This window comes from Cibotium barometz, chromosome 23 (assembly GCF_041138505.1).
Source record: "Cibotium barometz isolate CiBa-2024 chromosome 23, ASM4113850v1, whole genome shotgun sequence".
Lineage (NCBI taxonomy): Eukaryota > Viridiplantae > Streptophyta > Polypodiopsida > Cyatheales > Cibotiaceae > Cibotium > Cibotium barometz.
Window position 1 is genome coordinate 25,387,888 of NC_141068.1, and position 72,089 is coordinate 25,459,976.

At 42.6% G+C, this 72,089-nt stretch overlaps 1 protein-coding gene across 2 annotated transcripts; it reads left to right on the forward strand.

Annotated features, from left to right (window-relative positions):
- Positions 1 to 21,683: 21,683 nt before the first annotated feature.
- LOC147625782 (NADH-ubiquinone oxidoreductase B8 subunit) lies at positions 21,684 to 40,721 on the forward strand. Of its 2 annotated transcripts, none has more exons than XM_086817350.1 (3): positions 21,684 to 21,873; positions 22,833 to 22,939; positions 40,356 to 40,721. In XM_086817350.1, the coding sequence occupies exons 1-3, from the start codon at positions 21,788 to 21,790 to the stop codon at positions 40,445 to 40,447; spliced, it is 285 nt and encodes a 94-aa protein (XP_086673476.1). In that variant the 5' UTR covers positions 21,684 to 21,787; the 3' UTR covers positions 40,448 to 40,721. The 2 variants fall into 2 exon arrangements, with proteins under 2 accessions (XP_086673476.1, XP_086673475.1); XM_086817349.1 differs by having other exon boundaries at positions 21,685 to 21,873; positions 40,393 to 40,721.
- Positions 40,722 to 72,089: the final 31,368 nt, after the last annotated feature.

Below are 72,089 nucleotides of genomic sequence, written 5' to 3' on the forward strand. Positions count from 1 at the left end.
TTCTTACCGCCGTGAAGTTGACCGTGAAGTTGATTTCCAATAGTGGTAACAACCAGCATGTGATTCTTCTCGTGGTGCAATGCTTATTCACCAAGTATAATAAAGCTTGATGGTCCACAAAGAATACAAATTTGTTGGCCAATAGGTAATGTCGATACTTCTTGACAGCATAAACCATGGCCAAATGCTCTCGTTCTATGGTGGTATAATTTACCTCTGCATCATTCAATTGGCGACTAGAGCGAAGCAGACTGGGTAGTCCAATTTGAACTCACCAGGGTGTGCCAATAATCATCCTATAGCAAACTTTGATGCATCGATGTGTACATGGAATATAAGATCCCACTTGGGTGGTCTCAGAATTGGTGCACTGGCCAACGCTTGCTTCAAATTATCATATGCTTCTTGGAATTCTTCAGTCCATTCAAAGACAATGAGTAGCCTATATAATGGTATGGCAATTTTAGCATAAAATACTATGAAGTGGCGGTGATAATACCCAACATGGCCCATAACCTTTGTACACCTTTGTAATTAGTGGGAGAGGGAAAAATTCCAAGATCAATTTGACTTTGCTTTCGTATGTGGGGAATGTGTCCAAGATCACACCATGTTTGACCCAAAATTGGCATTTCAAAGGGTTTAAAGATATACGATACAATTGACATCGCTCAAACACCTTTCTCAAGCAAGCTAAATGGTCTGACCATTGTGAGTGTGCACACAGATCATCCATGAATACCTCCAACCACTTTTGCAAGTAGTCTTTGAAGGCTGTGCACATCAATCATTGGAATGTTGCTGGGGCATTGGTGAGACCTACAGGCATAACTTTGTAAGCAAATGTCTCCCACATTGTATTGAAGGCCGTTTTATGCTGGTCTTTGGGTACTATAGACACTTGATTGTAACCTGAGAATCCCTCTAAGAAGTTGTAAGCTTCTTCACCAGCTAGCTACTCTTTCCAAAATGTGTTTAGTATAAGGCAGTGGTGGGTAATGGTCCTTCCTAGTAGCTGCGTTGAACTTTTTGAGATTGACACACAGACCCTAAGTCTCCCATTCTTCTTCGACACTATCATGATTGGTGATAGAGCCAATCAGTGTGTTCTATCTCGTAGATGAAATCCGCAGTAATGAGTTTATCAATTTCTTCCTTTACAATTGCTACATATTTTGGATTCATTTAATATGGTTTTTGCCTAGTTGGTCTTGATCCTTCCACGATTGGGATCGTGTGTTGTACCACTTCAAGTGGTACACCCTTCATCTCTTTGTAGTTCCAGGAAAAACAATCCTTAAACTCCTTGAGGAGAGAAAAAAGTTCCTTTTCCTCAATTGGATTCAAGTCCTTATTAGTAGCGATATAAATAGGTTTTGATTCCTCCCTTGGCTATACAATATCAATTTCCTTGACCTCAGTTGGTTGACCTCAGTTGGTGGGCTATCATATGATGTGGATAAACCATCTTCTTTAACTCTTTTGGCCGTCAATTGGACCACTTTTTGTTCGTCAATTGTGCATGTCTTGAAATGGTCTGGCATTGAGAGTAGGTCTAGTTTATCCTCATCCTCTCTTTTTGTTTGGGCCATCACCTTCTTAGCCTCGCGCTTGGCTTCCTGCTGCAAAGCCTTGTTTCATTTTTAGCACCCAGCTTTTGTAAGCTTAGGCATTTCCGATTCTTAAAGGGTAACTTCCTCCTTGTGTTTTCCTTCAAGAGATATCTTGCTCAACTCCTCACCCCAATTCCTAGAAAACTCATCATGTACCTTAGTACCTTTGAGGTATCTCAGCCCACTGGGCATCCATGGGTTTTCTTCATAGTAGGGAATTTCATCGAGCGATATACCGTTTTTTCTTTCGCCATCTTCTAAGGCGTCGAGCACTGGTATGGCCTTGTGATCTAGTCCCTTTTATGCTGGAAGCTTCCTCCTCTGATTGCTCTTCAATTGGTTGCACATTGACCATATAGATAGAGGTAGTGGGAACATTCCCAGATTCAACATATTGGGTTCCTTGGGGCTGCATAACATCTATGGTGGCCAACACATACATCCAGTTTTTACTGAAATCTGGGGGACTTAGCGATGCATACATTTCAGCTTCTTCTTCCTCCTTTGAAAATTTCACCATGGGCTGACATACTTGCACGGGTGTGGTTTGCTTGGTTGTAACCGAATCATTACCAAACAGTTGCCCTTCCATGGGGTGTGCTTTCCATGTTCATAGATCTATCTTTAGGATTTGTGAGTCCCTTCGAACATATACATGGTCTAATGCCCAACTGTGCACCAATTTGGATTCCCTCATGATGGGCCTCCCCAATATTATGTCACATGAGTTTGGTGGGTGTAGAAAGTCCATTAAAACAAATGTATGATGGTACTGGAATGTAAAGAGTTTAAGTTGCACATTCTTCAAAAGCCCCATGGGTCTTGAAGATGTTCCATGTGCCATTTTAACAATAAGGTCCGCTCTTTTTAGATCGGGTTTTTCCTGATTCTCCCAACATCGTTTTGTGATGATGTTAACTCCCGCCCCACCATCCAGGATAGCCAATGGTATCTGTTTTATGATGAATTGGGATTGTAGCATGAGTGTTGTCACTTTCATAATATTGCCCCAATGATTGACAGGTATCTTGACAAATCTAGGCATTCTTTCCCCTATGTGTTTTAAGTTTCTTTCCGCTAGAGGTGACTGGATCTCCTATACAGTGGTCGTTGGCTTTAGTCCTCCCTCTACCTATTCTTTTATGTCTGCCCACAATGTTGGTGAACTGCGTAGCAATTGTCCCAATGGCATTTGTATCGACGTGGACATACAGCTCCGAGACTGCCTATGTCTCTGGGTTCTCTCGCAAGTGAGGGTTTTGGGTTCTCTGGCAAGTGAGGGTTCCTTCCACGTGTGCATCTCATATCCACCCCTAGGGAATGAATGAATGGACACATCTTGCTCAACCTCCTCAAACATTCTTGCCATAAAGTTTCCTTGAGATCCTTCTTTAGACTCTTTTGGAATTGGAGTAGGCACGTCCAATTCTCCATCCTTTATCGGCTCATTTCTTGGATACATTGTATCCCTGGCCCGATTAGCCCTTAATTTGGCTTCATGAAATCGTTGGAAATCTTCTACTAGGTCTTCTTCAAGCTTTCTTATCTCTTCTTTAGCATTTGGGTATTCACCAATCCCCTTAGGGGTTATTGGTTTTTCTCTTTGCGTTTCAAGCCAAACATCATGATGGTTGTTTGCCAACAAAGACACCCCACTCAGTGATGAAGGTTGTCTTTTCCCTATCTTCTGGAGCCATCTTCACTTGGTTGTACCCACTGAAATCTCTGCACACAGTGACTTTTCTGGAAAGTTCCTTCCATGTTATGGTTTCTTCGCAGACTTGTTTTTTAAGTGGACCCACAACTTTCCTTCATATGAAGGTGCCGAATGCTACTCAGTCCTGCTTTGCTCCTGCAATTTCCTCAACTTGAGAGTTTTCTAGCTAGGATGCTGTAGAGTTTCTTCTACAAGAAGTTTCCTTGTGCGGAGTTATAGTAGCGGTCCAGTAGAGTTGCGGTGGTAAGGGTTTTCCTCAGCACAGTTCTCAATAGGAAGTTTATCCCAACAGGAAATTTGTTTTCCCTAGTAGAATGTGTGTATTCCCCATCAAGATCACCAAGTGTTTCTTGCTGATTTCACTCTCAAACAGGAATAGCAAGACAATAATCTGGTGTGTAGGGAAACGTGTAGTTGCCCGCCAGTGTCTTTGGATATGAGAACCAACTCTTAAGTGGTCATGGGGACACACAGAACATTACTCCACTATGCAAACCTTCAGTCACACTCTCTCAGTTCTCACTCCGCAACCCTCCACTACATATATCACTCAGTCTCTCATTCATACATAGCATGTTTATTAAAACAAAAACATAGCATACTTAATCCACACGTACAGTGTAGAGAGTAACACAGAAATATGATGGAATGGCAACATTTCTCTTTATTACTTTCCAAAAGTGTTACAAACTATTACAGAGCAATTGCCCGACAAAGCTATCACTTCCTGAGTACTATCTCTATAACAAGATTCATAACACAGACTGTCAACTACTAGTTGAGAACATACAATAACTGCACCCTTCATACATTCCTTCTCTGAGTGTCTATCTCTCTCTATCTATCCATAGTGATCAATCGCCCTTTTAAGCTGAGATTTTTGGTTCTTGGCAAAACGGCCCTCTGGTGGTTACAATCCGCCAACTTCACACATGCGATACCAAGGTGGTGCTTATGACATGTGGAGTGGGTGGACTTCACCTTCTACCACCACTAAGCTGTTGGGCGCAACAGATTACCACTCTCAAATTGGGCACCACAAATTCCATGGGCATTACTACCTCCAACCCATAAACTAGTTTGAAATCTGTTTGCCCCGTTGAGACTTTGTAAGATGTACGGAATGCCCATAGGGCCACATCTAGCTTCTAGTCCCAATCATTTTTATTGGCATTTATAATATTCTTTAGGATTTTGGTTAGAACCTCATTGGTAGATTCCACCTGCATTGTGGGTCATAGGTTGAGGACTTCTTGTGATTGATTAGATACATTTTCCATTAACATTCTTGTTCATCAAATGGGTGCCCTGGTTCACTGAATTTTTCTATCGGTAATCCATGCTGCCTGTGCTGGCAATAATGTCCTTGAAGAGGAACTTCACCACCTCTTCTGCAAAATTGCTCTTCACTACTTTAGCTTTTGGCCATTTGATGAAATAATCAGTTATCACAATGATGTATTCACACTTGTTGTCTTTTGTGGGCGGCTTGATTAGTCCCACAAAATCCAATCCCCACTTCATGAATGGAAACAGTGGGGCAGTATGGGCAAGATGGGCAATCTATCAGAATCATAGGGTTGACCCATCCGCTCTGATAGACATCACATTGCTTTGCTTTGCTTCGTTTTGTTGGAATCCCTTATGACCATTGGCCACCATAGTCCTGCTTGCAAGTAATTTCTCTGCCCATGTGTCCTCCGATGATGTCTCAGTGTGCTTCTCTTAATACTGCTTGTGGTCCGGGGGAGACACCTGCATATGATCTGGTCTATGCCTCTTTTGTAGAGCTACCTTGCAAAATCATAGTGAAGTTCTCACTCCTTAAGGCAATCCTTTTCTTTACGTCATTAGTGTAACATTCGGGGAAAGTTCCATCCTCTAAAAACTGCATCATATCATAATACTAATTTTCTCCCACCTCTGCATAGCTGCTACTATGAATATGTTGGTATCTAAGAGTTGGTCATCTACTCCATCTAGAGGAGCAGGTTCTTCAGAATCTAGTCTGAACAGGAAGTTTGCCACCACATTTTCTTTGCTAGGCATGTGCTAGATGGTGAACTCAAACTCTTTCAGTAGAAGCATCCACCTTGCCATCTTCCCTACTATTGTTCACCAAATAAATCAGGGCTTGATGGTCCACATGGAAAACAAACTTGTTTCCTAAGAGGTATTATCGGAACTTGTTCACAGTATAAATCATTGAGAGAGCTGCCCGCTCCGTTGTGTTGTAGTTCCTTTCCACCCTTGTGAGGTCTTTTCTAGCATAATGAATGGGTTGCATATACCCCTCGTGCTTCTCCTGCATCACTGCACTACCCACTGCTTTGTTTAAAACATCAACATACACATGGAACATTTCATTCCTCCTTGGATGGTAAAGCAAGTGACCAAGTGTGTGCCAGAGCTCAATCCACGTCAACAACTCAAAAAGCCACAATATTAGCATAAGCAACTACATGAAGGACCAGTGTCACAACATCACTGAAACTCCACTTGCAATGGTAAGGACGAGAAGATAGCAAGGATGCTTTAATGCCATTAAGCTGACAATAGGCATGATAATAACGAATCAAGGGTCACATCACATCGAAAATTGGGAAGCCGAAAACGACAACACCCCAAAAAAGGAAGCGAAATGGAGAAAACATCGCAAAAAAGAGCATGAGTCTAAACACACACATTCACAATCTTCCCTCTTGCTCACACAACTTTTTCACCCATCACACACTTGCAGAAGACAGCACCATGCCGAAGATCAACAAGACAAGCCAGAAAAAAGGCCTGAGAAAAGCCTTTGCATGCCCATGATGATCCATGACATGAGAAAGAAAGAACATCAAGAGTGGGAGAGGAAGTGCGAGTTTGAAAAACTATTGGAGCACCAGTGGGAGGAGCTGTAGGACCCCGAGGACAGGGGGAAGCTGATTAATCAATTTCTGGAGACTAACATTGCATATAGAGGGGAAGGAGCCTATAAAGGTTTTAGAGCTCGCAATGCATCATGCACTAGGATTATCAATGGATGGAGTGATGGACACAAACTTGAAGCCTAGGGTGGAAGAAGAAATCCCAAAGACTAGCAACATGTGCCGCCAGGTGAAGGACGTGGTGGATGAGACCCAGCGAGAACAATTCATCTTTTTCTCATAGAGCGTCATGTTCATGGGCAAGCCAGAGGATATGTCCAATAAATTTTACAGACTGCTCAAAGCAGCAGAAGCAGGAGAGAAGATAAATTGGGCCACCATCTACAAAGAAAATCTAGCAAAAAGGGTAGCAGCCACCTGGGCCAAGGAGAAGTAGCCAACAATAGTGCATGCACATCTAAGGGCGATTACTCAGGCTACCAAGTCGATGGATCACACGACAAGAGACACCTACGCCAAACAACATCACAGGGAAGTTGGAGGATCCTTGCAAGCTGCCAAAGTGACCTTCAGTTTGTTTGAAGATGATGATGAGGAGGAGGAATGGCAGGACGATTACACAGAAAGCCAGCAAAAAGAGAAAACACAGAATAAATGAAGAAATGCTACCTGACCCAGTAGAGGTCAAGAAACATAAAGTAGAATTATAACATTTTTATTAATAAATATTAAAATTTACTTCCAAAAAAAAGTCAAAAATTACACAATAAAAAAGAAAAATCAACAACAATTAACTAGAGATTGCTCTGATACCACTGTTAAAACCCTAAGATCTCTCTAGATAATTGTTATGCATAAACATGCATAAATCAGGCATAAACTCATCCACCTGACCACCCCCGAGCCCAAGGGATGCACACATGAAATATAATGAAATACATCATACCTTTACCTTGATGTCCCATACCATTAAGAGGTATAACTCCAATCCAATAGCATGTAGCTATAGTGTGAAATGGTAGGTGAGTAGATATGATCCTCTACACAAGAGACCATAGCCTCAGCCTCCAAGCCTCCAAGCCCCCCTTGAGTGTGCCCCATGTTCCTATTATATAGGAGGGCCCTCAAGTGACTCTTGACTCTCCATTTCCCATGTGTGACCCTTGGATGCCTGACCCCAACCTTAACCCTTAAGGTTAGTCCTAACCCATGCTCCACTAGAGCTTGTTTCCATGCTCCCATGCTCACAAGCCTAATGTGGGTTAGCCTCCTAGTATATGCACACATAATGTGCATATAACATTATAGATGTAGGAAGACTCATGGCATGCTTTATGGTGCAGCCCTTTAAGAGTTTTTTGTGGGCCTCATTGAGAAGATGCGCTAGGTCTATTCTAAATATCAGGTTCACTTGCTCCCATGTTGGCTTATTGGGAAGTATGTGGGTATGCTTAGGTACTATTCTTAGGTGCAATGTTTTTCGAAAAATTTCGTGTTTCTAGAAAGGAAATTGGTGATGTAATGGATTAGGGTCTGAGAGCCCACCTGTCTACAAGAGGATCAATGTACACGGTCTCACCAAGAAAGTGTCACATGTACATATACACATTCATATCAGTTGATGTTGTCACTCGTACATATTCATATCAAATGCATATGTTGTCACATATACATATACATATACATATTCATATCATATGAATATATATACGTTGTCACATATACATATGTAATACATATTTATATAAGATGATGATGTTGTTTCTTTTTTATATTTGATTATAAAGGCGGATTCAACTAGCCCATGGAATATCAGTCTTAATGAAGGGGGTTTTCTTTGGCCTTTCATCATATTGAATAGGTGGGGTTTTTAGTGAGAATCCTAAAATAGGCAGGTTAGAGTAATGCCCTTGGACTTATAGACATGGGTGGCCTTCTCATCACTGGATGTAGCATGTTATCATTTAGGGTTTTATTTCGGTTGGAAACCCAATTGAGGGATCCCTTTCTCATTTAGGGTTTTATTTCTCATCACTGGATGTAGCATGTTATCATTTAGGGTTTTATTTCCGTTGGAAACCCAATTGAGGGATCCCTTTCTCATTTGGTTTAGCAATTTATTTCATGTTTACATATGTAATCGTTGTTTGAGTTAACTAGGATCATCTATTAACATGTATTGTGTCCTTTAATTTTATTTTCTCCTCTCGGATCTTCCCCTCATAAAACTTATTTCTATGAGCCAATCCAAGGATGTAATATGTTCCCATTTAGAGTTTTATTTCAGTTGGAAACCTGGTTGAGGAATCCCTTCAGGGCTCCTTCTGCATTTGGTTTAGCAATTTTTCTCATGTTTATATATGTAACTACTCTTTGGGCTGACAACAAGTAGCATCTGTTCATACGTTTGTGTCCTTTTCTTTTCTTTACACACACACACACACACACACACACACACACACACACACACATTCAATGAGGGCTTTTCTCCTCAAAGATCTTCCCCTCTTAAAACTTATTTCTATGAGCCAATCCATGGATTAGCTTGCTTGTAGAGCAAGTCTTACTTTGTTTCTCTTTTTCGAGATAAATATGCCAATACGGGCATTGTTACGAGGCAATCCTAGGCTATGGTGTGAAGAACTAAATAATTAGGATCCAAGTAGTATAGGCCACAAGCACTCCATCTCGAGATGTGCAAATCATAAAGTGAGAAAAGGCCAGTTATCTTTGCTTGCATGTTGATTTGACCGCTTACTTCACAATCCATGAAGGCTTATGGATATGTTTCCTAAGGTAAAGACTCACTGACGTGATAGACACAAGCTCTTACATTGACCAATTCTTCCACCCCTTGTTGCCTTTATAATCTATACAAAATTGTGAGTAGAGATGAACCTTAGGAGATAATGGAGTTGTTGCAAAGGTAAAAGTAGGGTAACCCCATGGAGATGATGGAGTTGCTGCAAAGGTAAAAGTAGGGTAACCCCATGGAGATAATGAAGTTGCTGCAAGAGTAGGGTTACCTCTCCCTCCCTCTCTCCCCCTATTAAACCATGAGTTGAAGTAAAATTGAGAAGAGGAAAACAACAAATGGTACTTTATGTTAATCTTTAAGAGGCTGATTTTTTTAAGGAATGGTTCCCATTTTTGGGCTTAGGGAGGGTTGTCAAAAACTTAAGTGGATAATATTCCTCCTTCCCTCTTCCCACCCTAAAGAGAAATCTCCCCTTGTTTGAGAGAGAGAGAGAGAGAGAGGCGAGTTTGCTCTGCTTTTGGAGGCTCTTGTGGGAGTTGGTTGAGGCTACGTTTTCAGCCCTTGGAGCACTGTTTTTCTTTAGCCTTGTAGGGGGGAGTATTGGCTATAGTTTTCATCCACCTGTAGAAGGTGATTAGGGCTACGTTTTCAGCCTCGAAAACCACCTTGCATCTGCATTTTTTAGCCTCAAAGAGAAACCTTGCATCTGCATTTTTCAACCTCGGAGAGAAGGGCTTTGTGGCTGCGTTTTCATCTACAACAATGGGAGGAGTATTATTCGCTGCGTTTTCAGCCTTGAATACCCCCTTATACTTGCGCTTTTTTTTTCTCAGCCAATTGAGAGGTCATTCATCTGCATTTTTAAGCCCGAAAGACACCTCTTTGGTAACTTTTTCAGCCAAGGAAGGGAGGTTCTTTCTATGCATTTTCAACACAGAAAGGGGGCTTCCAGATTAGCGATTGATTCATCATAGTGGAAATGAGTCAAGGAACCATAGATATGGATTTTGTAGAGACATGTCTCAACAAAAGATGCATAGAAATTTGAGGGTGGAGGGCCAGAGCCTGAGCCTGAGCCTGAAGATCAAGCTAAAAGGCAGAGATTGATTGGAGGTGAACATGGAGGGAAGGAGGCTAGTCGAATGCTTCAGGATACCTTGCTTCTTAATGCACCTCAAGAAGAGAACCATGAGGTGGCTTTTGACTTACACAAGCCAATCAAATTTTACAGAGCTATATGTGCAAATCATGTTAGGGCTACCAAGGTTCCAATAGAGAAAGTGATAGATGCCCGAGTGGAAAAACGACGGTTTGTGACAAGTGAAATCCTTTCATAACAAGGCTGCAATTTTTTTTTTTGCTGGACGAATTCCATTCTTTAATAGGATTATAGATTGGTTACATGATTTATTAGATGGTAATTTTGTGGAGAAGATCTTTGACGATCCCAGAGGATTCTATAAGGTCCTTTTCTCATCCAAAGAAGTTCGAGATTTGCTTCTATAGAAAGTCCCATTATTTTTAGATGGACAATTGGTGCAAGTTGTACCCTAGTGCCCTATGGTAGAGTATAGAGATATGTTGCACCAGGCATGCCTTATTTGGGTTGAGGTTGTAGACTTTCCATCAACTATGTGGGAATTGTTACCGTTGGCCATGTGTACTATTGGGGAGGTATTGTTGGAGCCTAGAATGTCGTCCAAGAATAAAAACAGGTTTGCATGCTGTGAGATACTGGGAAGCCCCGACCTCGACAATTGAGGTTATGCATGGATGGATTTGACCCTTTGTATTTCGAATTAAAGTGGTGTCACGGGAGTGAAATTTTTAAAATATTTTATTATCCATTTTTTTAAAAGAAAGCTTGTAGAGTAATTTTTAAAAGAGAAAGCTTGTAGAGCAAGCTTGGGCTAAAAATATCCATGTAACCTATTTTTGATGGAATAAAATCTATAAATATACTCAAGAAGGGATGCTTTTAACACATGCTTGGGAAGGCAGTTCGGACCCAATTTGGTGTTCTCTCGCGTTTGTATTTTTCTGTTGGCACACTTCCTGAGGTCCCGTGTACTTTCCCATTTCAATGGTATCTGAGGACACAGTACGCTTTGCCGAAAAGGTGTGTGGTTAGGGTACTCAGACGACCCAGGACCTGTTGGTCCTCTATGTGAAGGGTGAAAATTAACGACATGAATCCCAAGTAACCAGCACGGACATCAGCGACGACGAACACGATAGCCCGCATAGTGAACACATGCGGTAGACCCCAGACCAAGCACTAGGTGCACATCAGCTGCTTGTGGGAGACCCCCCTTAATACAAGGTTGGCGAAAGATCCCCTGTTGTGGCAACAATGGCGACGATAGCAACGTCACTAGGCACCGGCAACACTGGACGGCGCAACATCACAAACAACAACTGTCTGTTAACCTATTCCTAGGGTTAACAAGAGCTACTACCATTATCTTATATTAAGGAGTCAAGGTAGATACACCAAAATGTCATACATTTAAGATATGAAGCAATGGTGTCCAAATCTATAACTTGGATGGGCGCCCGTAATGGTCCTATGGAATACTTATGGTGATTTCCACTTAAAGAGCGTGTGGTAGTAAGTTAGGATGAAGTCCCGAGTGATATACTTCATGGATATATTATGAGATGAGTCATTGTAATAGCATTAGGCCTCTTATGAGCCTAAAGTGCCCAGTCGGCCATGTATATAAGTGAATATCTCTCATAATACAAAGGACTCTCCTATTGTGCAATAGAGTCTTGCTCTTGCTAATCCTCTTGCTAATCTTTGTATCTATTGCATGCTAATGAGTGTGTGTGAGTGAAGTGAGGTGTTTCAAGGGGGTTGGGGTGAGTCATAACATTTTTGGAGCCGCTACTAGGGAATCATCCCTTGGCTTTTTCCATCATTTTCCTCTAATCTACACATTACCCATCGCCCATTGTCTTGATTAATGGTTTCCTATGAAAAATATGTGGTTTTGATAGTGATTTGGTGTAGAATAGCTCTTATATATATATATATATATATATATATATATATATATATATATATATATATATATCGAGTGCTACATTGAGGAAGCAGTTTTGACTCTCGAGGGACCCAAATTTGATTGGCACCTTCATAGTATCCTTGAGCTACAAGTAGCTGCTTCTCCACCCACATTTTGATACTAGAAATAGCACTCTGGTTTGTCCTGCACAAACTGCTATATTTCTGCAGAGCGGTACTGTAGTACTCTCAAATGTCACAATCAGTGACCTCAATGTGCATACATACACCCAATGGCAACTGTTGACCTCTTTGCAGCACACACTATGTCTGCACAGTCAATCTGTCTTCCTGTAGTTCTTAAAACAGAGTTATATATATATATATATATATATAAAGAATGCTTTTTGCTTGATTTTTAGCTTAAATTGTTGTTTTTTGTTATTAATGTGGTTTTTAATGTTCTTAGGGCTTGCATATAGAGTTTATTAGACTTTGTTTGCTTTCATTGTATCAAAAAATGCAATAGACTGCAATTTTTAGTGAATTTTAGCTTTCTTTAGAGTTAAACGTAGAGCTAGAATCAATAATTTTTTGTTTGATTTGTATGCATTATAGTGTTAGCAAGCATTAAGAGTAGCTTAATCCTGTAAAATTTTTCTCAAAAACTCTTAAAAACTCTTGAAATTGACTAATCTTCCTTAATTGACTGGTTTTTGTCATTAAGGAGTTCAAGAGGCAAAAAGATTAGAAAATGTGTTTTTTGGAGTCAAAATTAATCATGTAAGGGGTCAAAATTAGTGTTTTTGAGTGTTTTGAGAGCATTTAGATACATCAAAATACCTAATTACATTAATTTCTTGATCAATTGGAGGAATTTCTCTCTCTTTTGCTTAATTTTATATAAAGAGAAGAGACTAGAATTAAGAGTTTAATTAATATCTAATTATAGATTAATTTATAAATTAGTTGATGCATATAGCTTAGAAATTTCATGCTCTATCCAATGATGTGCTAAATGGTGTGAATTAATTAGTGATTAGTGGTTAATTAGAGCCCTTAATTAGTTTAAACAAGAAAAAGATTAGTGGAAAGATTAATCTTTGATGAATTCCTAAGTACTTTTTTACATTACTCTTTAAGGCTAATAAGCATTGAATGAAAAGATGCCAATGACTTGTCAAATTGTCCATTTTGGGGGTCATTTATGAAGGGTGTAAGGGGGTGTCATAAAAGGGTTGACTTTTTTGATTCCCACTTGCCTTTTTGGGAAAATGCTCATATCTCCCCAATTTAAATTTCAAAAAAGATTCTCCCTAAACAAGGAAATTCTAATTTCTCTCTAGACTCCAAAAAAACAAAAACGGATGTTTCACGCGTTAGGCAGTTCATGTCTTAAGGTCTCACGTTAAAAAAATCAAAAATCAAAAATCCGTGAACCACCCAATTCATGCCGTAAACCGTACCTGTTGTTTCACATTGTGAAACAGCCCCTGCGTGAGAAAAAAAAATTGTGAACCACCCAGTTCATGCCGTGAACCGTACCTAATGTTTCACGTTGTGAAACAGGCCCCACGCAAAAAAAAATCCATGAACCGTACCTGTTGTTTCACGTTGTGAAATAGCCCCCACGTGGGAAAAAATTTAAAAAAATCAGACATTTCACGTGTTAAGGTCTCATGCCTTAAGCAATTTACGCCTTAAGGTCTTATGCGCAAAAAAAAATCAAATTTAATAAAATCCGTGAAGTCTACTTCACATCATGAACTGCAACCTTGGTGGTTCACGTCATGAAAGGGGGTCCGTCGACCCCAAAAAAAAAGAGTATGGAAAACAACCCTATTTGGAGGCTCATATCTCCTAAATCGTGAATCCAATGAACGCGCTCTAGTGCTCATCGGAAAGTTGACTCGAGCTCTTCGAATTGGTCTTGAGCGTCCGAGGGCAAATCCATCATTTTGGCTTTCAACCAACAACCTTAAGATTCGACCTGAAAATCAAGGCAAAAAATGACCCTTAAAGCACTAAATCACCCAAAACAACCTGAAAACGATTGCAAACCACATTCGGGCAAATTTTTGAGTATCTTAACAAAATCACGAAAAATCAGAGCGACAAAGTTGTAGTACTCTAAAAATACTACAACTCTCTCATACAGAGTTTTTCCAAATTCCTTTTGGAACACATTAAAAAACGGACTGCAAAACATGGAAAATCTTTTTGGAAAAAAAATTCATCTTCAGACAGTGATGGAAAATAGGTTTTGAGACCTTCTCTTCCATCTGGGATACTATTGGCATGCACTTTTTTCGAAAAATATCTCTAAGGTTCATGTGCGTGTAGCGCCTAAGCTAATTAGGGCAAATGGACACCCATATGACCCTGCGAAGAGTATGCCAAGCCTCCTAAGGCTAACGGGCTGTAAGAAAACCTAAAAAGTGAAAAAAAATGTGCTTGCTCATTACAAAGGTATTGAGACAACATCAAGATATGGCAACAATAGAGGGATTACGTGGGCTCACACCCAGACTGAACCCAATCGTTGATATCTTCGAGCCATTGAGATCCATGCCCCAAATGCATCGTTGATATCTTCGAGCCATTGAGATCCATGCCCCAAATGCATCTCCCAATTCTATTTGCCATGCCAACAACAAGCGTGCCATCAGGTTTTGCATCCCCTGTCACATCAATTCCTCCAAGATTTGGTCCCTTGCCTATCACTATCACAAGTCTTAAGCCTTTAGACATGCTAGGTACCAACCATTTGCAACCCCTAGATACCCACATCTTGGACATATTGACAAATCTAGGAAGGAGGGTTGCCCAAGGAGTAAGTGAGTCCCTATCCACATTAGCACTCACACGTGGCCTCAGTGACATACAAAAACACGGTCGTATGGATTTCCAAAATTATGGACAAATACGATGGAACGACTGATCTTGTTCAATTCATACAAATGTTTGAACAACGATGTGAAGCCTTTGGAAATCCAAACTGCCCCACCAAGGTACATGCGTCAAACCTATGCTTAGTGGGAAAGCCTAGTCGATGGTTCATCACATTGATGCCAACGATTAAAACAAATTTCAAGACCTTGATAACAACCTTTATCCACGGCTTTTCCAAACAAGGTGATTGGTGGAGTGCAGTGAAAGAACTCTATTTAATTGAGTGGAAACAAAACGAAACCATTTAAGATTTTATCCTTCGGATAAAAATCTTGGACTTACAATGTGAGGAATGGGAGAAACTAAATGATGCTCAATTGAAGAGATGTTTCATGATGGGCTTAAAGAATAACAGCTTACACAACTTGATCATTGTATCCAATCTAGAAACATTCGATCAATGTTGTAAAGAAGCATTACGTTTAGATGACAACGTGATGGAGGATGATCACGATATGAGATGTTCTTCATCTAAACCAAGTGAAGCAATGGCTAAAGAAAAATTGATCTCAGAATCGTCATTCCTTGAATTCTATGCAACCTTGCTTAAAAGGATTAAACTAGAATCTCCAAGAGAGGATGAGGCCCCTCAAAAACAACCATCCTTAATGCCTCTCCAAGTGATGGGTGAGATGTCTTGTGTTCAGTGCAATCACTACGTCATCCCCATTATGCATACAAGGTAGCTATTTCTTTGTACTGCATTTATTGCATAATCTTTGGTCATGACACACCCCAATGTCCCAATTCACCTACAATTAACTCAAAACCTCTATCTCCCGTGCCCTAAGTAAAAACAGTCCAAAGGGTAAAAATTGCTCAGGAAGCAGTTAAGCAAACACTTCAGTGTTTCCATTATCATGGACTGCACAAGGTGGTAGAATGCACAATTTGGGATACTTCCATACCCATAATCGCTAACACCTTGCAACCTATATGTGAATGATGTGGCATCAATCACATATTCCAAGATTGCCCAAGGCAAGTTGCCTCACTGCAACCTGTCTTACAAAATACAACTCTTAACATCTTAAGTGTGCAAAACGGGCAATTGTCCACGGTAACCTTGAATGTGCTTACACGCTTACAAGCCAAGGCACGAGAAAGAGTAAAAAAGAATGCAAAAGAAAACACTTTAAAATGGGTAGAAGAGCATGTTTTAAAACATAAGCCAAAAGAGGAAACAAAACCTTCTAAACCTAAGAAAAACAAGGGCAATCAAACTGTCAAAACCAACGTTGAAATAAAGGACAAGGGAAAGGAGCCTGTAGAGAACCTAACCCCAAAAGATCCAAAAGATACACATGATACTGAAGCATCCACCTCAAAAGCTACCACACAAACCACAAAACCCGTAGGTAAGGCAGAATAAAAAAAACAAAAAAGAAAGTTCGTTCTCATCGTATGGGTAAACCTAATGAAAACCTAACGATTCAAGAAAAGTCAAAAGATGAAACAAGTTCTAGTACGTCACTTAGTGTTGATGAACCAAGTTCTGATTCGTTATTAGGTGCACCTCATAGACCAATAAAGAAACTAGAACCCGCCCAACTACCCCATATTGAAAATCTTGATCACATGACATATGCGGAACGCAAAAAGCAAGCTCAGGAGAGCATGCTTAGCATTGTTGACTATCATACAAGATCCCCGGTTATGAATGAGCCTCATAATGTCAAACCTACAAAAGCAACCAAAATATAAAAATCGGAGGAGTATCGCTTCCCCTTTCAAGAGGAAGATGTACTCTCTAAAGAAGAGTCATTAGAGGCAAATTGCACGAATGATGCGGTTGAAAAAGCACGTGAGGAATTCGATGAATCCCTTATGAAATTAAAGCAGTCTCTCAAATCCTCGTTTGGAGGAGGAGTGCTCTTCTCTCATGGTGGTGAAGCCAGCATAGCGTCAGCACTTGCACCTTTAAAGGCTAAACATGAGTTATACAAGACATCAAGAGCTACATATAACAAGACTGTGAGGATTCACAAGTTTCCAAACAGACCTCAGTTAAAGTTATCATAGGACCGAGTGTGCCACTGTACACATTGGGTACTCTTGAAAAAGCTGAGAGCCAAAAAGAGGATAGAAGTGAATGGGAATCTAAAACCAAAATGGGATCTAAAGCTGAAACAAAAACTTAAACATCGGTGGTTCCACTGGAAGATTCTATCATGGTATGGTTAGATTTCCCTACGGGCAATGATGTGAAGCACAAACGCACGTTAATTAACCCTTGAGCTAGTTATAACATCATGATGACAATAGACATTTGGGTGTCATTGGGACAATCTAAAATCATCCCTAAAGACAATGGTCTTGCAAGAGGTGCCAATGGACAAAACATTGAAGTTCTAGGTTACTTTAGCTATGCTACTTAAAAAATTGATGGAAATGTGGAATTTAGATTCCATGTTACCCCATATCCCCTTGAGCATGATGTCATCCTGGGTGGAACTTGGGGGTAAGTGACTCGTTATACTCAATTAATGAATCCATGCAAACAATCACCTTGTACACTCCTGCAAGCATTGTGCAATTGCTATTACGGGAGAAAGAGACCTTGGAGGAGCTAGAACTTCCAACATATCTTACTGAGAATATCCCAAGAATTATGGTTGGATTAGAACTTTCCACTCAACTCACTACAATTCAAGCACAACTTTATCCAACACAAGAGCAGAATCTCATGACCCTCGAGTTATGGGATTTGTTAGGTCAACCAACAGTAACGGCTCATCCTGATAGAATTCCATTCACACACAAGACTTGAATATGCCATGTTTGGGGTACTTTGAATATACTATGTATATTGAAACTAACCCCCTTACTTGTAAGTTTTTTGTGGTTGAGTATGTGTTGGAAGTAGATTTGATCTTGGGGTATAAATGGACTATTGCTACTCAAGCACCATTATGCTTTGTTAGTGATAGGGTCATCATAATGGTCAATGACACAAAGTTGACAATACCATACTACACAGAAAAAGATCCAAACCTAATGGATTTCTATGATTCTGAACGCAAAAAGTTACAAGTCTCTTCCACGGAAGCCCCTCTACATGACCTACCATCTACATCAATGACCGACTTCGATAAAGCATCTACCCCTTCAACTCCATCCTCACCAATAAATTCCAATGCCACAACCTCGCAATCCACATCTATTCTTGAAGAAGTTCCCCACATGTAACCATCTATCTCTAATAAGGAACTCAAAGGACAAGCCCCGGGTCCCATGCCTCTTCAACCACCACCCATACCACAGGAGATGACTGCCTGCTCAAAAGCCTCATCATTGATAGCCACTCCACAAGAGACTCTAGCCTCATCGTTAACAACACCCATGAGTCTCAAACCCGTAACCTTAGCGCCAACCAATGTCAAGGAGGGGCCCAAACCTTCCACATCAACGAAGAAGAAACCTCCACCAAGACAACCAAAATCAAGGTATCTTAATGGTATCAAAATGTGGCTATGTATTAGTCTTGTGGTATGGACATGAGATTAATGTTGTGTGAAGTATTTCGATGCATACTTATCTCTAGATCTGTGTGGTGGTGGTATAGGGCACTAGAATTTATTACACATAGAAGTCCTTGATAAAATATATCTTTTATATTTATATGTGACGAAAAAATTAACATAATTAAGTGTTGCAAGGGTGATCTAGGTTGGTTGTGAGTGAATTCAACCAATTGTGACATGTGTGACACATGTAAGGATTGTTAGAGTTTGAGTGAATCCAATCAACTCTTGTGAATTAATGTAAGGACATCCAATGTGGCAGTGAATCCAATTAATTATGTAAAGACATTGTGTGTGAATCCATGTGCTCATAGTTATAACCGAGGGCGATTGTCTTCTCAACCAAGAAGGACTGTCAACGGGAGTGAGATTTTTGAAATATTTTATCATCCAATTTTTGTAAAAAAAGAAAGCTTGTAGACCAATTTTTGTAAAGAGAAAGCTTGTAGAGCAAGCTTGGGCTAAAAATAGCCATGTAACCTATTTTTGATGGAATAAAATCTATACAAATACTCAAGCGAGGATGCTTTTGACACACGCTTGGGGGGGCTGTTGGGACCCAATCTGGAGTTCTCTCGAGTTTGTATTTTTCTATTGGCACTTCTTGAGATCCTGTGTACTTTCTTGTTTCAAGTGGGGATCATTTGCAGGTTTTTGCTTCCGTTATGGTGGGAGATTGGGTCACTTCATTTTAGAGTGTCCAAAGGAGGTGAATGCTGAGCCATGACCAAATAAGTCCCAGGGTCCAACTCATAAGGATACATTAGTTGCTGTTTTGCCATCTGGTTTGAATATAGAGAAGAGCAAACAAGTAGCAAAGAATAGTGAGCAAATGGCAGATAAAGGTAAACAAGTTTTGGCAGATAAAGGTAAACAATATTTTGGTAGATACAAAAGATAGACATTGGCTTGTAGTGGCAAAGAGAGGCACTTGCCAGATAGCTACTTCAGTGGTAATCAAAATTTGGGTGCTGTTCATGGTGCCTCTTCATCATTTCATCCTAGTGCCATGAGATGGACTCGAGAGAAAGATAACCAAGGTAGGGTATCACACTCTCGGTGTAATCAGAGACCTCGAATTACGAAGGAAAATTAGGTAAGTTTTTCTCTTTTATTTGATAAAAAAGAGGCTATGATCTCAGCCTGGGATGAGAAGTATCTGGATGTCAAGTGGAGATAAAAATATATCACCTAGTGATGCTCGTAATTTAGGTGAGAAGGAACGGGTGGATGTTTTGCTGCTGCGAAGAGAATGGGAACACATGGAGAGAGAAGGCATTGAGGATCCTCTGCAATATTTTAAGGAAATAGAGGCCGATGGTGGTACCTCTCATTGATTGGCTTTCTATTTTAATGGATTCTGAAGATTTCTCTTTGGAATGTAAAAGGTGTGTGTTCAACGTTCAAGAATTATCACATGTGGCGTACTGTGTTTCAAGGTCAATGGGATATGTTTTGTGTTGTGGAGCATAAATAACATTCCATGGCTTGACAAGTGTATGATTACAAGGAATTTCGTGTGTTTTATAGTGGGCACTCCACTACACAGTCAGGGGTCATGATTGTAGTGAAATCTCAGTTCAAGACATCATTGGTTATGCAGGATGTTTAAGGGTGGTTCTCACTGTTGTGGAAGTGGAGTTTATGGATGAAACATTATGGCTTCTGGGACTGTATGCGCTTGATGGTGTTGCACATCGTTGTCAATTATGGGACGATTTATTGTGTTTGTGCAACGCTAAGCCTGGCTTTGTGTTGGGCAATTTTGATGTATGTGAATTGCCAGCGCATTCTTCTACACCTCACTCTATTATGGATGGGCCAGAGAGGCTCAGTTGGAATGTGTTTACCAATCAAGTTTTGAAATAAGATATGTGGTCATGGCTTCACCCACATGAGAGATGGTGGGGCAACCCTTTTAGATGTCAGATTCCATATGGTCGCTAGGAGATGGCCATTATTGCAAGACATGTGTGTATCTCAAGAGCCATGGGTGGTAATGGCAAAGGCCCTCATAGAGGAGGTCGCACTTGTGCATGGTAATACCAGGATTGATGGTACATGGTGGGATGTAGTGAATGGTTCCCAATAGGTTCGAGTGGTGGCTTCACTTCTTCTTTCTCATTTGATGATCTCATGGAAGGAGGTGTTGGCACACATTAAATGGAAGCCTTTAGATCAGGGGTTGCAGTTGAATTCTATGGTAGGTGAGGTGTTGGCTACTTCACGACTTATGGAGTGGTATGACAAACTTGTTGAGCGGCCAAAATTTAATAGAATGGCTCGATTGGGACTAGTGAGAATTATGGATGCTTTTCCCATGTAGAGACCGCTTATTGTCTTTTCGAAAAAACCGTCAATATTTTCGGGTTCCACGTGGGTATGTACAATTATGGAAGAAGGTGAGGGCATGACTTACACCGTTTGGTGATATTCCTTAGTTGGAGGATCAACAACCTTGGTTAGATTAGGCATTTAGGTTAGCCTCAGGACATTGTCAGCGTACGACAAATCAAGTGTACCATATGATGGTGGAAGAAAAGCACTGGATCACTGAGAGGGCTAATAGGGTATGTAACATCAGGAAAAGTAGGGCCTGGTGGAAGGAAGTAATCTTACAGGGCTGGTGGTCTAAGATTCCATATCATGGGAAATTGTTCATATGGCGCATGCTAGTTGGAGGCCTACCATTGGGGGACCAGTTTTGCGAAAGCGGCATATTGCTTATGACAATTGTGTGTTTTGTACTACATGCTTGGAAACATGCTCGCATCTTTTTATTTCATGTCCGGTGGCAAAGAAAGTGTGGGATTTCTTTTCTCGTGTATGGATTCTGTTGACAGATAAGTCCTGTAAAGGTTAAAGAGTGGATTTTTGGCAAGATTCCGAATGGGCCGAATAACCCATAACATTCAATTTTCTTTCATTTTTTCAGGTGGACAGGTTTGTGGCATATTTGGTTAACTAGGAACGCCTTCATATTTGATGCAAAAGTTGGTATTACAGCTCACATAGGTCGTATAGAAGGGCTACTATTGTGGCAAGTCTCTTCCTTGCGGTTAGCTCATTTGGTGGAAAATGATATGGCTATATATTGGATGAGAGTACTCTGAACTATACCTATGATTAGGATTAATTAGTGAGAGAAAACTAGTGACCGTGTAACTATTGTGAAGTAAATTTTGGTAATATATCTTCTATTACAAGAGAAAAAAAAAGAGAGGAGATTTCCTCATATATATTTTTTTCTTAGAACTGTTTGGCCATATTACTCTGGTGCTACAAAGTTCCATTTCTCTCAGGAAAGAGGGACAGGAAGACAGCGCGCATTCTAGCGATCATGTCGTGGAGAAGCAAGATTGCGCCTGCCATCAAGGAACTTCGCTTTCACTTTTGCCAGACCTCGAGCTCCAGTGCCTCTGCCCGGTATGTCACGTTTACTCCTCTCTGCTTTTCTTTTGCTTTTTCCTACGGTTTTTCATTCTCTGATGGCTAATTGGTCCAGGATTTTTCATAAGAAAGGGTTTGTCTTTCGTGAATGGCAGTTTTGGGATGATTAGGTTTGCGATGTAGGCGTAACTCTCGTTTTCTGCACATTAATGTGTATTTTTCATGGCTTTGGTAACATTGGACCTACAGACAAGGGCCCAAAAATACACGCTAAGATTGGGAGAAGGGGTTGTTGCAGTTTGAGACGCTAATTGCAGGACTTGGAAAGGCAGAGTATCTTAATTTATCACTGCAAATGCAGTACTTTCTGGGTCATAATCAGGTGTCTCCTTCAGGGGGGGTGGGGTTGGTGGGTGGTTGGATGAGGGAGATCCGCCGTCCATGTGGAATGGTGGCCATGTGTCTTACCCTTTTATGGGTGAGGAGATATCTGTAATATGTGAGGCAGGGTGGCTCAGTTTGGTCTGCTTTTGTAATCCCAATTTCGTAAATGAGAATTGTATACTGGGTTACCCAACATTCCATGGCCATGCGGGAATCGTATACTGGGTTACCCAATTTCATAAATGAGAATTGTATACTGGGTTACCCAACATTCCATGGCCATACGGGAAGGGGGGGGGGGGGGGGGGGTTGGACGAGGAAGATTGCCTGTCCAGGGATGGCCTAGATGGGCTCATGCTGGCGGATGGGCGGTTTTGCAATGAGTCTTAGCAGGCCTGAATTTTAGAAGTTCATGGATTTTGTGCCTGATATGGTCAATAAGGAGCACTGTGTGCAAAAGGCTCAGGCTGCAGCAAATGATTGCCATTGCTTTCATGATTCATTGGTGTCTTTAGGTTAATACCTTGTTATGTTAAATGGGTGGACGGATTGCACATGCATTGCATTTGCCCCTTCATAAAGTACAAATAGTTCTATGCTGTCTATTGCAGGGAATTTGTACAGCGAAATTATAAGGACCTGAAATCGTCGAACCCACATCTTCCTATCCTCATACGAGAATGCAGTGACATCCAACCTCGGGTCTGGGCACGTTTTGGTAAGTATTGGATGTGTGACATGTCTAGAGTATCAGCCAGGATGTTGAATTTTGGAATAAAAATTTGCATGGTTATTATGGGGGTATTGTGTGATATGAAGTCAATAACATTAATGACATGAAATGTACCAAATACGGGTCTGCCTCCTTAGAGAGTAAACTTTTAATTCAATGTGCATGGTCTCAAGCCTTGTGATGGGAAAACTTTGAAATTTTTGCATACTGTTTTTTCTTGCTGTGGGGTGTGAGGCCCTTGTTAGGATTCATCTCCTGTTTGTACCATATTATACCTTAGGGAGTGAGGGCCTGTGATGTAGGTGTGCCCGTCCGTGGGAGGAGTGGCCTGTTTCTACTGGCTGATTGCATGTCCCTTGCCCATATATATTGGGGCTCTTGCCCCCCCACACAGTTGTACTGGCTATCTTGTGTATATAGCAGAGTTTACACCACTTCTCTCTTGCACCTCTGCGTTTTTCTGCTTTCAGATTTTTGTCTTATTTCCGCTGCACATTCTGACATGGAGTTGGCTTGAAGCTATGGAGACGGTGAGAGCTTGTGGGGCTGCTGTACTTGGTGCTAATTGGAGAGTGTTTGGGCTGTCCTGGACGTGGAGAAGCAGGTAGAAGGTGGGCATCATTGCTGGACAGCCACCTTGCAAGAAAGTGCAGCCTCTTCTTCAAATTTTTTTTCCTACCCACTCTCCCTTCACAAGATCATGTGAACCCCCGAGATGGCAGATTTGCTCGAGATGGCAGAGAAACCTGTGAAGATCCCCACCCTCCCGACGTTCTTGGTGGACTGACAGTCGGATGGGAACAACTATGGCATTTGGAAGGTGATGATGGAGTTTGTTTTGGAATCTTATGATTTGGGTGATGTCGTCATGGTTGGAGTTTCAAGGCTAGATCCGGCGGAGGAGGACTCTTCATTATCAGTAAAAGAGCGAGAGGCCTAGGCATAGTTGTGGGATTGTATCAATGCCCGCGTGTGCTCTTTCATCTTCCTTAATTGCACACCCCAAGTGATCAATCGTATCAAACGCATGACAATGGCTCGAGGGATTTGGCAGCACTTGGCCTCTTTGGACAATTGGGTATCACCCATGAAGAGAGTTTCCTTGGAAGTGGAGATGGAAGTGTGAATCCAGCAAAGTCTTCGACGATCGGTATCACCCATGAAGAGTGTTTCCTTGGAAGTGCAGATTTGAGTGATGAATCCAGCAAAGTCTTCGACGATGCAGAAGCACATCAACAAACTCCAGGCTCTTCAGCAGGAGGTTCTTCAGGTTGGGAAGGAGATATCATCAGAGGACTGGCCATCATCTTGCTGTCTCATCTGTTCTCTTAATACTCAACTTTCTATTCTTCTTGATTACCAGTGGGAGGCTCAACACCATTACTTAGGAGTGTAGATGTGAGTGATGAATCCAGCAAAGCCTTCGACGATGCAAGAGCACATCAACAAACTCCAGGCTCTTCAGCAGGAAGTTCTTCAGGCCGGGAAGGAGATATCATCAAAGGACATGGCCATCATCCTGCTGTCTCATCTGTCCTCTTAATACTCAGCTTTCTATATTCTTCTTTGATTACCAGCGGGAGGCTCAACACCATTGCTTGGAAGGAGCTTTTGTCGGTGATCTTGGACAAGGAGGAGCGGTCTCTAAACCCTCCATAGGGCGGAAGTTGTGAGGCTTTGATTGGCCAACAGTCGAAAGGTTGTAACAACAACAACAACAAGGGCAAAGGAAAGTCTTCACAGTCAAAGTCTTTTGAGAAGACGCCCGACTCAGATCGTGATGCTTTGAAGGATGAGCGAACCTGTAACCATTGTGGCGAGAAGGGTCACTACTGGAGGAAATGTCCTAAGCAGAGCACCGAGAAAGGTGTAGATTCCTCAGTTGTAGCCCCGAAGACTCCAGCTTTTGTGCACTTGGAGATTATGGACACCCGCCCGTGGGAGGAGTTCCTGGGCACTGGGCACTGGGCACTGATGACGTTAGTGGGGATGTTGTAGTATCCAGTCCATACTATGCATGATGGAGTTGATGGTTTATTGTCTTGTGGATGACTACCATGAGGTTATAAATTGCATATTCTTATAAGGTGAATTTGGACAGGTTCCTGGAATTTGGATTCATCTAAGTATATCTTTATGCTATATTAGCGGACATGCAAATTTCACATTGTGAAGTTTTCGTCCAAGTTGCAGCCAGTTGATATTGTGTTAATTCTTTCTATCTTTAGTGGTGCATATGCCCTATCAACTACCTTTTTGTTGTAATAATTCTTTATATTTGTTATGATCCTTAGTGCTAGGCTTCATTATGGTTGAGTCTGCCCTGTATCTCCGGAGCTTTGACAGAAACTTAGTACACAGACCTTTGTATGAATTTATGCTCTTATGTGTGTGTGTGTGTGTGGGGGGGGGGGGGGGGGGGGGTATGTGTGTATGGGAGGATATATTGATACCAAGTTCTACACCCACTATTGGGCACTTATGACGTTAGTGGGGATGTCGTAGTATCCAGTCCATACTATGCATGATGGAGTTGATGGTTGATTGTCTTGCAGATGACTACGATGAGGGTGTTCCCACACTTAACTCTGATTTTCCAACAATTCCCCTTCGACGTGAAGGAGTGGTGTCATGACCCTGTGTTTTTCTCTGGACAAGATGCAGATGTGCACGGGGACATGGTGGACAGTGTGAATGGCATTAGGTGGGAGTGAAGATGGAAGCCCATGTGTGGATAACCCCATGTGTGAAAGGGGGCAAAGGAATTTTAACTTAAAAGGTTTTAAAAAAACCTTTAAAGTAATTTTTAATGCCATTTATGAAGAAAACGTGGCCCATAAGCTATTTTTGGGGCCACGTGTGCTTTTTGGGAAAGAAGAGGGGCTGGCAGGCAAGGAGGCGCCTATCCCTACAGCAGGCGCATGTGCTTTTTGGAGGCGACTGCTGGATTCTGAAGGAGGGAGCTTCTAAGCCTTTCTCTGTCGCGACTGGTGGCCTGAACTTCCACGTGGATGGACTGCACGTGGGCTGGACAGAGGGACAGATTTGAGCAGCAGGCAGGCGGTCTGTTTACAGGTGGCATACGGAGGCTGAACAGCACGTGGAGGTTCTCCCTCTCTAGCTACAAGTCAGGTCAGCAGATGGGGGTGCTTCTCCTTTGACGGCTGGTCCCCAAGTAGCGCAGGTGGGCAGATTGCAGAGCAGCGCACAGCTCAGCAAGCTCACCCACTCTCTATCTCCCTTTTTGGAAAGCTGGCAGACTGCAGCGCTTTCTCTCTCTCTCTCTCTTTCTCTCTCTAGCTCTTGGAGGATGCGTTTTCTTTCTCTCTCCAGGCGGCTGGCTGGTCTGCAGAAAAGTACAGCCTTGGATTCCATGTGGTCAGGACTGTTGGCCGACCGGATTGTTCAAGCCCTTGTGGAGGGTGGCAAGTTGCAGGAGAAACAGTAGAGGGAGGGCTGAAGCTGTGGCCCATGCTCTTTTCTCTCTCTCTCCCGCTTGGTGCATAGGAGGGCTAGACTGTAGGCGCTCAGGGTTGCGTGCTCTTCTCCTGAGTGGAAAGGGGCTGGCTTCTCTTGACATAAAGGTGGATAGGGGCTGGTTTTTCATGAACATAGACATCATGTCGATGGCGTTCAACTGATGGAACTTTCAGCTTCTCTTTGCTTTGGATTCAGGACTGTTTTGGGACAGTTTATGGGCTGTTTTTGCTTGGCTGCAAATTCAGCTATGTACTTGGGTTTTTGGCTGCAAGTACAGGTCACTTGAATATGTTTCTTGGCATGGGAGTGAAGCAAGCTCGCATGGCTGCGTGCTCATGGAGCAAATTGTTTTCTTCCTGCTAGAAAGGAACAGTGGGACCTACAGTTATGGGCATCTCTATGTTGCCAGATGTTTCATGAGGGAATAGGCAACTAGATGTATGGAAACATGACAGAAGTTTCAAAGGGAAACAGGCCTAAGGGTTTCATGTGGAAACAGGTCGTAGGTTTTCTCGAAGAGACATGTTTTTGGGTTTCTCCAGGAGATAGGTCACATGCAGGCAGAAGGTACAGGACTGGACACATGATTGGTACAGCCTTGCTACTGATTGGGCAGGGGACAGGGAATCCATGACAGAGATGGATAGTACCCTTGGAAGGTAGAGAGGGTTTGTACAGGTGTGTCGACTGTATGGTATGCTATGCTGTGATACGAGTTCTCTTTTGAGAGACAGTTTGGGAGTCTGTGTTGTGATGCAGCAGGAGCACTGGATGTGTCAGGGTGTGATGCTGTTCATAGTGTGAGAGGCTATGGATGGTTGTGGCAGCCTTGATCATGGGAGAAAGCTTTTGTATGCAGGCTCAATGTGTGAGAGTCTTTCGATGTGAACAATGGCTGGATTTATTTGTGGATGCCGTGTGGACAAGAAGCCAGATGCAGGTTCTTTGCAGGCTTCAGGAGTTCTACTGGGACGACTGAATTACCAGCCTTATATTGTAATCAAAGCTCTTTTAATCAATTAAAGAAATACCGCAGGGGGCGCCACTGCGACTTGGGGCCAATCGGTGTCCGTGTACTATTTGCAGGAGCACTCTAGCTCCCCCTGTTTGTTTTCCTTTTCTAGGTCCTCAATGGTGTTGAAGTGTTTTATGTGCGAGTGTTTGTTTCACCGCCCTTTGCTGTCTGAAGGCCGGTTTACAAGTGGTGAGACCCTTACGCATAAAAGTTTCATCTAGGTATATATATCCATATTTTTTTTCCAAGTGGTGAGACCCTTACGCAAAAAAGTTTCATCTAGGTATATATATCCATATTTTTTTCCATTTTTTCCAGTTTTGCTGTAGTTGTGGGCGGTTTTTTTTCCTTGGTCGGCCTGTAGGAGTCGGTTGGCTAGGAGGGACCCACTTTTGTTGCTGACCTTTGCTGGCTGATCAGGCCATGTACTGGCTGACTAGGATAGACCTAGTCGTGGGCCCATTTTGGGGGCTATCGACCTGTTTCTACTGGTTGACTGCATGCCCCTTGCCCATATATATTGGGGCTTTTGCCCCCCCACAGTTGTATTGGCTATCTTGTGTATATAGGAGAGTTTACACCACTTCTCCTCTCTTGTATCTCTGAGTTTTTCTGCTCTCTGATTTTTGTCTCATTTCCGTTGCACATTTTGACAGCCTTGTATACATAACCAGTTCTCTCTTTTTTGCTTGTCCATTGTTGGATCAGAGGACTCCTAGCTGTGGAGGCTATGAAGGTTGTGGCAAGAAGAATGCCATGGCAAGATGAAGCTGCACGAGAGAGGGAGAGAGAGAGAGAGATGATGATGGTGATGATGATAGAGAGTGAAGTACAGAGATTGGACATGAAGTACTAGATTGCTTGATGATTAAACAAGTACAATGAAGCATTGTCACAAGGAACGACCGTTTTAGTCCCTAGAAATGTGTTTGTCCGTTTCAGGACCCCATCTGTTTCCATAGCCGTTTCTCGTTTCCCAAGTGTTATTGTCACAAGAAACGGCCGTTTACACCCCTAAAAACTCGTTTTCCCATTTTCATTCCTTGAATGTTTCTGTTCCCGTTTCTTGTTTCTGGTGACTATGCAATGAAGCCCCTTTTATGGGTTGAAAGTGCAACCTCTTCTTTGATCTTACTAAATGAGGTGTGTCATCATTGCTTACCTCAAGGGAAGATTCCTAGGCTAAGAGGGTGTTCCCACACTTAAACTATGATTTCCCAACAAACCCCCCTTTGGAGTGAAGGAGTGGTGAGACCCTTACGTAAAAAAGTTTCATGTAGGTATATATGTTCATATTTTTTTCCATTTTTTCCAGTTTTGCTATAGTTGTGGGGGGCTGTTTTTTCCTTGGTCGGCCTGTAGGAGTCGGCTGGCTAGGAGGGGCCCACTTTTGTTGCTGGCTGACCAAGCCATGTAATGGCAACTAGGATAGACCTGCGTGCCTCCACATCCCAAAACTGTATAATGAGATCTCTCTTCTTTGTCATGTCTTTCTCGGCCCTCCAAGCTTTGAGAAAGGGAGGGGGTCCCTCATGTAAGTATCCAAGTCGTGTGCATAGTGTCCGCCCATCCCCCTCGGGGGTAGAGTCGGCTACCTCGGGAATCCCCGTGACTCTCACATTGAGTCTACGAGCATGTCGCATTCGCTCCTCCTCAATGGTGGTGTTGACGATTTGGAGCCCTTCTTTTTGGGCATCCTCTTTCACTTCCTTTTTGATGTTCCTCTTCACCACTTCTACCCAACCCTCCCTTGTTGCCTCCATCTTACCTTCTAGGCTCTTGGTGATTGCCTTGGTGAGTTCCTCTGTGATGGCCTCTTTGTCAACTTCCACGATCTCCCCCTTCTTCTTTGTGGTTGGTTCCGTAGAGAGATCACCTCCGCTTTGAGGATGTCGATTTCCTCCTTCATAGTGTCCCGTTCCTTCTTCCATCCCTCTTTCTCCTCTTTCCATGCTTCTTTCTCCTTCCTTCTCTTTCTCCCTCTCCTTCTCCCTTTTCCAAGCTTCCTTCTCTTTTTGTAAAGCTTCGATCTCCTTCTCGACTTTGGAAAGTCGGTTGATGATGATGTTGATGGCGGAGTTTGTTTTCTCTGATGGAAATGTTCAGCTTATCCTCCATTTTGACTATCTCCTCTTTGCTTGCACCCTTGGCCATGTCGATGTACCTCGGAGAGAGAGAACCCGAACACTTATGTTGCTGCTTTGGAGGCCTGAGCAAGGGTGGTTGAGGAAAGGGTAGCGAACATAACCTGGTGAGCAAGGGTGGGTGAGGAAAGGGTAGCGAACATAACCTGGATTGGGCTGGGGCTTCACATGGCGGCAGCAGTAGCACAGGCGGTGACCAAAACGAAGCGACGGGGAGGGGATGCGGAGGTGATGGGGGGAGAGAAAGCGCAGGCGACGGGAAGAGAAAGAGAGAGAGGCGACGGGGAGAGAGATGCGAATGCAATGAAGCCCCTTTCATGGGCTGAAAGTACCACCTCTTCTTTGACCTTACTAAATGAGGTGTGTCATCACTGCTTACCTCAAGGGAAGATTCCTAGGCTAAGAGGGTGTTCCCACAGTTAACTTTGATTTCCCAACAAACCCCCCTTCGGAGGGAAGGAGTGGTGAGACCTTTACGCAAAAAAGTTTCATTACCTACTCTCCTTTCGAGTCCCCCCTTGGCTGATTCACCACTCAACACCTCTTGAGTCCTGTGTTGTTGTAACAGAATCGCGAGTAAACCTAGGTAGAGTATAGCAACTAATCTTTGTCACCCTCCCTTACTTTTGGCTAGGATTTATGAAATCTTAGAGTTTGGAACATACAGATTAAAGGAAAAAATACACATTTTGGGCGACGACCCGGGCAGAGGACCCTTATTGACTCAAAAGAAAAGATTCTAGAGGGCATAATCATCATCTAGCGAGTACTCTTCTGTAGGGGAAGAGAGACGCGCAAGATTTGATGACTGTGCCGATGGAGATGGCAACTTCTTCATCTTCTTCAGGGTCTTCAAGAGTTATCAAGCTAGCATGGTGCTGCACTTGTAGTTTTTTGTGGCATTGGGAGGCATTGTGCCCCATACGGCCACAATATCGACATTTTATACACTTTTTATTCTTCCAGGCCAGAGTAGCAAATGCCTTATCTTTGTGGATGGTGGTGTTGTTGGAAGTTGCCTCTGTGTAGCGACGATCTTTTTCGATGAGCAAAGCAACCATGTTGTCAAAGGCAGTATAAATGACTCGAAGGATCTCGAGGGAAGGCTCAAAGCGGCTGATGGTCTGCATACTCTTTGTTAACACCGCCATCTTGTCTTCATCACTAGGTGCATATTTTAGATTGCCAAGTTGTTGCACCATTGAATAAGAATTGGCAAGATGCTCACTAAGCTTCTTGTCTTCATGCATCTTGAAATCATAAAACTTTAATTTGAGAAAGACCTTAGAGTTTGTTATTTTGTTACCAAAAGTACTTTCTAGGTTTTCCCAGTTCTGGCATGCCATGGTGGTAAAGTCGATGTGATGTACCAAGTTGCTCTAAAGACTTAAACCAATGACGCCAATAGCTTTTTGGTTTTTTTTTTTTGCTTCCAGAATCTGTATTCAATAGCTGATGTAGGAGATACCATGATGAGCACTTAAGAGAATGTGGCCAAGAAACTAGGGTTTCAGCTCAAAATAGGCTATGCAAGTAAAATCAGGGCTGTAATCATGTTGCAAAATCACACATGGCATAGCTTCTTTGGTTAAAGAAGTACAGGTGAGCTGAATGGCTGTAGGAGTTGGATTGAGTTGACCTCGCAGTCGTGGACAGCCATCGCACAGGTGGACAACTTGGATGTGGGATGCAGATGCTGTGGTGCACAGCTCAGCTAGAGCGAATGAGGCAATGGGCACAGAAGCACGCTTGAGTTGTTGGACATTGAAGATAGCGTTGAGTAGATCGGAAATCGGCATCCAGGACGAAAAGAAAAATCTGAGGTGAGGAATGCGGGGAGGGAAAAAAAACCACCAGACTAGCCCAAAATTGGGGGCAGCTAGGTAAGGCAGGTTGGTGCCCAGCTTCTCCTGGCCAAACGAGCAGCTCAGCCGGGGTCCTTGCCCCCCCAGTCCGTCCAGCTGGCTGAGCGGTGGCGCTCAGCTCAGCCCGGCTGGCACGTTATCATGGGGTCCTCCTAGTGGGTGGCGCAAATGGGCAGTGAGAGAGGAACCAAACTTGCGCGGTGCACGAGGTCCAGATGGCGACGGGACAACTCTGATACCAATGTTGGATCAGAGGACTCCTAGCTGTGGAGGCTATGGAGGTTGTGGCAAGAAGAATGCCATGGCAAGATGAAGCTGTATGAGAGAAAGAAAGAAAGAAAGATATATTAAGCGTCTACTAAAGACCTAGTGGGCCTATAAGATCAAAGTGATACAATAATGTCCATGGCATATCTCATCATGGAATGGAAAATAAAACAAAAAGAAAACATAAACATAGCTATCTCACTTGGGTGATACAAAACTGTCCATGGAAAGAAGTCATGGAAATACTAAGAACATGGAAACATGAGAGCAGCATCAGCTCTGAGTAGATGGTATACCACTCTCCAAAATATCAAGCATGGGGCTAATGAGTATGGCCGAGAGGTCTCCCTCAGCTATGTCACGTGGAAAGGTAGCTTGGTGGCGGTGGAGCATGTCTTGGATCTGGAGTTGATGAGGTGATCGTGGTTGTGGTCGATGGGGGCGCCGGGGGCGTTGGGTATGCTGGAGTGAGGAGGCTCGGTCTGAGCTAACTCCTCTCAGGCGAGGTAGGTCCGGAGCAGCTTGTGGAGGGTCCATAAGATCCACTATATCGGTGTCCTCCACCTCCAGGGTCCGAAAGAAACTGGTGATGGTTGGTTGGCGAGGGAGGGGGATGGGTGGCTGGGGTCGAAGCGCTCTCAAGAAGGTGTCCCTGTGTCTGCGGAGCTCAAGCAGGAAGAGGCCTAGGTAACGCTGGTCCTGGAAGTCAATGATCTTGGAGAGTGGACCAAATCCCTCACAAAATAGATAGTGAAACTTCCCGTGGATCTCAAAGTATACTGGGCAGCGGCACGTCTCAACCTTTGTGTGGCATAATCGGCTGATCCTCTCCTCTCCGGGTCTCCGTATGAGCTTCTCGGCTCTGAAGATGTGCTCAGCTCTACCTGTCTCCACTCTGAGGTGATGGGATGAAACCCGTATCTGGCCAACCGCAATCCGCATGGCATGGGACATGTGAACACTCAAGTAGCCGGGCTGTTGGATGAATCCATCCTCAGTGAGCGTGAGGAAGTGATCTCTGTAGAAGTGCATCTTCGTGGGGAGCTCTGAAGGTGTGATCCATATGCAATGGGTGTAGAGGTTGAGAAGATCTAACCGGATAACCCAATTGGTATCCTTGTGAGAGAGCCGGAGAAAAGGGAGTCCAAACTATACTGAATGGGGGGTAGGTGGTCCATGCCGAGCCCATATACTGAGAACCAAGTGGAAACTAGTGCATGCCATACTCTAGAGTGGCCCTCAAGTGCTAGTTGTATTGAGGACTCCAGGCAAGCCTCGGGTACCTGTGGGGTCTATGTGATTGATGCGATGGAGGTATGTGACTGTTTGGAAGAGTGCATCCACTACCATTGGGGTTGCAGCAAACTCTGCCTGGATAATATGGTGTGGGACTGATGGTTTGCTGCGGATCATACGGGAAAACATCATGACCTGGGGCCTCTCAACTCGTTGCCAATCCTCATCGGATAAATCTACCCCCAGAAGGCTGCTCCATACATCAAGGTTGGGTGTCAAAAAGCCAGCCCTTCGTCCTGGGCTCCTGGAAATGTGCCTGGAAGCATTGCCGCTCTAGTAAGTTCAAAGGTTGCATAACACTGTGTCACTCTGGCATGTGCTGCAAGAAGCATGGTTAAGCGTGGGCCACTGAAAGTGACACCAAGGTAGACATAGGATGAGACAATCTCCACAAGATCCCCTCTATATGTGAAGCTCAATTTGGATGTGAAGGGGTGAGAGGTATTGAAGACCATTACCTTGGTTTTACCAAGGTTACCAGAGACGTTCCGTTGAGTGCAAAAGTCTTGTAAGGCATCCAACTGTCTCTGAAGCCCCTCGGCTGAGTCTGAGAGGAGGACGATGTCATTTGCATGAAGTAGTATGGGGATCAATACGCCTGCCAATGTGGGACCAGCCCCGCCTAATCCGTCAATGAAGCTCGAGATCTCATCAATGTAGAGGCCGAAAAGAGTGGGTGATAGAGGGCAGCCCTGTTTCACCCCAATAGTGTTGGAAATCTCTTGTGATGTACATCTTGGGGCTCTCACTCGTCCGGTGATGGACTCATAGAGGGCGATGATGCTCCAAACCATGTCAGATGAGACTCCTATCTCTTGTAGACGGTACTTCACCATGTGTTTCTCAACTTCAAAGCATGGGCACTAGTTCTCATAAAGCTAGATATCTTTAAAGAATACAAAGAACTCCTTAAGCTTAGTGTTCTTTGTTGGGGTAAAGGCATTATGCCCACCCTTGTAGTGTGTACAAGCCCATAAGTTATAGTACATAGTACACTTAGTACTTTTAATGTACTAAGTGCACTATGTGTACTAGTGCAAAATATACATGTGTGATAGGGGAGTCACACACTCATTCCCATGAGTTGACTTATCCCCACAACTCTCTCTCTCTCTCTCTCTCTCTCCCTTCTTCTCTCTGTGTATGTCTCCCACATTCAACATATCATCAACATACAAGATGAGGATCAATAGACTGCCATCCAAAGCTTTCTTGGTGTATAAACAGTGGATCTCTGTGTCGCCTCTTCTTCTCGTCTCACCAAGACCGTGGGCTTCACGTTTAAGCCAAACACTATCGAGTCGGCGTCTCACGGCTGATGACGCTGCCCCACGGCTGTCCCGGCTACTCCTCCCGGCTGATGGTCGACGTCGTCTTCTTTTGTGCGCAAAGGCGGCTGCAGCGAACCTGTGTGCAGAATTGGTCGCCGCTGCTGGTTGCCTACGTCCAGAACTGCGTGTGTGCGCTCACAGGTTTGACTCCAACGCGGCCGGCACAAAAGTCATCGCCGTCGACCATCAGCCGGGAGTAGCAGCCGGGACAGCCGTGGGGCAGCGTCAACAGCCGTGAGACGCCGACACGATAGTGTTTGGCTTAAACGTGAAGCCCACGGTCTTGGTGAGACGACGAGAAGAGGCGACACAGAGATCCACTGTTTATCGGCCATCGCTGCCTGCAGCTTTACTTGGCCGCCTACACGCTGCCCTGCAGAGCTTTACCTGGCCGCCTACACGCTGCCCTGCAGTACTGGTTGCAGCCGAGGAGGCTGGGCGTAGAGGAGGTCTGCAATCCCACAGCTTTTTTTTCTACAGAGCCCATAACCCGACGTCTTCTGCACTAATTTTTCTGCAGCAGCATCAGCACGATCCCCCCTTTTCCTGCAACAAAAAATCAGAAATTACGAGGTACATGCTTCAATTTTTTTTCTGGGATTTGCAATTGAGCAGGTACAATCATCAATTGAGCAGGTACAGGTGCCAAATTGCTCAAATTTTGAGCAAAATTGGCAAAATTGGGTGACATTGGTCACAATCAGAGTCAATTTGCAGGAAATTGGATGTCGAAATTTGGGGCTTTTGATGTAATTGTGCAATTAAGCATTCATACATGCTGTATGATGTGAGAAATTTCACATTCGGGCAAAATTGCAGGAAATTGATGTGCAAATCAAAGGGCTTTTGTGCCAATTGGGTTGATTTGCATGCAGGCACTCGCATTTGATGCTTTGGGCAATGTGTTGATGCCTGTCAAGCACTCAATGTGCCTGTAAATCAAGGGGCTTTCATGTACTGGATGTATATGTGGCCAGGGGGAAACATTGCGAAGACTCTGGATGCCTTCATGTGTATGAATGCAAGACTTTTATGCCTTGAATCCTCAGAAATCAGCTTGCAGTCAAGGGGCTTTTGCCCAATTTTTGTTCGGGACTGTTGTATGCAGTGGTGAGGACTGTAAAAGTCTGATTTTCACTCATTTGGACAGCCAGGAGAGCATTTATTGCTACTGTACCTGCTGGTACAGATTTGGTACAGCTTTGTACAAGTTTTGGCATGGCTGCACATTGATTTGAGTGACCAAAAGGCTCAATTTCAGCTGCTGTACTTGCCGGTACAGATTTGGTACATCATTGGTGAGCACTTGGTATTGTTGTACAGTACTTTGGAAGGGCAACAGAGCACATTTAAGGTGCTGTCCTAAATTTGCAGCAACCAGATTTTGGTGATTTCATCACATACAGTGGGAGTAGAGTTGCATTTGTGCTTCCGCAGTGGGAGATAAACTTTGGGAGAACAACTGTGAGCACTTTGTGTGCTTTTGGTGCAGTGTTTGCACATCTTGCAGGGAGTCAGGCAGTGACAGGTTGCATATTGCTATGGCAACCCCACAGGTGAGAGCTCTTCATTGCTTCACATCAAGAAGCTTGAAGGCTCACATAACTATGATATTTGGCAAACCCAGTGCTATAATGTGTTGCTCCAGAAGAAGCAGCAGAAGCCTATCAAAGAAAGGGGTGTAATGCCCGCTTCTCTTACTGCTGAAGAGTGGGAAGATATGGATGAGCTGGCAAGATCTACTATCATGTTGTCTGTGTCAGACTCTTTACTTTTCAGCATTCGTGAAGAGAAGACAGCTTGGGGAATGTGGCAAAGATTGCAGGACTTGTATGCCCAGCAAAGTGCCTCAAGCAAAGTGTATTGGTTGAAGAAACTCATAGGTCTTCAAATGAAGGAAGGGGCGTCTATGGCAATGGACGATGAGTTCAAAGCCACCTTTCTTTTATGCACTTTGCCAGAGAGTTGGGACACATTCAGGACAGCCACTAGCAATTCGAATGCTATGCTGTCATATGCAGATGTTGAGGGTGCTCTTCTTCAAGAAGAGATGAACAGGAAAAACAACTCTGTTGGAAAGTCCAATGCAATGAATGCACATGGGAGATCCCAGCAAAGGGGTAAAAGCCAAGAACGGGGAAGGAGCAAGTCCCGCTCCAAAAAGGACTTGGAATGCCATTATTGTGGCAAGAAGGGACACATCAAAAAGCAATGCTACAAATGGAAAAATGATCAAAAGGAAAAGGGAAAAGGCAAAGACAAAGACAAAGATGAAGCCAAAGGGCAAAAGTGGAGTCAAGATTGAAGAAGTCAATGTGTCACATGCAGGTGACAGTGAGGATGAGGTCCTATTCACGTCTTCACTTGATGCCCATTCACTTCTTGCAGGAGATGGTCATGGTTTGCACTCATGGATCATTGATTCAGGTGCCTCCTTTCATGTCACAGGTTGCAAAGACTTGTTTGTCAGGTATACTGCTGGCAATGAAGGAGTAGTTTATTTGGGTGATAACCATGCATGCAAGATTCTTGGCAGAGGTGATGTGAGGCTTGTGTTTTCAGATGGCTCACAGCTTATGCTCCATGATGTCAGGCATGTGCCTGAGATCAAGAAGAACCTGCTTTCTACTGGACAGCTTGATGATGCTGATTATGTTACCACATTTGGTCGTGGAAAGTGGAAGATTAGTAAGGGCTCACTGGTTGTTGCCAGAGGCTCTAAGGTGGACACTCTTTACTTCATGCATGCAGGTGTTTGTCACCATGCTAATGTAAATGCAACCGAGCTGCCGGAAATCTCTATGTGGCATAGCCGGTTGGGACACATGAGTGTCAAAGGAATGGAGCAATTGTCTCGTTTTGGTTACTTGCCTTCTCTAAAGTTTTCAAGTTTTCAGTTTTGTGAGCATTGTATATATGGCAGGCAACTCCAGTGCCCCCACAAGAAAGCTCTTGGACAGAAAGATGCTCAGTTAGAGCTTGTGCATACAGATGTATGTGAGATGCCTCAGCTTTCTTTGGGAGGGGCAAAATATTTTGTGTCCTTTATTGATGATGCCACACGTAAGGTGTGGGTTTATCCTCTTCGTTTGAAGAGTGATACATTCTCAGTGTTTGAGAAGTTTGTTGCTCTTGTTGAGAATCAAACTGGCAAAACACTGAAGGCTTTGCATTCCGACAATGGTGGAGAGTATATGTTCAAACAGTTTCAGGACTTTTGTGATGCTAAAGGCATCAAGAGGGAGCTCTCTACTCCTTATGATCCTCCACAAAACGGGACAGCAGAGAGGATGAACAGGACCATTCAGGGAGAAGGTCCGTTCTATGTTGTCACATGCTGCATTACCTCATGGTTTTTGGGCTGAAGCTGTTATGACAGCCGTTCATGTTATAAACAGGTAACCTAACACGAGGCTTGGTGGGAAAGTGGCAGAGCAAGTATGGACAGGGAAGCCTCCGTCATACAAGCACTTGAGAGTGTTTGGTTGCGTTGCGTACGTGCACATACGCAGGGAAATGCGCACCAACTTGATCCTAAGTCTCACAAATGCATATTCCTAGGATATGGTGACAGAGGTGAAATGGAGTATAGACTTTGGGATCCAGTGAATAGAAAGATTATACGCAGCAATGATGTCATTTTTGATGAAACATGCATGTATAAGGAGCCTGCAAGGCAACAGGAGCCTGGCAGAGTCATCTTTGATGATGATGGACATCATGGACAACAACCAAGGGCTGTAAATCAGCCATTACAGCAGCAAAACCAGCCCTTAAATGGTACTGAAAATGGTCCAACCAAATGGACAGCCAGAGATGGCAGAAGATATCCCTATGGATATCCCACAGTTAGAGGAGATACCGGGCATGATTTTTCAGCCTTATGGCATGGAACAGGAGCCACCAATAGGTGATATGCAGGCTGGACAGCAACCTGCAAATGATGGTCATTGGGTACGGAGGTCCACAAGACCCTCCAGAGCCCCTGACAGGTTTGTTCCAGGGGTTGACTACTTGATGCTCACTGACTGTGGGGAGCCCTCTTGTTATAAGGAGGCTTTACAAAGGGCAGACAAGGCTCTTTGGGAGCATGCCATGAAGTCAGAGATGGATTCTCTGCACAAAAATGGAACATGGAAGTTGGTGCATTTGCCTACAAGCAAGAAGGTTTTGCCATGCAAGTGGGTATACAGGCTGAAAGTTGCACCAGATGCAAAGCCAAGATACAAAGCCAGGTTAGTGGCTAAGGGCTTCAAGCAGGAATATGGTGTGGACTTTGATGAGATCTTCTCTCCAGTGGTCAAAATGACCACACTTAGAGCTGTATTAGCTTTGGTTGCTCATGATGATCTGGACTTGATTCAGATGGATGTGAAGACTGCTTTTCTTCACGGTGATCTCCATGAGGAGATATATATGCAACAGCCAGAGGGTTATACAATGAATGGAAAGGAGAAGCTTGTATGCAAGCTGAAAAAGAGTCTTTATGGGCTCAAACAGGCACCAAGGGAGTGGTATCATAAATTTGATATATTCATGAAATCCCAAAATTTCAGGAGAAGTGACATAGATCACTGCTTATACACCAAGAAAGCTTTGGATGGCAGTCTATTGATCCTCATCTTGTATGTTGATGATATGTTGATTGCCGGAAAATCTCGTAAAGAGATGGATGCCTTGAAGAAGAGGCTGCATCAAACCTTTGATATGAAGGATTTGGGTGATGCAAATCACATTTTGGGTATGCGGATACTTCGGGACAGAAATCAGCATGTGTTGTATTTGTCTCAGAAGGAATACATTGGCAAATTTCTGCAGAGGTTCAATATGGACGGGGGGAAGAAGACTAGTACTCCTTTGCCTCCATATGTGAAACTCAGTGCTATGGATAGCCCACAGTCGGATAGTGGCAGGGCTGATATGGCCAAGATTCCGTATGCTTCAGCTTGTGGCAGTCTCATGTATGCCATGGTTGCTACTAGGTCGGACATTGCATTTGCAGTGGGAGTGGTTTCTAGATACATGGCCAACCCTGGCAAGAAGCATTGGGAAGCAGTGAAAGGTGTCATGAGATACCTGAAGGGCACACAGGATATGTGCATTTGTTTTGGCAAACAGGATGCATTAGTGCATGGTTACACGGATTCGGATTATGCCGGTCATCCGGATAACCGGAAGTCTACTACCGGTTATGTGTTTACATTCACAGGAGGTGCTGTGTCATGGATATCCAGGATGCAGAAGTGCACTGCCTTATCTACTATAGAGGCCGAGTATATTGCAGCCACCACAGAGGCTTGCAAGGAGGCATTATGGCTATCTCGGTTAGTGGTTGATTTGGGTTATACAGGGGATATTCCATTGTTGCATTGTGACAGTCAGAGTGCCATCCAGTTGGCAAAGAACCCCGTCTTTCATGCAAAGACGAAGCATGTGGATGTGAAGTATCACTTCATCAGAGAGGTGATAGAGAACAAGCAAATTCAGCTTGTTAAGATTCATATGGATGACAACCCGGCTGATCTGTTGACAAAGAGTTTGCCTCCGGAGCGGTTTGCTCATTGCAGACACTTGATGGGCATTGGATGAGGCCAGTTTCAGCGAGGCCAGTTTCAGCCTTGATATGGCCTTGTATATTATCATGTACATGCTGATTTTTTCTTTTCCTTCATTTAAGGGCACTTTGCCTTTAAGTGGGAGGTTGTTGGGGTAAAGGCATTATGCCCACCCTTGTAGTGTGTACAAGCCCATAAGTTATAGTACATAGTACACTTAGTACTTTTAATGTACTAAGTGCACTGTGTGTCTAGCACTCACGTTTCTCTGTGCTTGAGGTTGTGTGTGTGTGTGTGTGCAAGCTAGCTTCCCTCTTACCCAACAAAAATAGCCACCAACAGGAGATGATATATGCTAACACTAAGGCCTTTTAAAAACTAAAATCATGCCAAGTTATTAAGGTAAAGCTGTATATTGATATTTCAATTTTTTTTGCTTGGAACTCAGGTCTGACCTTAGATCATTCCTTTTGCTTGGGTGACAGAATTCGGAGAGGAAAAGAGTATCCCATTAGACGGGTTGACAGAACAACAAATTGATGCCAAGCTGAAGGACTTAGTACTTCACAGGCCGTGTGCTTCCAGTTCAACAAGCTGAAGGATAGCTTAATGTGGCCCTGGAGCTACATTTGGGTGATGCATGAAGTGGTATCTGAGTCGCACCATAGTGTCATTGTATGTCATAAAACATGGAGTTTTAAGTAGACATTTTAACAAATTTAACGAGGCACCTTTGTACTGTCCTCTTATTCAGTGAGAGTGTTAAGTTCTTGCATGGAAACTTTTGGTATCAAAATAAACCCTGTTGTGGCTCTTTAGAATCTCAAATACACAATGTGGGAATGGTAAGTGTTTTGAAATAAGCACACAACATGGCTGTACTTATGATCAGGATGGCTAGAGTAGTTGCTGTAGCTACATATTTTTTTGCATTACAACGGATGAATTATCAAGGCTTTTACAAGGTATGGAGTAGAGATGCTATTCGAGTGGGGAGCCTCGCTTCCCTCCGTGGTGCTTGTATGGCGGAAGTCACTTGGCTTTATCTAGAGCTTAGCAAAAAAAGTGCATGTTTTAACTTTCTGCTTTCTCACCCACGTGGTTAACCTTTTACGCAATCGTTGTTGCTGCATGAGCACTTCAAAAGATGGCAGAGTGATGGTTGTAGGCAATGCACAGGAGCTGTAGAAGCACCATTACCTTTCATGGTTTAATGTCTATAGCTTCAACAAAAAAAACCTGGTCCATTGTACACACATCAAAAGGATGTACTAAGTTTGCCAAGATATCATATAAGGTGGTGTAACTCTGTACTATGTAAAGATATCGATTCTTTAGTAGCTTTTCCATTTGTGTGTTTGTTATTCAATTTTAGAGGTGCCATGAACACCTATGTTACAACTTGCTACAAAACTGTGTTGACTCTCGTATTTTCAGAGGAGTAACTCAGATACATGGAGATCTTTGCTGCCGATAATGATTTTTGTAAGTAGAGGCTATACATTTTTGTTGTTACTTCGGCTGGGTTCAGGCAGGGGTGGGAGATCCCCCTGGGCTTACCATATGGGTGGGAGTAGCCTACTTGCAGAAGTGTCAGGGCTTCATCCAATGTAAGCAAGTAGAATTGCAAGAATTGGTAGGTGTCCATGGCCTGGTGAATGCAGACATGATTTTGAGAACAATACATGGCATGCTCACTCGAGTGCCCTTTGCTGAGTGGCTGTGATGAGAGGATAACTCTTGTGTGACAAATACCTTCGCACACCCCAGTGGGTTCAGACGTGCGTGGTTTTGCGCAGTCAGTTTCCTTTTGAACCCAGACTTAAAAGTTTATCTGAATAACCATGTTCTAATAGCTACTCTTTCCCAAGGCTAAGAGGTACCAATCATTTCTATTCCCATTCTCTCAACTTCACCCAAAGACGAGTTCTGTTTTTTTTTCCAGCCACCATTCATAGCCATGCTTTATGAAGAACCATGTAAGTAAAGACACAGTTGAACCTAAAGTCATGGTTTGAAGAGATGGAAATCAAATCTCACTGGAAAGAGTGTAAGATGGAAAACAAGGAGCTTATTGTGGACTACTGATGTGAAAGAAAAGGTTCACTTCAACTTCGGGGGAAAGCGAGTTAGGACAGGCCATGACTCCTCTTCAAGATTTTCTTTCTCTACACTCAGATAAATATGAAAGATTTGAAATCTCATGTGAAAAAAGCTCCTAGGTTAAATATTTGCTTATAACGGACTTGAGAAGGATAGAAGCAGAGCTTTTTGTGTTGAAAAATTATCTTTACATTTTGGCTTTTCACCAAAAAGCATGATGCTTGGATCAAGGTTGTAAACGTTGAATGTGTAACTTGTTGGATAGATTTCTTTGTATGGCAACTCTCTGTTTTTTTGCAAACAATTCTTTTGGATACTATGTGTTGTGTCCTAGCAAACTTCTAGCCTTTTACGTTTGAATTTGAACTTGAACATTCAGGCTCTTAACATTAGTTTGGATACTATTTGTGTTGTGTCCTTGCAAACTTCTAGTTTTTTTACGTATGAATTTGAACTTGTGAAACACTCAATTGACTTGATCTTTGATGAATATGATAGACCACTTGGAGCAACCATGCATATCCAATGGGCTGCCTGGGTGACTCTTCTCCTCTTAGTGTTGGATTGGAAGAGGCTCATGAGTCTCACGGAGGATGAGAGAATGCTTCACACTCAACACTCAAGACCCACTACTCAGAGGATTATGCAGTTGAATGCAGCCACACCTAACCATTGGATCACAGGGAACTTTGTGGAAGGGCCTCATCACTTGTGGTTTGGGGTATTTTCAGGGACACGGGAGCCTCTTTAGGTTATGTGTCTTTCCGCTTTGGGTGAGGACAATGTATCGATTTTTTACTCCGTTCAGGATAGATGGCTCTTGGAGAGAAGTCTTGGGTAGGATATTATTGAGGGTCCGGTGGTTTGGCTAGTGAGAGTGGTGGGCAGAATAGGGAAGCACATCTATATTGATCCCCTCAAGGGATAATTAGAGATCTTTTTGGTGGAGGTTGTGGCACTCGTACAGCGAAACGGAGATTTACTCTTTTATTTGGCTTCTCTACATGGTGTCTTGCCACCAGGTCATTGGTGCTAGCTGAGCTTGTTCAAGATGTGCAGTAACTTTAGAGTCAATCTATCAATGCGTGTGTGAATGTAGGAAGACACATAGGATTTGGATTGCAATAGCATACCTTTTGGGAAGGATGAGGAGGGATGCCTACATTTGTTTTGGTGCTATTGTTTGGTTGACACAATCGAGGTCGCAAATCAAGTTTGAAGCAAATGACAGAGATATGAACATGCGAGTTACCTAGGGAGTGGGTTGGTGGTACTATCTTCAGACATGCCAGAGTCAAGTTACGTACCTCCATCACAGAGATTGGACATTGCATGGGAGGTCATTTGCTAGTATGAAAACTTGGCACTTGAAGGCTAGATGCATTGAGGCCATGGAGGACATGTTGGTTTTTATGATACAAAGTGCATTTGCAAGATTGGTGTAAATATTATCCACATGCTCATGGCTGCTTAAACTAGGATTCATGGATCTTTGAGGGTTGTAGAGAGAGAATGTGGCCAATTGTGATCAAGCATGCTTAGGATGCACTTTACCAAGTGCGTAACGAGGTACAAGTGGCCTACTTGCACAAGCAGTTAGAGTATGAGTATATGAATGAGGGAGATTTAATGTGGACGAGTTCCTCACAAGGATTAAAGATCTCAGGGAGCACTTGGCATCTATTGATGAGGCTTATCTGGACAGTTCTTTGGTATATCTACTGTTCTTACAGCTCTACTAGATTGATACTAGGGTTTTGCATCTACACTTCGGCTCATGATGAAGGGTAACCCTAATGCCTTTACTTTTGATGGTAGTGCTCTTGCAAGAAGAGAAATCTTGGCAAAATAAAACTAGTATGCATGTGGGAGATTAGGCATTTGTGCTAGTCAAAAAGGTAAAGGCAAAACCTTTTCTCAGGGCGGCTGTAAGCCAAAGGTAGAATCAGCCTAGTCTTCTGGAAAGGATGTTGAGAAGGGGGGTGATAAGCCTAAGAAGAAAGGAAAATGCAACTACTATCAAAAGCCAAGCCATTACATTAATGAATGTAGAAAAAGGCTGGAGAAGAAAAAGAAGAAAGAGTCGGGCATTGGCTATGGTCGAGGAATCAGCACACCAAAAGTGTTGAAAAGGAGTTGTGAGGATGATTGGCCATTCATTGTGCACTGCAATTATGATCCGACGTATGCATGTCAATGACATATCAACATGTTACTTCTCAGCTTGATTTAATTTCCTCACTTGAGTTTGGAGAAACAGTCACATGTGCAAACAACTCTTCGTATCCAGTAAAAGGAGTTGGTAAGGTTGTTCTCATTGTTGCAACTCTCTTGTTTATGCTAGGCTCAAAAAGAACTTCTTGTTAGTCTCTGCCATTATTAGGAAAGGCCTAGTGGTCAGATTTGTTGATAACAGGTGTACAATTCATGACCGGAGTGATGGAGACATTATTGTGGTATCTGGTACTCTAAGCCATGGGCTTTATAAGTTAGGTAGGTATGAGAGATTGGCACATAATGCTTGTATTATTAACTACCATACATGTTATGAGTGACGGGGAGTTATGGCATGCCCGCTTTGGTCACTTGAATTTCGCTAGTTTGTTGTGTCTTAAAAGACAAGACATGGTGTCACAGTTGCCAAAGCTTGAGGTCCCTGTTAAACATGTACGTGAGGAGTGCATTTTGGGCAAGATGCAATGGGTATCATTCCTGAAAGATGGCTCAGTTAAGACTATCCAGAAATTACAGCTTATACATAGTGATGTATGTGGTCCCATGAGGATACCATCGATTGGGGGATATTTCTACTTTGTGACTTTTATTGATCGACTACTCCAAGCACATCTGGGTGTATCCATTGAAGGCATTGAAGGTAAAGTTACAGGTTTTTACATGCTTTAGACACTTTGTTTCTATGGTTGAAAATGTGTCTGCATTTAAAGTTGTCACCCTTCATATAGACCGAGGGGGAGAGTATATGTCAAAGGAGGTTCATGTATATATGGTTGAAAGAGGTATAAAATATCAATGCGCAATGCCTTATACACCTCAGTATAAAATGGTGTGTCGGAGAGAAAGAAAAGCTCTCTCATAGAGATGGCACGATGCATGGTTAAAGGCTAAGATTTGCCTCATGTTTTTTGGTTGGAGGTAATTATGTGTGCCACTTATGTACTAAATAGATGCCAAACCAAGGCCTTGCAAACAATTATCCCTTCTGAAGCTTGGAATGGCAGGAATCCCTCTGTGGCTCATTTGCGTGTTTTTGATTGTCTTGCTTATGCTCTTGTGCTTGAGCAACAACACAATAAGTTGGATGATAAGCTGATAAAATGTATTTTTATAGGATACAGATCAAAAAGCAAAGATTATAGACTTGATCATCCAGCCACAAAGAGGAGTTTGGCGAGTAGAGATGTCTCTTTGTTGAGAACTCAGTCCAGCACATCCTTTTATGTAAAAAAAAGCAAAATGTATGCTCACATGACGTCTTTGATACACTCCTACCTTTGTTCAATGTCAAGTAGCCATATGTGGAGCAAATGAATGCTCAAAAAGGTGCCACAAATCAGCTCATACTAGTTGAAAATCAGCTTGAATTCCAGCCCACAGATTAGCCTATTGATGATGTAATTCAATGAAGTGGATGAGGAAAGGGCAGCTACACAAGCTTCCAAAAGTATGCCAAAATGGTTGGTGCAGACATTGTAGGACAATAAATTAGCTACTCCTTACGTAGCAGGACACGTTCACGTTCTTGTCATGCATCTTATTCTTTTGTGGATCATGCTCTCATAGCCAGTATATGTAATGAAGGGGAACCTGTTTCCTTTGAGGGAGCACAAGAATACGATCATTGGAAGCATCAATCCTAAAAAATGACACCTAGTATGTAGTAGATTTTTCTTATGAGATAAAAAGGCTATTGGTATGAAGGTTCATAAGCTAAAGCATAAAGTTGATGAGAGCTTTGATCACTAAAAGGCAAGGCTTGTTTGCAAAGAGTTATGCTCAAGAGAAGGGTACAGATTATGATGAGACCTTTGCACTCAGGTCTCTATGACTACAATCAGGTGTATTGTTGTATTGACAGTGCATCAGGGTTGGAATGTACATCAGTTAGATATCAGGACTGCCTTCTTAAATGGTGACTTTCATGAGGATGTTTATGTATCTCAGCCTCATGGTTTTAATGAGAAGGGGCATGAATCTAAAGTATGTAGGTTAAGAAAAGCTTTATATAGCCTTAAGCAGGCTCCTCGAGCATGGTATGAGAAAATAAATGCATACTTGGCTGTAAATGGTTTTTGCAACACAGTCCAACTAAGAGTACTCTCTATGTAAAGAGGAGTAAAGGTTGTTTTTTGGTTATCGTTCTATACATTGATGACATGCTGCTCATAGGCCTTAATGAGGAGAAGATTTCAGCCTTTAAGGCTGAATTACATGTGTCATTTGAGATGATAGATTTGGGCTTGTTGCATTATTATTTAGGCATATAATTTATGCAGCATGATGATGATATTGTGATGTTGTAGTCAAAGTATATACATAGGTTGCTTACATGGTTTAGTCTTGAAAATTGTAAGCCATGATTGCTACACTAGTAGAGCTAGGTGTAGGATGCACGTGAATCATTTAATGCATCACCTTATTAACAAGGTGTAGGATGCCTTATCTATCTGTGTAATGCAAGGCCAAACATTCAGTTTGGAGTCTCCTAGTTGAGTAGGTTTATGCAGAGTCTCAGAAGAAAGTATTGGCAAGCTGCCAAGCGAGTAGTCAGATACTTTTACAGGGCAGTCCCTTGGCTTATTCTATGATAAGGGGGGGTGATGTTTAGCTGCATGCTTTCAGTAATTTCGATTGCGCTAGATGTTATGACACACGAGTGTCCCAGTCACCAAGGAAGGATGAGAGATGATATATTTGCAAATTGGCGAGGAGACATTTAGCCCGATTTTTGCTAGAATAACAATTGTGAGAGCAATCATTGTTCTGCCTACAGCTAAGGGAAGGTCTATGGTCTTTACATCAGATGGATGTAAAGAATGAATTTTTAGATGGTGACTTACAAGAGAAAGTTTACATGGTGCAGATATGAGGATTATGCAAACCTAGATTTTGTTTGCAAATTGCACAAAGCCTTGTATGGCTTGAAGCAAGCACCTCGAGCATGGTTAAGCAAGATAAGCGAATATCTTGTCACTATTGGATTTTAGATATCCAATGTTGATTTCTCACTTAATGTGAGAGAGACTTAGTGGTCATTTACGTTGATGACTTGATTGTCACAGGTAATAGGGATGATAATATTCATGAGGTGAAGATACTTCTTAAGAAGAAGTTTGAAATGAAAGATTTGGGTGAGTTGTGATAATTCCTTGGTATAGAGGTGATTAGATGATGTGATTGATTTTGTAGAGGCAGTATGCTTTGAACATACTATTCAAAACATACTTTTGTAGAGGCAGTATGCTTTGGACATGCCATCCAAGTTTGGGATGACATGGTTAAGTCAATCTCAGTGCCATTAGAGAAGACACGAGGTTGTTTGCAAATACATGTGACCTCTTGGAGGACCCTACCATGTACAAGTGCATAGTAGATAATTTGATTTACATGACTCTCACTAGGCTAGATTTGAACTCATACATGCATAATAATGGGTTGTATAGCCATCATATCACAACTTCCCCATTGAATATTTGACTCTACTAGACCTACATACACTTGGACCACTAGAGTGGACCATGAGAAGGTGCTCTCAACACTGCTTGGCTCTTTGCATACCAGTTGTAACAATGGTCGGGATCCCAAACTCGTCACTCTTTCCATTAACAAAGAAGTGACCTATTGTAACACATGCATTATAAAAGACCAATCCACCTTTTCTTTTCCCTTGTGTGATACATGTGAACTTGTTAAATTTTGAGCACTTGTAATACTATCACATGACACATCACAAAGCCTACCATTCTTCCTCAACATGCTTTACCAAGGTCTCTCAATAGACCCAATGTGCTCAAGGACTCTCTTGGTCCACAAAGTGCATGCGATTACTACTCAGCATTAAGGCCCTCAGTTGGTTCTTTGCTTCGGTCTCTAAAGAATCCTTCACTAGGGTATATCAGCTACTCATCTTATTAAACCATAGTCACAAGAAATGTCAAATGTGAGTCTTACTACCAAACACCAACCAACCTTTTTCGAGCGAGGTGAAAATTAAAGCAAAACTTGGCAACAAACCCCAAAAAATTAGAATTAACTGCACTTGTTTTGGGGGACTTTTGGCCTCTTGGGATGTTGCTATTGCTGTGCTTTCCAAGTAGTAGCCTTCAATGTTTTTTCCAGACTCTGGTCTTCATTTTCCACTTTTTTCCCTTTTCGGAAGCACTTGTTTTAGGGGACTCTTGGCCTCTTGGGATGTTGCTGCTGCTGTTATTATTGTTGATGTTGTTGCTTCTGTGGCTGTTGTTGTTGTTGTGGTTGCGTGTCTGCATTGTCATCTTCCTCTAGGTCATGAATGACCTGTTGTGGTTTTGCTCTTGAATTTCTATCAAGGCTTATAGTGCCTGATCCTAGACCTTGCTGAGTTTGGCCTTCGCTATTTTTATTACTGCTTCTTTGGCATTCTAGTAGCGGAAGCCACATAACCTCTTCTTCTTCCTAGTTCTTCAGGGCTTCGGCTTCTACCTCGGTGACCGCCAACGTTGTTGTGTTGTCCAGTACTTCACCTTCTTTCAGTCCTTGGATGGTGTCGGCCTAGACCTTACTGGCTTTGGGGCTTTTACTAATTCTGCTCTCGGAGCCTTTCCACTGAACTTGGAGCAGGTGCTTCTCACTGATGATGAGGGATCTGATCTTCCCTTCACTCAGCTCTTTTTGCTACATTAGGGCTTTTTTCACCCGGTATAGTGATCTTTTACTACATCTCCTCATTGTGCTGTGCCATCATCTGTGATTTTTTCTCAAAATCCTTGGCTTTAGATGTGGCATTCATTAGCATCCCATGTTTTTATGGTTCAGGGCACACATCTAATTGATGGTGCTCTGGGCCTTCGTCTTATAATCCTCCATTGAAGAGAGAACCTACAAGAGGATGTTCTGGGCCACAGACATCAGCCCTCTATTCATGTGTAGTTGTTGGCTGGGGAGTTCCACCTCCATCTCTCTGGGTAGCTTGGAGTTGTGGCTTGGGCCTTCTTGCATCTTCTATGCTAGAGTCGCCACACCCAAGGCGGGAGTTCCGTCGGCATGACAATTTCTGTTCTTGTAGGTAGCTTCCCCTTTTGAGTTGCTTCTTTCCTCTTTTTCTGTTGTTCTCCTTCTCTCCTCTTTTTCTGTTGTTCTCCTTCTCTCCTCTTTTTCTCTTCTTCCTCCTTCCTTCTCTTTTCTTCTTCCTCTTTTTTATTTTCCTCTTCTTCTAGATTCTTCTTCTTTTCTACTTCTGCAAAGCAGCTTCCAGCTTCTGTCTCTCCTCCAACTCCCTTTTTCTTCCTTCTTCTACTTTATGTTTCTTGACCTCTACTGGGTCAGGTAGCATTTCTTCATTTATTCTGTGTTTTCTCTTTTTGCTGGCTTTCTGTGTAATCTTCTGCCATTCCTCCTCCTCCTCATCATCTTCAAACAAACTGAAGGTCACTTTGGCAGCTTGCAAGGATCCTCCAACTTCCCTGTGATGTTGTTTGGCGTAGGTGTCTCTTGTCGTGTGATCCATCGACTTGGTAGCCTGAGTAATCGCCCTTAGATGCGCATGCACTATTGTTGGCTACTTCTCCTTGGCCCAGGTGGCTGCTACCGTTTTTGCTAGATTTTCTTTGTAGATGGTGGCCCAATTTATCTTCTCTCCTGCTTTTGCTGCTTTGAGCAGTCTGTAAAATTTATTGGACATATCCTCCGGCTTGCCCATGAACATGACGCTCTATGAGAAAAAGATGAATTGTTCTCGCTGGGTCTCATCCACCACGTCCTTCACCTGGCGGCACATGTTGCTAGTCTTTGGGATTTCTTCTTCCACCCTAGGCTTCAAGTTTGTGTCCATCGCTCCATCCATTGATAATCCTAGTGCATGATGCATTGCGAGCTCTAAAACCTTTATAGGCTCCTTCCCCTCTATATGCAATGTTAGTCTCCAGAAATTGATTAATTAGCTTCCCCCTGTCCTCGGGGTCCTACAGCTCCTCCCACTGGTGCTCCAACAGTTTTTCAAACTCGCACTTCCTCTCCCACTCTTGATGTTCTTTCTTTCTCATGTCATGGATCATCATGGGCATGCAAAGGCTTTTCTCAGGCCTTTTTTCTGGCCTGTCTTGTTGATCTTCGACATGGTGCTATCTTCTGCAAGTGTGTTGCAGATGGGTGAAAAAGTTGTGTGAGCAAGAGGGAAGATTGTGAATGTGTGTGTTTAGACTCGTGCTCTTTTTTGCGATGTTTTCTCCATTTCGCTTCCTTTTTTGGGGTGTTGTCGTTTTCGGCTTCCCAATTTTCGATGTGATGTGACCCTTGATTCGTTATTATCATGCCTGTTGTCAGCTTAATGGCATTAAAGCATCCTTTCTATCTTCTCGTCCTTACCATTGCAAGTGGAGTTTCAGTGATGTTGTGACACTGGTCCTTCATGTAGTTGCTTATGCTAATATTGTGGCTTTTTGAGTTGTTGACGTGGATCGAGCTCTGGCACACACTTGGTCACTTGCTTTACCATCCAAGGAGGAATGAAATGTTCCATGTGTATGTTGATGTTTTAAACAAAGCAGTGGGTAGTGTAGTGATGCAGGAGAAGCACGAGGGGTATATGCAACCCATTCATTATGCTAGAAAAGACCTCACAAGGGTGGAAAGGAACTACAACACAACGGAGCGGGCAGCTCTCTCAATAATTTATACTGTGAACAAGTTCCAACAATACCTCTTAGGAAACAAGTTTGTTTTCCATGTGGACCATCAAGCCCTGATTTATTTGGTGATTAAAGCCTTTCTAGTAGGGAAGATGGCAAGGTGGATGCTTCTACTGCAAGAGTTTGAGTTCACCATCTAGCACATGCCTAGCAAAGAAAATGTGGTGGCAAACTTCCTGTTCAGACTAGATTCTGAAGAACCTGCTCCTCTAGATGGAGTAGATGACCAACTCCTAGATACCAACCTATTCACAGTAGCAGCTATGCAGAGGTGGGAGAAAATTAGTATTATGATATGATGCGGATGGGACTTTCCCTGAATGTTACACTAATGACGTAAAGAAAAGGATTGCCTTAAGGAGCGAGAACTTCACTATGATTTTGCAGGGCAGCTCTACAAAAGAGGCATAGACCAGATCCTATGCAGGTGTGTCCCCCGGACCACAAGCAGTATTAAGAGAAGCACACTGAGACATCACCGGCGGAGGACACATGGGTGGAGAAATTACTTGCAAGCAGGACTATGGTGGCCAATGGTCATAAGGGATGCCAACAAAACGAAGCAAAGCAAAGCAATGTGATGTCTGTCAGAGCGTATGGGTCAACCCTGTGATTCTGATAGATTGCCCATCTTGCCCATACTGCCACTGTTTCCAGTCATGAAGTGGGGATTGGATTTTGTGGGACTAATCAAGCCGCCCACAAAAGACAGCAAGTGTGAATACATCATTGTGACAACTGATTATTTCATCAAATGGCCAAAAGCTAAAGTAGTGAAGAGCAATTTTGCAGAAGAGGTTTCAAGGACATTATTGCCAGGCAGCATGGATTACCGATGGAAATATTCAGTGACCAGGGCACCCATTTCATGAACAAGAATGTTAATGAAAAATGTATCTAATCAATCACAAGAAGTCCTCAACCTATGACCCACAATGCAGGTGGAATCTACCAATGAGGTTCTAACCAAAATCCTAAAGAATATTATAAATGCCAATAAAAATGATTGGGACTAGAAGCTAGATGCGGCCCTATGGGCATTCCGTACATCTTACAAAGTCTCAACGGGGAAAACAGATTTCAAACTAGTTTATGGGTTGGAGGCAGTAATGCCCATGGAATTTGTGGTGCCCAATTTGAGAGTGGTAATCTGTTGCGCCCAACAGCTTAGTGGTGGTAGAAGGTGAAGTCAACCCACTCCACATATCCCGTGAGCACCACCTTGGTATCGCATGTGTGAAGTTGGCGGATTGTAACCACCAGAGGGCCGTTTTGCCAAGAACCAGAAATCTCGGCTTAAAAGGGCGATTGATCACTATGGATAGATAGAGAGAGACAGACACTCAGAGAAGGATAGATAGAGAGAGACAGACACTCAGAGAAGGAATGTATGAAGGGTGCAGTTATTGTATGTTCTCAACTAGTAGTTGACAGTCTGTGTTATGAATCTTGTTATAGAGATAGTACTCAGGAAGTGATAGCTTTGTCGGGCAATTGCTCTGTAATAGTTTGTAATCCTTTTGGAAAGTAATAAAGAGAAATGTTGCCATTCCATCATATTTCTGTGTTACTCTCTACACTGTACGTGTGGATTAAGTATGCTATGTTTTTGTTTTAATAAACATGCTATGTATGAATGAGAGACCGAGTGATATATGCAGTGGAGGGTTGCGGAGTGAGAACTGAGAGAGTGTGACTGAAGGTTTGCACAGTGGAGTAATGTTCTGTGTGTCCCCATGACCATTTAAGAGTTGGTTTTCATATCCAAAGACACTGGCGGGCAACTACACGTTTCCCTACACACCAGATTATTGTCTTGCTATTCCTGTTTGAGAGTGAAATCAACAAGAAACACCTGGTGATCTTGATGGGGAATACACACATTCTACTAGGGAAAACAAATTTCCTATTGGGATAAACTTCCTATTGAGAACTGTGCTGAGGAAAACCCTTACCGCCGCAACTCTACTGGACCGCTACTATAACTCCGCACAAGGAAACTTCTTGTAGAAGAAACTCTACAGTATCCTGGCTGGAAAACTCTCAAGTTGAGGAAATCACAGGAGCAAAGCAGGAAAACCTCCACTGAGTATCATTCGGTACCTTCATATGAAGGAAAGTTGTGGGTCCACTTAAAAAACAAGTCTGCGAAGAAACCATAACATGGAAGGAACTTTCCAGAAAAGTCAGTGTGTGCGGAGAAGCTTTCACCACACAACCCAACCGGATTCAGGCATGCTTTTTGCATGTTCAAGAATCTAAGGATGGTGAAAAGTAATGCCTTCCAAAAAATCCTCTAGGAAGCTCGCAAACAACTGGGAGTGCCTCGCACCGTTACAATCAAGGAGGAATGCACTTTGCCACCAACTTGTACCATTTGTAATATGTACAATCATAGTACATGGAACTCCAGGTACAACATGAAAAATCCCATGGTGAACAGCATGGAAGGAACGGAAAGAAGACCCCCAGGAATGGGAAGGTATGGAAATAGAGGCCACGAAAATTATTCAGGAAGAAGAGGTCAAGGACGAGCCGGTGGTTCTACAACCTTCACATGGTACTATTGACAACCTGGACACACCAAAGTGGAATGTGCCATGAAGAAAAAGCATGATGAAGAAAGACAAGCGAAATTGATGCAGCTCAAAGAAAATCCACCAAGTGCCAACATGATGCAAGAAGATGACATACAGATTGAAGCTCATAATATCCTGGCAGTTACAAGGGCTAAAGCTAATGAATCTGGTATAGTAATGACTCCGCTAGATAATCAAGACTCACTCAAAGCCCGCAAGAAGGCAGTTGTGGACTGGGAACAATAGGAAAAGGTGAGGATCCAAACTACTAATAAGGACATGGAGATAAGGTAAGGTAAGCAAAAAGAGGATGGATCACAAGAAATCATCGCAAATCTTCCAGAAACAAGCGGAAGCAAGTGTGCAGAGCACCTCAATGAGGAATACTTGGAAGAAAGCCAGAGGAATGCCGACTGGTTTGCAAACCAGTGTAGTGTCAATGCTACTGGATAGACAAGTTTGGTTGAGACAAGTGCTGGACTTATGTTGAAGATTCAAGGCCAAGATCCTGATGGTCGGCATTAAAGGACTAAGCAAGGAACTAAAGTACTTAGTAGACAAAGAAACACAACATCCAAAGATGATAAAGTGGCCAAAGTGGGAGCCCATTCTGTTCAACATAAGAATGGCATATAACTGGGTGGTGGTACCTAAAGGAATCATAAAAAATTTCCCAAAAATGAAAATCAAACAAGTTGAATTAAAGGTCAACTTAGTGATTATTACCACAGAAAACCACACCGGGTCTTACTAGGTATTATTGGGAAGGCCTTGGTTGAGACATGGCAAGGTAAAGCAGGACTGCGGTAGGAACAGAATCACCATCAAAAAGGGAAAGAGAAAGTTCATATTGATCATTCCGATGCAAGGGGATCAGTGAAACTTGATCAGAGGCCAATCCATGCTAAAACATTCAACATGTCAAAAGGATTTGATGATGATGAAGAGAACAGAATACTCTGTGAACACCCGTACTTGGTGCCCTTGTACATGTTACATGTGGATGAAGTAATAGGGCATTATGTGGAAGTAAAGGGTGAAAATGCGGAAGTAGCAGACAAACAAATGAAGAAAAAAGAAGCAAATTTCGCAAAAACAGAGAGCTCAAATTGAGCAAAACCTTTCAGGAGAAAGCCTTGGATGAAATTAAATGGGCCCGAAATCTGGAGTAAGAAGAAGAGATCCAGGAGATCCAAGACTGGGTGTAAAAGCAAAAGGAGAACTAGAAAAACAATGCTGCAAAAGTAAGCCCGAACAAATTACAGGAGGTAAATCTAGGGGATGGAAAAGGAGAAAAGCATGTGAAAATTAGCCTAGAAATGAAAGAAGAATTCAAACAGGAGTTGATGTCCTTGCTAAAGGAATACTAAGATGTCTTTGCTTGGTCATATGAAGACATGGAGGGCATCGACTTTCAATTCTTCCAGCAAAAAATCAACTTAAAAGAGGGAGCTATACCTGTCAGACAGCAAAGGTACAGAATGAACCCAAATTATGCAAAGCAAGTTAAAGAAGAAACTGATAGACTACTGAGGGTGGGTTTCATCGTGTTGCCAGTGGAAAAATATGCCTGGATATCCCCGATTATAGTGGTTCCCAAAAAGAACATGAAAATCAGAATCTGTGTAGACTACCGTAAGAAGCTGAACGCCGCAACTAACTCAGATCCCTTTCCACTTCCGTTCACGGATGTATACTTCTTTTAGATGATTTCAGTGGGTACAACCAAGTGAAGATGGCTCCAGAAGATAGGGAAAAGACAACCTTCATCACTGAGTGGGGTGTCTTTGTTGGCAAACAACCATCATGATGTTTGGCTTGAAACGCAAAGAGAAAAACCAATAACCCCTAAGGGGATTGGTGAATACCCAAATGCTAAAGAAGAGATAAGAAAGCTTGAAGAAGACCTAGTAAAAGATTTCCAACGACTTCATGAAGCCAAATTAAGGGCTAATCGGGCCAGGGATACAATGTATCCAAGAAATGAGCCGATAAAGGATAGAGAATGACGTGCCTACTCCAATTCCAAAAGAGTCTGAAGAAGGATCTCAAGGAAACTTTATGGCAAGAATGTTTGAGGAGGTTGAGCAAGATGTGTCCATTCATTCATTCCCTAGGGGTGGATATGAGATGCACACGTGAAAGGAACCCTCACTTGCCAGAGAACCCAGAACCCTCACTTGTGAGAGAACCCAGAGACATAGGCATTCTCGGAGCTGTATGTCCACATCGATACAAATGCCATTGGGACAATTGCTACGCAGTTCACCAACATTGTGGGCATACATAAAAGAATGGGTAGAGGGAGGACTAAAGCCAACGACCACTGTATAGGAGATCCAGTCACCTCTAGCGGAAAGAAACTTAAAACACATAGGGGAAAGAATGCCTAGATTTGTGAAGATACCAGTCAATCATTGGGGCAATATTATGAAAGTGACAACACTCATGCTACAATCCCAATTCATCATAAAACAGATACCAAGCATTGGCTATCCTGGATGGTGGGGCGGGAGTTAACATCATCACAAAACGATGTTGGGAGAATCAGGAAAAACCCGATCTAAAAAGAGCGGACCTTATTGTTAAAATGGCAGATGGAACATCTTCAAGACCCATGGGGCTTTTGGAGAATGTGCAACTTAAACTCTTTACATTCCACTACCATCATACATTTGTTTTAATGGACTTTCTACACCCACCAAACTCATGTGACATAATATTGGGGAGGCCCATCATGAGGGAATCCAAATTGGTACACAGTTGGGCATTAGACCATGTATATGTTCGAAGGGACACAAATCCTAAAGATAGATCTATGAACGTGGAAAGCACACCCCATGGAAGGGCAACTGTTTTGGTAATGATTCGGTTACAACCAAGCAAACCACACCCGTGCAAGTATGTCAGCCCATGGTGAAATTTTCAAAGGAGGAAGAAGAAGCTGAAATGTATGCATCGCTAAGTCCCCCAGATTTCAATGAAAAAACTGGATGTATGTGCTGGCCACCATAGATGTTATGCAACCCCAAGGAACCCAATATGTTGAATTTGGGAATGTTCCCACTACCTCTGTCTGTATGGTCAATGTACAACCAATTGAAGAGCAATCAGAGGAGGAAGCTTCCAGCATAAAAGGGACTAGATCACAAGGCCATACCAGTGCTCGACGCCTTAGAAGATGGCGAAAGAAAAAACGGTATATCACTCGATGAAATTCCCTACTATGAAGAAAACCCATGGATGCCCAGTGGGCTGAGATACCTCAAAGGTACTAAGGTACATGAGTTTTCTAGGAATTGGGGTGAGGAGTTGAGCAAGATATCTCTTGAAGGAAAACACAAGGAGGAAGTTATCCTTTAATAATCGAAAATGCCTAAGCTTACAAAAGCTGGGTGCTGAAAATGAAACAAGGCTTTGCAGTAGGAAGCCAAGCGCGAGGCTAAGAAGGTGATGGCCCAAACAAAAAGAGAGGATGAGGATAAACTAGACCTACTCTCAATGCCAGACCATTTCAAGACATGCACAATTGACAAACAAAAAGTGGTCCAATTGACGGCCAAAAGAGTTAAAGAAGATGGTTTATCCACATCATATGATAGCCCACCAACTGAGGTCAACCAACTGAGGTCAAGGAAATTGATATTGTATAGCCAAGGGAGGAATCCAAACCTGTTTATATCGCTACTAATAAGGACTTGAATCCAATTGAGGAAAAGGAACTTGTTTCTCTCCTCAAGGAGTTTAAGGATTGTTTTTCCTGGAACTACAAAGAGATGAAGGGTGTACCACTTGAAGTGGTACAACACACGATCCCAATCGTGGAAGGATCAAGACCAACTAGGCAAAAACCATATTAAATGAATCCAAAATATGTAGCAATTGTAAAGGAGGAAATTGATAAACTCATCTGCGAATTTCATCTACGAGATAGAACACACTGATTGGCTCTATCACCAATCGTGATAGTGTCGAAGAAGAATGGGAGACTTAGGGTCTGTGTCAATCTTAAAAAGGTCAACGCAGCTGCTACTAGGAAGGACCATTACCCACCACCACTGCCTTATACTAAACACATTTTGGAAAGAGTAGCTGGATGGTGAAGAAGCTTACAACTTCTTAGAGGGATTCTCAGGTTACAATCAAGTGTCTATAGTACCCAAAGACTAGCATAAAATGGCCTTCAATACAATGTGGGAGACATTTGCTTACAAAGTTATGCCTGTTGGTCTCACCAATGCCCCAGCAACATTCCAACGATTGATGTGCACAGCCTTCAAAGACTAAAAGTGGTTGGAGGTATTCATGGATGATCTGTGTGCACACTCACAATGGTCAGACCATTTAGCTTGCTTGAGAAAGGTGTTTGAGCGATGTCGATTGTATCGTATATCTTTAAACCCTTTGAAATGCCAATTTTGGGTCAAACATGGTGTGATCTTGGACACATTACTCTAAGAATGGTATCCCCACATACGAAAGCAAAGTCAAATTGATCTTGGAATTTTTCCTTCTCCCACTAATTACAAAGGTGTACAAAGGTTATGGGCCATGTTGGGTATTATCGCCGCCACTTCATAGTATTTTATGCTAAAATTGTCATACCATTATATAGGCTACTCATTGTCTTTGAATGGACTGAAGAATGCCAAGAAGCATATGATAATTTGAAGCAAGCGTTGGCCAGTGCACCAATTTTGAGACCACCCAAGTGGGATCTTATATTCCATGTACACATCGATGCATCAAAGTTCGCTATAGGATGATTATTGGCACACCCTGTTGAGTTCAAATTGGACTACCCAGTCTGCTTCGCTCTAGTCGCCAATTGAATGATGCAGAGGTAAATTATACCACCACAGAACGAGAGCATTTGGCCATGGTTTATGCTGTCAAGAAGTATCGACATTACCTATTGGCCAACAAATTTGTATTCTTTGTGGACCATCAAGCTTTATTATACTTGGTGAATAAGCATTGCACCACGAGAAGAATCACATGCTGGTTGTTACCACTATTGGAAATCAACTTCACGGTCAACTTCACGGCGGTAAGAAAGGGAACACAGCATGTGTTGGCCGATCGTATGTCGAGAATTCCAAATGGGGAACCGGCAATTGGTGTTGATGATAACCTCCCCCCATATGCTTATTTGTTCAAACTAGACATGGTACCTGAATGGAGTGAAGAAATATCAAACTATCTAGCTTATGGTTTTCCAAAGAACGACATTTGAACAAAGATAAAATGCGTCAGCTTATTAAGCTGGCTGCACCTTATCAATTAATTACTAGAGAATGATACAAGCTAAGTAAGGACAATGTCTTAAGGAGATGTGTGCAGGAATTTTGTGTACTATCTTGACAAAAACATTAGAAGCAATTCACACGGATTGGGAACATAAGCTAACTGCAGCTTTATGGACATATCAAACATCGTATAAGGTAGCACGACGGGATATACTCCCTTCATCTAGCTTATGGCATTGAGGCGGTAATGCCTATGGAGTACTTAGTTCCAAGCCCTACGAGCTATGGTGCAAGAATGATTAACTGAGAATGCATTAGCCAAAAGATTGGTTGGCTTAGAGAAACTTGATGAAACCTAGCTACTAATTGCATCACATGGGCTTATGGTCGAGAAATTGCATGAATGAAGCATTGGTTTGACCATAACCTAAAACAAAAAGAACTGAAAACAGGGGAGCTTGTCCTCATGTATGGTGTCGAAAGTACCAAAAAAAGAAACTCAAGGACAGAGGATTAGGACCTTTTCGAGTGTCCAAAATCACACCTCAAGGGTCAGTCAAAATTGAAACTATTGAGGGTGTGCAAATGAGTTTGATGTGCATAAACCACATTCTTGTTAGGACATTCTACTATTCGATGAGGTCCACCGCAGTCAAAACATTGTAGTGGCCCCCTCCTTATATTTGTGTTTATGTCCTTACCTTTCTACTATACCATGGTTTGGAACACTGGTAATGGCGTGTTATTTTGTAAGATAAAATTCTGGTGCAATCTTCGCACCTTTCTCGTAGTACTCACTATTGATTTCTACCCCTCATCTGATGGCTCCTCAATTAGCAATTGGTTGATTTTAGCCTGTGGTGGTAGAACAAGTGGCGGCATAGGTGATGTGTCCTGTATTTGAAACATCTCCCTAGGTAAATAGGATGGGTTTGGCTATCCTGCAACCATAGTGATTCGCATGGGTGGTGTTGGTAAGGCCAGTGGTCCTTGGGTGCCGGTAGTTGTGCTACGGTTTGGAATCTCGGACACCTGCACATGGAAGTGTCATGGTTCCCTAATTCTACACAATGAGCATAATAGAGTAATGGCCTTACTCTTAATTGAGGGCATTCAGTGGTGGTGTGATCATTCTGTACATAGAACACCATACTAGATCTCTATGAGGGTAGAGATGAGCATGCCCATCATGACCTGATGCTTCTCTTCCATCCTTCACCTTCAATTTGTCCAGTATGGCATTACTGAGTTCATCCACAGTCAGGTTTCCAACTTGCTTACTCCGAGTTCCTGTGTCTTGGTGACTCAAAACTCACAAAGTCATTTGCTGCTGAAGCTGCCTTGACATCTTTAGGATGTGGCAATTCAAGCATATTATCTTCATATTAGATTGCCAACTTACAACATGCATCGAGAGTAGCCAGTCGGGCTAACACTAGATAATCATGCATTTTGTGATCTCAGACTCCTCTCCGAAAGTAGGGCAATAATTGATTATCAGTTGGCCTCTCTCGTAGTTTACATCTTGAATTCAAGTGCTTTAGCTAGGATACATAGTCTCACCACATCGACTCATTTTCTTTCTATTTTATATTATGCAGCTGTGCCACAAGGCTCCATCTGTCACCACTTCAAGCAAAGCTTTACATTATGCAGCTGTGCCACAAGGCTCCATCTGTCACCACTTCAAGCAAAGCTTGGCACGAACACATTCTTGAGCCAAGTGAAATTGATCTTATCTTCTGGCTTGAGGGTTCGAAACCATTGATGAGCCTTTCCTTCTAGGGTCAGTGAGAAGGCATGAATCATGGTTACATCACTTACTGGACCGCAGGTTTTGCATGTGGACTCAAAGATCTCAACATGTTGGATCGGGTCCCCATCCCCTCAGAACTTTTGTATGAGCTTTGAAATGATGTGCAGCTTCATTTGGGATGGTTTGGATTCTAGAGCAGTGCCTAGCTTCCTAACCATTCCTTCGCCTATTTTCGTAGCCATATTCAACAAATCTGTCCGTGTGGCCGCATTAAGATCTACATTTGGATCCACCATTGGTCGTTGAGGAGCTACTCCCCCCCTACCTAGACCTCCTGCTCCAACATTGGCTCTTCTAGGCATTTCGAGTCTATGGGTAGGTCCGGCCACCTCATTCTGGCCCGACTCATTATTAGCAGCCTCTGTCCGTCTTTGTAGAATCAAGAGATCCATGTCCTATAAGAACGTGGGATGATTGATCATTTTCTCTATGTCCTTCTTGGTGTACAAGACGATCCTCTACTTCCACAGTTACAGCACCTAACACCTTAGGAAGTGGCAAAAATAAAAGAGGTATATCACTCGATGAAATACCCTGTTACATAGTAAACCCATGGACACCCAATGGCTAAGATATCTTGAAGTCACTAAGGTGCATGAGGAGTTCTCTAAGAACTGGGGTGAGGAATTGAGTAAGATAACCTTGGTAGGAAAATAAGAGAAGAAAGCCACGTCTCAAGAGCATGATATGCCTAAACTATCAAATGTAGGAAGAAGAAAATGAAATAAGGCTTTAGCTAAAGCCGAGCGAGAGGCAAAGAAGGCAATGGGTAGGAAGGAAGATGATGAGGATGACAATCCAAGCCTGCTCTCAGTGCTAGACCATTTCAAAACCTACACTAGTGAGACGAGCAGAAAGTGGTCCAATTGACAGCCAAAAAGGTGAAGAAAAATGGCCAATCCACCTCTTATTTTACGGGCTAGCGGAAGTTTAGGAGGTGGACATTGCAAAGATAGGGGGAGGATACCAAACCTGTCTACATTGCTAGACTTAATTGCGGCTAAAGAAGAAGAACTCATTGCTCTCTTAAAAGAGTTTGAGGATTGTTTTTCTTGGAAATACATGGAAATGAAGGGTATACCACCCAAGGTGGTTCAACACACCATCCCGGTCATGGAAAGTTCGAGACCATCCAGGCAAAAACCATATCAGATGAATCCTAAATATGCAGTGATAAACTCATCTACAGATGTCATCTATGAGATTGAGCACACAGATAGGCTTTCACCAATCGTGATTGTGCCAAAGAAGAATGGAAAACTAAGAGTCTATGTTGATCTCAAAAAGGTCAATGCAGCCACCGAGAAAGACCACTACCCATTGCCATATATAGAACATGTATTAGAGCGGATAGTAGACGAGGAAGCCTATAGCTTCTTAGATGGGTTTTCAAGCTACAATCAGGTGTCCATAGCACTAGAATACCAACACAAGATGGCCTTGAACATAATGTGGGGGACCTATGCTTATAAGGTTATGCCTTTTGGCCTCACAAATGCCCCAGTAACTTTCCAACAATTGATGTGCACGGCCTTCAAGGACTACTTACAAAAGTGGCTTGAGGCATTCGTTGGCGATTTGTGTGCACACTCACAATCGACTGACCGCTTGGCTTGCTTACGAGAAAGGTGTTTGAGAAATGTCAATTATATCATATATCCTTAAACCGTTTAAAGTGTCAATTCTAGGTCAAGCACGGTGTAATCTTAGGGCACATTGTAGAATGGTATTTCCACTTATGAGAGCAAAGTGAAGTTAATCTTGGAATTACCCCCACTAGCAAACTACAAGGGTGTACAATGGGTTCTGGGACATGTTGGGTATTATCGATGATTCAACATATTCTATGTTGAAATTACCAAGCCATTGTATAAACTACTCATCGTCTTTGAATGGACTGAGGAATGTCAAAATGTATATGATAAGTGAAAGAAAGCACTGGCTAGTGCATCAATTTTGAGACCACCCAACCCGGATCTTGTATTCCATGTGCACATTGATGCATCGAATTCTGCTATAGGATGCATATTGGCACAACTTGGGGAATTTAAATTGGATTACCCAGTTTGTTTTACCAGTCAATAACTAAATGATGTAGAGATAAACTACACCACAACTAAGCGTGAAGGGTTGGCCATGGTTTATTAAGAAATATAGACATTACTTGTTGGCCAACAGGTTTGTATTCTTTGTGGATCATTAGGCTCTATTATATCTAGTGAACAAGCCATGCACCATAGGGAGGATCACATGCTGGTTGCTTTTACACATAGAATTCGACTTTACGATGGTGCCATCTAGCTCATGGTTTTCCATAGGATTGACCTTTGAACAAGGATAAGATGCGTCAGCTTATTAAGCTGGCCACACCATATCAATTGATTGTGGGAGAACTATATAAGCTGGGCAAAAACGATATCCTTAAAAGATGTGTGCAAGAAGATGAGTTCGTGCTCTCTACGGTATTAGAAGAAGCACACTCGAGAATACCCGGAGGGAAATTTGCTAGAGAAGTTACAGCTCGCAAAGTGCTTCAAGCAAGATTATGGTGGCCTATGTTATTCGGAGATGCCATAGAATTTGTGAAAAGATGCAAGGAATGTCGACGGTTTGCTATTTTGCAACAAAATGACAAGATGCCACTCACCCCTGTAATTGTGACAAGCCTTTGAGAGAAATGGGGTATTGATTTTGTTGGACCCATTAGTCCAGCTATGCATTCATCAACGAGCCCATTATGTGGTCGTGGCCAACACGAATTATTTCACTATGTAGGTGAAGGCGAGAGCCCAAAAAAGAGCTGATGCTCAAACTATGGCCAAGTTCTTATATGAACAGATCATTTCCAGATTTGGCTACCCACTGGAATTAGTCAGTGATCGGGGTTCACATTTCATCAATGAGGTGATTGAACAGTTATTCATAGGATTCCTTGTAGTCCATCGAAAATCATCAGCTCACCTTATACCCTTGTACTTTATAAATTTGATAAAGAACGTATTGAATATCCCAATATAACCACACAAAAAATCCTCCACCGTGCTAAGAATTTATGAAAACTAACAAGCCCACCTAACCGCCACCCAATTCAGGAGAAGGACAAGAAGAAACACTAGGATCCTCAACATATGTTACTTACCCAGTGTTTACTTCCATCTCCAGTAAGCTACTAAATCCCTTTCCTAGTGTATCTCCTACTAACAAAACTGAGGCTGATTGTATCTTCTCTCGCTACTCTTTTACCCCAATTCATATTCCCACTAACCCTCTCGCCCTCGAGGAGTTGCTGGCAACAACTCTATCTCCACCATAGTAGCTCAATGAGGTACATGATCTTCCTTCTCAAGATGACATACAAGATTTTCCTGATACAAATGTCATTTAGTCTTTGTCAACTGCAAAGTACAAGGGCTTCATTCGGGTAGGAAATCCCCTCTTGAAGCCTAAATTGATGTTCAAAGTGTTGATGCAAATTACACCGTTTGAGGCTACACGAAGAATCATGCCGAATGCCTACTCTACCATGGAGTCATGGAAGCAACCATATGTACCATACCCTCTCCAAGCTCTAATGCCTGAATTGGAAGAGCTGCTACCAATGGGAGGAGAGGGGTCCTTGTGGGAAAATGTGGCATGACACACCAAACTAGCCAACCCACACTTGGCCGATCTACTAGAAATCTACATTGTAACTTTCATGATCAGTTATATGGTTTTTGCAGATGGCGCAAACAACATCTAGTACATACAAGGGGAGGATATACATCAATCAACACACAGATGATGCTAACCCCGAACTCGAGGATTTTGCAATACATGCTGATTGGGGTAAGTGTTGAAATGTCAAGCTCGTATACAGCTGGAGGATAGCACATGGGTGCTGACAGAGTGACAGTATGGTAGATAGATATCGTGTGGTGTGTTTATGACCGCGTCCAGCTGGTCATGTGTGGTGTGGACATTACATTAGGTTTACTTTATAGTGTGGACATAACACTATGTTGTGTTCTCCTTTGTGTGTGTGAGAGAGATGGTGACTATGGCTTCTCTCCTTCTTTATGATTCATGGTTATGGATTAGGGTTTGCTTCTCTTGTGTGTTCTCTCTCCTGCTTCTGTTTTTTATCATGGTATCAGAGCCAAGAGCTCATTAGCTGTGTTGTGAGAGTGAGTGAGAGAAGAGGGAAGAAGAAGAAAAAGCTGTGAAGGAAGCCATTGGAGCTTGGAGCAAAGGAAAAGCTGTGGAGCACACATCGGCATCAGATCTGAGAGCTAAGGACCATTGGTAAGTGTAGCAAGACCCCCTCTGCGGATTGCAGGTATCAAGAGCAAGTGTAAGAGAAGATTAAAGGTGCAAAAGAAAGCAGAAAATTTCTGTTTTGAAGCTTTCATGGAAAGCTTGTGAATGAATGTACTTTGGCACATGTATTTTGGGAAATGCAAGCAAAGAAGTGAAGGTCTCATGTATTTGGAAGGGCACATGTACTGGCAACTCAGGAGCAAATCATTCATGCAAAAAATTGATGCATTACAAGTAATGTGTGAAGGAAAAATTCTGGTTTTGTGAACTCCTGCAAAACAGAAAACATACCCCCCGCCGTGGAGGATCGATTGCGGAAGCTAGAGGAAGAATTGAGCCAAACCCTTCAAGCACATGTTAGTTTAGGTCATTGCTAAGGTGCTGATGATGTCAATGAGTAATTTCCCCTCTTCTACAGCCCCCAGGAGCAGGCGGCGCATCTTGGAGCAGATTCTTGGACAGGTTTCAATGATTATGGTCTAATTCCCTCATTTGGACACCAAATTGGATGCTTTAAAGCTTGGAGTACTTAGCAAAAGTGTTATTGAGAGCAAGATAACATTTGGGGCAGCTCACTTGATGTATTTGGAGCTCATTGAACTCAATTAGCAGAGGTTTGCAGGTTTGCAGAAAGTCTGTCCAGAAACAGAGCATTATTAATCAAGGAATTAATCCTTGTCTATATCAAATTGGCCTAATTCCTTTGGTACAAGTAGAGTCCTATGAGTTGCTAAACTTTTGATTCAAAAATTTTTGAATTTGGATAAGATTTGAAGGAGATAGAGCACTTTTAGTGAGAGGTGGTACTTGACAGATGCAGAAAAAAAGCAAACCAGGGAGCTACAAAAATTGGTGGTTCTCATTCACCTTGAAGAATTTGATCAAACCCTTCTAGGATATGTTGGAGAAATGTGTTGGGAAGCGAATGCAAGTTGAATCATTGAATTTGGACAAGATTTGAAGGATTTAGAGCATAATCTTGACTGGTTACTGGCGATTACTGCGATTACTGGCGAGAAAAAAACCAGAAATTTTTTTGTGAAGGAGTATCATTTGGTTTCAACTTTGATCGAGTGTACATTGTTGATGCATCATTGTGGGATGTTAATGCACACAATTTGCAAGCATTTGATGTGATTTGGAGAGATTTGAAGCTTTACAGGTCTTGTATACAATTTGTCAAAGGGCTACATCTACTATATCTTTGCAACAATGGGAGATGGTCCGATACAGATTGTTGGAGAGAAGCTTGACCGCACTAACTTTCAAGTGTGGAAGTTTCGAATGAAGAGTTTTTTGAAAGGCAAAGGTTTATGGATTCTTGTCTCGGATGAAGACCCGGAGCCATACCTACCTCCTCAACCAAATAATGCTCAGTTGGTGGCTCACAAGCAATGGGTAGAGCGGTCTTCGAAAGTGTTGCATTATTTTTCAATATGTGTAACAGATGCCTTGCTTATTCACATCCAAGATGAAGATACACCGAAAGAAGCATGGGGTATATTGTGGCGAATGTATGAGACAGACACTGGTGCAAGGAAGATACAACTAAAGCAACAGATTCACAGTGTAACACGAAGGAATCGGAGTATACATGAGTATGTTCAGGAAATCAAGGGTTATGCAGATTCCTTGTCATCAATCCATGCCCCAATGGATGATGATGATTTGGTTGCTCTCACATTGCGTGGTTTAGGCAAAGAATACAAATCTTTTGACACTTCCATCTCAGTAAGGTTGGGAGGAATGCCAGACTTTAATGAGCTTGTCATTGCTCATTGTGGAAGAATTGAAGCTTGGCCTTGGTGGTATGAGCGTTACAGGTGGTGCATCCTCGTCAAGCAATGATGAGCATGCAAGGAATCAGGCTTTTTACTCATCTAGAGGCTTTTGAGGCAGGGGGAGATTTACCCCTCGAGGCCGTGGAGGACGTGGTTGGAATGACAGGTCTACTCCACCACAATCAAATCAGAATTTTCAGAATTCACAGTCATCATTTGGATCACGTGAAGGTCGTGGATTTCAATCCCATAGGGGGAGATTTGGAACAGGTGCTCGTGGTAGAGGACGATGGCAAGGTCCTCAACAAAATTTTAATGGGATTGAATGTCACTATTGTGGCAAACTTGGACATATGGCAAAAGATTGTTACAAAAAGCAGAATGATGTGAGGAATGGAAGACCACAACATGGAAATTATGCATCTACTAGCAACAATGATGGGAGTTCAAATCATCTTTTTGCGATGAAGCACATTATGGGGACAATGGATTCTCAGAATGCTGGAGATGAGTCATGGTATATGGATTCAGGTGCCTCAAACCACATGACATGTCATGGTGAGTGGTTTGAGAAGATGCAACCATTGGATACAAATGGTTATGTGGTCACAGGAGATGATACTCAGCATCTTATAACACATGTGTGCCTTTGAGGATGCATGATGGAAATGTGAAGAATATGTCAGAAGTGTTATATGTACCATCCATCACAAAGAATTTGGCATCAGTAGGCCAAATGGTTGAGCAGGGATTACAAGTAAGATTCAATGAGAATGGCTATTTTGTGGAAGACTTTAAGCATGGCTGTAGATTGATTGCCAAGGGCAAGAAGGAAGGAAGGTTGTTCAAATTGGATGCAGGCATACCAGAATTGAGCTCAGCCATGTTTTCAAAGAGCAATGGGATTGTGCAGGACATTGACATGTGGCACAAGAGGATTGGACATGTCAATATACAGAGATTAAAGAACATGCTGGAAAGCAGGCAAGGTTGAGGTTTCCTAGAGAAGGAAATATGAGTAACAGGCCACTTGAGATAGTACACAGTGATGTATGGGGCCCTGCACAAAATCCATATATCAAAGGAAGTCTATACTATGTGACATTTATAGATGACTTCAGCAGGATGACATGGATATATTTTTTGAAAGAGAAGAGTGAAGTGCTGGAAAAGTTCATGGATTTCAAAGCTCTTGTAGAAAAGCAATATGGCTCTTGGATTAAATGTTTGAGAACAGATGGAGGTGGTGAATACACCTCAAAAGCTTTTGAGCAGTTCTTGCGGAAGCATGGGATAAGAAGACAGTTGACATGCAGGTATACACCTCAGCAGAATGGTGTGGCTGAGAGAAAGAATCGAGTCATATGTGAAGTGGCAAGGGCAATGCTCAATGAAAAGAGCATGCCAGACTACTATAGGGCAGCAGAAGCATGTGCTACTGCAGTGTATATCCTGAACAAAACACCTACAGCAGCCATTCATGGAAGCACGCCAGAGATGCGGCTTACAGGTTACATGCCAGACATTGGACATCTCAAAGTCTTTGGATGCATAGCTTATGTCCATGTGCTTGATGAAAGAAGACGGAAGTTGGATCCTAAGGCAGAGAAATGTGTATTTGTTGGATATGCACAGGATCGAAAGGCCTACAAATGTTATAACCCTCAAACTAGACAAGTAGTCATCTCACGAGATGTGGTGTTTGATGAGCTTGCTAGTTGGTACAAAGCAAAAGATGAGGGAGTTATTGACTCACTTGAGGCAGATGTGTCTGTGAACTTGCCATCACAAGCAAGTTCTAGTTCTACTACTATGTCTGGGCCAGCAGAAGCTGAGAGTAGCAGTGTACGTCCATGGTCAGGACGTTTGAGGCATGAGAGTGTGAGCACTGGGAGTAGTGCTATGGATAAAGGCAAGAAGAAAGTCGAAGGAATTGGAATCACAGGTTATGACTCATCTAGTTCTGAGAGTTTGGATGAGGAGCTCGGCATACCTATTTTACGCACACCTGGTGCTAGGCAGGACAGATATGTGCCACCACATGCTCTTGTTACAGGTGTACAGAGTGACCCGCATGCATTGCGGAGATCCCAGAGAGTCAGATATCCAGTTGAAAGATTGACATATAGAGATTTTGCTATGCACTATGCATTCATGACATCTATGGTAAAGCATGTGGAACCTACATGCTATACAGAGGCTATTGGAGAGCATGTATGGGAGAAAGCCATGGATGAAGAGATGGATGCTTTGGACAAAAATGATACATGGGAATTGGCTGAGTTACCTCAAGGAAAGAATGCAATTGGTTGCAGTTGCAAATGGGTGTATAAGGTAAAGTGCAAGTCAGCAGATGGCAGCCTAGAGAGACATAAGGCAAGGCTGGTCGCTAAAGGATATGCACAAACTTATGGTCTTGATTATGATGAAACTTTCAGCCCAGTGGCTAAGATGGCTACAGTGAGGTCTATCATTGCACTAGCAGCACAAAAAGGTTGGGCTTTACATCAAATGGATGTAAAAAATGCTTTCTTGAATGGTGAACTACAAGAAGAGGTGTACATGGAACAGCCAGAAGGATATGTACATCCAAAATATTCAACTTTTGTTTGCAGGTTAAAGAAAGCAATCTATGGTTTGAAGCAAGCACCTCGTGCTTGGAGTGACAAGATCAGCAGATATCTTGTCAGTATTGGATTTGTGGTTGGAAATGCAGACTCGTCACTTTATGTGAAGAAGACACATGATGGTATCGTGATGATAGTCATTTATGTTGATGATTTGATTATCACAGGTGATTGTGGGAAAGGCATTGATGAGGTTAAGGCCTCCTTATGCAAAGAGTTTGATATGAAAGACCTTGGTGATTTAAGGTTCTTTCTTGGCATTGAGGTGATAAGAACAAGCAAAGGTATATGGCTGGTGCAAAGGCAATATGCACTTGACATGCTGGCAAAGTATGGTATGACAGCATGCAAACCAATGTTGACACCATTAGAGCAAAACATGAAGCTTAGGGCTGATTTGGGTGATGAGCTTGATGATATCACCATGTACAGGAAAATGGTTGGTAGCCTTATCTACATGACCATTACGAGGCCAGATCTCAGTTATGCAGTTGGTTTGGTGAGTCAGTTTATGCAAAGTCCTCGTAAACCTCACTTGGATGCTGTGAGACGTATTCTGAGATACATCAAAACTACCGTGCATTATGGTCTTTTCTATGAGGCAGGAAAAGACATGCATGTCTATGGATATACAGATGCAGATTGGGCCGGTAGTGCATATGACAGGAGGTCTACCAGTGGCTATGTTTTCAGCCTTGGTAGTGGAGCTGTGAGTTGGAGCAGTAAAAAGCAACCTACAGTTGCTTTATCTACCACAGAGGCAGAGTATCGCGTGGAGCAGCCATAGCTGCATGTGAGGCTATGTGGTTGAAGAAGTTGCTAGATGATGTCAGGTTACAGAGTGATATGAGAGTTGTCATTCATTGTGACAACATGAGTAGTATTCAGCTTGCTAGCAACCCAGTTTATCATGCCAGGACCAAACATATTGAGGTCCACTATCACTTCATCAAAGAGAAAGTGCTAGATGGGCATGTTGATTTGACATATGTGCAGACAGATGAGCAGGTTGCAGATATCTTTACCAAAGCACTTGGTAAGGATAAGTTCGAGTATTTCTGTACTAGATTGGGAGTCCTAGAGATGGACATGTTGAGCTTGAGGGGGAGTGTTGAAATGTCAAGCTCGTATACAGCTGGAGGATAGCACATGGGTTGCTGACAGAGTGACAGTATGGTAGATAGATATCGTGTGGTGTGTTTATGACCGCGTCCAGCTGGTCATGTGTGGTGTGGACATTACATTAGGTTTACTTTGTAGTGTGGACATAACACTATGTTGTGTTCTCCTTTGTGTGTGTGAGAGAGATGGTGACTATGGCTTCTCTCCTTCTTTATGATTGATGGTTATGGATTAGGGTTTGCTTCTCTTGTGTGTTCTCTCTCCTGCTTCTGTTTTTTATCAGTAAGGAGTACCTCACAATGCCAGAGTATAGTTTTCAGTACCAATGCTCCCCCGCCAACACAAAGAGTGGATCCACTTTACATGACAATCAAAAGAAGGTTCACTCCACTCCAGTTCCACGAAGCAAAGCAAAGGGATTCTCACATCTATTACAACTTCCCTAAATTTTTGCCATCCACATTCTAGGATATCACACGCCAAAGGCAACAAATGCTCACATGGATACGAGTGTGGCGAAGAATTCTAGATCCGGACATAGTAGTTGCCATCAGATTCATGAAGTTGATTGTAGTACTTATTGATCAACCAAAGGAAAGACCTGTCAAGCTTTGGCCTGGCTTGCGTGATGGCCCAATTGGTCTTCAAGGTATGTGTTTAATTGCTTAAGACACTAAACCAATTCATGGTTGTCTTGTAGAGGTGACTCACCAAGCATGTTCTACTTTATGTAATGTGGGAGGATTTCCATGAGGCCTTAATGGCCAAAACGTCTATGCTTAATCGACAAGTACTTGGAGATGAAGAATATGAAAAGCAGAGCACACTTGCTTTAAGAGTAGTGGAAAAGGTGTCTATAGCAATATCTGATTATGTATATGAATAACTGTAAGAGGTTGAATGAGATTCTGTGTGATTGGCTTGCAAAGATTCATCATAGGGTATACAAAACTATTGCTATTGATTTTTTATCCTAATAATGGCCCCAGTTTCTTTAACATTGATTGAATTAATAATAAGGCGATGAAGAAGGATAAATTGCAATGAATCACGGCTTCAACAATTAGTCCTACAAGGTACATATCTTATACTTTCACATAGTTTGTTTGTTGTAGTGCACGTAAAAAAAATTTGAGCCACATGTAGGAAAAAGCAAGTCTTACCAATCTTAGCATGGCCTAAAGAAGTGCAAGACAGTTGGGGAAGATGGATCATAAGGTGGTGGACATGAAATCATGGATTCAAGTATGCATGATGATAATGAAGGTAGGTAGCTAACTCTAGTGTTCATTATTGTGTTTTCACAAGATAATTTTGAGATGCTCATAGCTAGCTCTAATTAATGTTTGTATTGGGCTTCAACGTTAGAGAGGAAGCTAAAAATGTGATGGTAGGATTTATTTTATGGTCACCTCCAGGTTCATAGCTAGCTTGTTCTAAAATTATCATCATGTTGTATGTACTATGGCTGCACGAGACCTTGGAGCACCATTTACTTTTATACACCCTATTCGTGGATGCATCATTTGGGTGGCATACTTGATTAAACAACCAAATAAGTATACTTGGAGCACCATTTACTTTTATACACCCTATTCAAGGATGCATCATTTAGGTGGCATACTTGATTAAACAACCAAATAAGTATGTCAATCCAAGTCACAAACATTTATCGATGTTACATCCTCTCCTTTCTTCCTTGT

Bases quoted from the DNA above. Each gene is read 5' to 3' on its own strand.
- LOC147625782 (XM_086817349.1), top strand. From the start codon at position 21,788: ATGTCGTGGAGAAGCAAGATTGCGCCTGCCATCAAGGAACTTCGCTTT. The intron at 21,874-22,832 runs GTATGTCACGTT...TGTCTATTGCAG, and splicing joins AGCTCCAGTGCCTCTGCCCG to GGAATTTGTACAGCGAAATT. The intron at 22,940-40,392 runs GTAAGTATTGGA...CTTGGGTGACAG, and splicing joins TCGGGTCTGGGCACGTTTTG to AATTCGGAGAGGAAAAGAGT.